Source organism: Thalassophryne amazonica, chromosome 14, assembly GCF_902500255.1.
Source record: "Thalassophryne amazonica chromosome 14, fThaAma1.1, whole genome shotgun sequence".
Classification (NCBI taxonomy): domain Eukaryota; kingdom Metazoa; phylum Chordata; class Actinopteri; order Batrachoidiformes; family Batrachoididae; genus Thalassophryne; species Thalassophryne amazonica.
Window position 1 is genome coordinate 85,667,316 of NC_047116.1, and position 72,089 is coordinate 85,739,404.

At 40.6% G+C, this 72,089-nt stretch overlaps 1 protein-coding gene across 2 annotated transcripts; it reads left to right on the forward strand.

The window, feature by feature from the left end:
* The first annotated feature begins 8,075 nt into the window (after positions 1-8,075).
* marco (macrophage receptor with collagenous structure) lies at positions 8,076-37,984 on the forward strand. 2 transcript variants are annotated; one of them, XM_034186995.1, is made up of 12 exons: positions 8,076-8,464; positions 15,370-15,468; positions 15,613-15,776; positions 18,427-18,544; positions 18,763-18,825; positions 25,456-25,527; positions 25,927-25,962; positions 33,282-33,350; positions 33,766-33,819; positions 33,950-34,003; positions 35,352-35,525; positions 37,845-37,984. In XM_034186995.1, the coding sequence occupies exons 1-12, from the start codon at positions 8,320-8,322 to the stop codon at positions 37,973-37,975; spliced, it is 1,179 nt and encodes a 392-aa protein (XP_034042886.1). In that variant the 5' UTR covers positions 8,076-8,319; the 3' UTR covers positions 37,976-37,984. The 2 variants fall into 2 exon arrangements, with proteins under 2 accessions (XP_034042886.1, XP_034042885.1); XM_034186994.1 differs by having other exon boundaries at positions 8,079-8,464; positions 33,950-33,997; positions 35,346-35,525.
* Positions 37,985-72,089: the final 34,105 nt, after the last annotated feature.

Here is a 72,089-nt window from a genome sequence, read left to right on the forward strand (position 1 = left end):
TGACGTTCCACTGGTTGTTCAACGACCTCTCCCTCCTTCCCCGGAAGCATACATAAGCCCTCCAGAGCCGTACGGAGGCTGTGTGGAGACGTGCGCGGATTTTCTGATGCAGTGTTCGCTCGTCTTCGCACAGCGTCCCGTTATGTACGCGGACCGATGCTAGTAAAGTAGCTTATGTCATAAACCTGCTTCGCAGTGAGGCACGCGCTTGGGCTACAGCGCTCTGGGAGCAGAATTCACGGCTCCTTCTGACATACGATGGGTTTGTGAGGGGGCTCAGAACCGTGTTCGATCACCCTAATAGGGGCGAGACCGCTTCAGACCGTGCTACTGTCAATGAGACAGGGGCGCCGGAGCGCAGCTGTTTATGCAGTCGACTTCCGCATCGCGGCTGCGAGATCCGGCTGGAATAACGCTGCCCTCCGCGCCGCCTTTGTAAACGGACTGTCTTTGGTTCTCAAGGAGCACCTGGTGGCTAAGGACGAACCGCGGGATTTAGACGGGCTTATCGATCTTGTCATACGGTTGGACAACCGGTTAGAAGAACGTCGGCGGGAACGAGACGAAGGGCGTGGCCGGGCACGCGCCGTCCCTCTCCCTTCCGGTTCCGACCGCGCTCCGCCTTCCCCATGCTCCACGGCCCCTGCGCTCCATGGGGCCACAGCTCCCCCTACTAACAAAGCTATGGACACGAGTAGGGCAACATTTAGGGCACCAGCTGCACAGAGGAGACGGGCCCATGGAGCTTGTTTTGTTTGTGGTGCACTAGAGCACCATGTGAGAGACTGCCCCGAGCGGTTACAACACCAACGCCCGCCCCTAGAGACTGGGCTAGGGGTGGGCCGAGACATTCACGTGGGACACACCCACATTGCTACACGACTCCCAGTCACGATCCTGTATGAGGATTTAACCTGAAGGCCCCAGCACTGGTGGACACGGGCTCTGAGGGGAATCTGTTGGACTGCAGATGGGCCAGGGAGATAGGGCTCCCTCTGGTGGCGCTTACCTCGCCTGTGCAGGTTCGAGCGCTAGATGGCTCCCTGCTCCCTCCGATCACACATAAGACACCACCTGTAACGCTGGTGGTGTCAGGAAACCACCGGGAGGTGATCGAGTTTTTTGTGACTCAGGCCACTTCCCGTGTGGTTTTAGGCTTTCCCTGGATGTTGAAGCACAATCCCCGGATTGATTGGCCGTCCGGGGTAGTGGTTCAGTGGAGCGAGACCTGCCATCGGGTGTGTCTAGGTTCCTCAGTTCCTCCCGGCTCCCAAGCTAAGGAGGAGGTCAGAGTCCCGCCCAATCTGGGGACGGTGCCGGTGGAGTACCACGACCTTGTCGACGTGTTCAGCAAGGATCTGGCGCTCACACTCCCCCCCCACCGTCCGTACGATTGTGCCATCGATTTGGTTCCAGGCAGTGGGTTCCCGTCCAGTAGACTGTACAACATCTCACGGCCTGTGCGCGAATCAATGGAGACCTACATCCGGGACTCGTTAGCTGCCGGGTTGATCCGAAATTCCACCTCCCCGATGGGCGCAGGTTTCTTTTTTGTGGGTAAAAAAGATGGCGGACTTCGTCCATGCATCGATTATAGGGGGCTGAACGAAATCACGGTTCGCAACCGATACCCGTTACCCCTGTTGGATTCGGTGTTCACGCCCCTGCATGGAGCCAAGATTTTTACCAAGCTTGATCTTAGAAACGCGTATCATCTGGTTCGGATCCGGAAGGGAGACGAGTGGAAGACGGCATTCAACACCCCCTTAGGTCACTTTGAGTACCTGGTCATGCCGTTCGGCCTCACAAACGCCCCCGCGACGTTCCAAGCCTTGGTTAACGACGTATTGCGGGACTTCCTGCACCGGTTTGTCTTCGTATATCTAGACGATATACTCATCTTTTCTCCGGATCCTGAGACTCATGTCCGGCATGTACGTCAGGTCCTGCAGCGGTTATTGGAGAACCGGCTGTTTGTTAAGGGCGAGAAGTGTGAGTTTCACCGCACCTCTTTGTCCTTCCTGGGGTTCATCATCTCCCCCAACTCCGTCGCACCTGATCCGGCCAAGGTTGCAGCGGTGAGAGACTGGCCCCAACCCACAAGCCGTAGGAAGCTGCAACAGTTCCTCGGCTTTGCGAATTTCTACAGGAGGTTCATTAAGGGCTACAGTCAGGTTGTTAGCCCCCTGACAGCCCTGACCTCACCAAAAGTCCCCTTCACCTGGTCGGATCGTTGCGAGGCCGCGTTCAAGGAGTTGAAACGGCGCTTCTCGTCTGCACCCGTTCTGGTGCAGCCCGATCCTAGTCGCCAGTTAGTGGTTGAAGTGGACGCCTCGGACTCAGGGATAGGAGCTGTGCTGTCCCAGAGTGGGAAGACCGATAAGGTCCTTCATCCGTGTGCCTATTTTTCCCGCAGGTTGACCCCGGCTGAACGGAACTATGACGTCGGCAACCGAGAACTCCTTGCGGTGAAAGAGGCTCTTGAAGAGTGGAGACACCTGTTGGAGGGAACGTCCGTGCCATTCACGGTTTTCACTGACCACCGGAACCTGGAGTATATCAGGACCGCCAAGCGGCTGAATCCCAGGCAAGCCCGCTGGTCACTGTTCTTCGGCCGTTTTGACTTCCGCATCACCTACCGGCCCGGGACCAAGAACCAGAAATCGGATGCCTTGTCCCGGGTACACGAAGACGAGGTCAAAGCGGAGTTGTCGGATCCACCGGAACCCATCATCCCGGAGTCCACTATCGTGGCCACCCTCACCTGGGACGTAGAGAGAACCGTCCGGGAGGCCCTGGCATGAAGCCCGGACCCCGGGACTGGACCAAAGAACAGACTGTACGTCCCACCAGAGGCAAGGGCTGCAGTTCTGGACATCTGTCACGGCTCTAAGCTCTCCTGTCATCCAGGGGTGCGAAGAACCGTGGCAGTTGTCCGGCAGCGCTTTTGGTGGGCATCCCTGGAGGCCGACGTCCGGGACTACATCCAGGCCTGTACCACCTGCGCCAGGGGCAAGGCCGACCATCGCAAGGCTCCGGGACTGCTACAGCCGCTGCCCGTGCCTCATCGCCCCTGGTCCCACATCGGCCTGGATTTTGTCACGGGCCTCCCGCCGTCCCAGGGAAACACCGTGATCCTCACGATAGTGGACCGATTCTCCAAGGCGGCCTACTTCGTGGCCCTCCCGAAGCTCCCAACGGCCCAGGAGACAGCGGACCTCCTGGTCCACCATGTCGTCCGCCTGCATGGGATACCATCAGACATCGTCTCTGATCGCGGTCCCCAGTTCTCCTCGCATGTCTGGAGGAGCTTTTGCCGGGAACTGGGGGCCACGGTCAGTCTCTCGTCCGGGTATCACCCCCAGACCAACGGGCAAGCAGAGTGGGCCAATCAAGAAATGGAGCAAACACTGCGTTGTGTGACAGCCGCGCACCCGGCGGCCTGGAGTACTCATCTGGCCTGGATCGAGTACGCCCACAACAGTCAAGTGTCATCAGCCACCGGCCTCTCCCCCTTTGAGGTGTGTTTGGGGTATCAGCCCCCATTGTTCCCGGTGGTTGAGGGAGAGGTCGGTGTGCCCTCGGTCCAGGCCCACCTGCGGAAGTGCCGTCGGGTGTGGCGTGCCGCCCGTTCTGCTTTGTTGAAGGCCCGGATGAGGGCGAAGACCCATGCAGACCGGCGGCGGACCCCGGCCCCTACGTATCGCCCCGGGCAGGAAGTGTGGTTGTCCACAAAGGACATCCCGCTACAAGTGGCCTCCCCAAAACTGCAGGACAGATACATAGGACCGTTTAAAATTCTCAAGGTCATCAATCCCGCCGCAGTGAGGCTTCGGCTTCCAGCCTCACTGCGGATCCATCCAGTATTTCATGTGTCAAAGCTCAAGCCCCATCACACCTCGCCCCTCTGTACACCCGGTCCGGCACCACCTCCTGCCCGGATCATCGATGGCGAGCCGGCTTGGACAGTGCGCCGGTTGTTGGACGTCCGACGGATGGGCCGGGGCTTTCAATATCTGGTGGACTGGGAGGGGTACGGTCCCGAAGAACGCTCCTGGGTGAAGAAGAGCTTCATCCTGGACCCGGCCCTCCTGGCCGACTTCTACCGTCGCCACCCGAAGGCGTCCGTTGAGGGGGGGGTCCTGTTGTGTGGGCCGCTGAAGAGGAGGTACTGCTGGCCCACCACCACCAGAGGGCGCCCTGCCTGGAGTGCGGGCTCCAGGCACCAGAGGGCGCCGCCGCCTCACGTGAGCAGCTACGGTGACAGCTGTCACCCATCACCTGAGACAGCTGACGGCAATCATCTGTGGGGTATATCAGCAGGACGGCACCTCCACCTCATTGCCGAGATATCGTTTCTACCAGAGAGGTAACGTATCGAAGCTACGGAGTGTATCTTTTTGGATTTGTGCTTAGTTTGTGGATTACTGTTCCAACGAGAGGTGGAGGTAACTTCCCTGCTGTTCGGAGTCCTGGGTGCAAACGCGCCCCCATCTAACTGTCCTTTGTTCCTCGCCAGCAGTACCAGGTCCGACACGCGGAGGCAGTGGCCACCTGGGAGTTCGGGACTTGGCGGCTCCGGTATTCCCGGGGTCCTGTGGCGGAGGAAGCCGTGTGGTTCCGGTCTTACCTTGGAGAGGCGTCTCCTATCTTCGAGCCTGCCCACACGACACTTTTGTGAATTGACTGTTGTCCATTGCTGTGATTGGTTGTATTCGTTGTGCACATTCACAACAGTAAAGCGTTGTTATTTTGACTTACTCCATTGTCCGTTCATTTGCGCCCCCTGTTGTGGGTCCGTGTTCCTACACTTTCCCAACAACAAAGCCTTTGAAAAATGGCTGTGGAGTTCAGAGTTTCCACAAAAGCTGCACTGATAAATTAACTGTACAGCCTGTTGATTAAAAACTATTATCAAATTTGAATATAGGCTTCTTTTTTTTTTTTTTGGAATAGTTAAACATGATTCTTTTAAAGTGTGCATCCTTTCGACCGACTGGGGGATCCCGAGGTGTTCCCAGGACAGTGTGGACAAGACCAGCAAGAACTCCAAAAATTTCCTGTATATTTGTATTGTCAATTGTGTCGGTAGCATTGATCAAGCAGAGGGTCACCCCTTTAAGTCTGGTCTGCTTGAGGTTTCTTCCTCAAATCATCAGACAGAGTTTTTCCTTACCACTGTCACCTGGGTTCTTGCTCTAGGGGTTGGTAAGGTTAGACCTTACTTGTGTGAAGCGCCTTGAGGCAACTTTGTTGTGCATTGGTGCTATATAAATGAAACAAATTGAAATCTCTTCACTTAGTCCTGGGTCTTCCCGGGGGTCTCCTCCCAGATGGATGTGCCTGGAACATCTTTCTAGGGAGGCGCCCAGGGGGCAGCCCGAACCACCTCAGCTGACCCAAATATTTTTTTTAAAACAGGGATTATGTGGATGAGATTTTCTTTTTTCTTTTACACATTTTCAAAAATACCCATGCTTGTATGGTCTTCACTGTAAAACTCAGTGAGTCAGTTGAACTCAAATCATTTGAGGAAACCGACCGCCTTAAAACCATTTCAGTTTGCCAACTTAAATAAAATAATTTTCAAAACTTTAATTGTTAAAGTTTTAGTAACTTAACAATTTATAGTTAATTAAATTGATCTAAGTCTAATTTATGTTTTTCAATTTAAAAAAAAGTGACAAATAAATTTCTGCCTAAAAAATTTGCATTACATTTTGGATTAGATTTTTTGATGCATTCTTTGGTTTACTTGTTGACAATAATCTGCTTTCTTAAAAAAAAAAAAAAAAAAAAAAAAAAAAAAAAAACTAAAAGGACTACAACAGAATGAAAAGTGCTAAATGGTAGCCCATGAACAGAACTTGCAGTTTTTCATAATGGTATAAATGTAGCGGCTGCACTCTGCGTTGTGTTATTATGACTCCTCCCATTCGCTCCCCTCAGGATGCAAACTCGCAATCTCTGGCATGGAAGACAGACTCTCTAACCAGAAGGCTAGAACCCAGAGTTCTGGCCTTGTGACCAGAGAATTCTTTTGAGCTGTTGGGAATGAGGTTTACTAACTACATATGCATAGCGACACCTGCTGGCCTCTGTTACATTAACTCAATTAAAATGAGTGAATGGAATGCACTGGAAATACAGTGGGGTAAAAAAGTATTTAGTCAGTACCTGATTGTGCAAGTTCTCCTACTTAGAAAGATGAGAGAGGTCTGTAATTTTGATCATAGGTACACTTCAACTATGAGAGACAAAATGAGAAAAAAATCCAGAAAATTACATTGTAGGATTTTTAAATAATTTATTTGTAAATTATGGTGGAAAATAAGTATTTGGTCAAGAACAAAAGTTTAACTCAGTACTTTGTAACATAATCTTTGTTGAAATGACAGAGGTCGAACGTTTCCTGTAAGTCTTCACCAGGTTTGCACACACTGTAGCTGGTGTTTTGGCCCATTCCACCATGCAGATCTCCTCTAGAGCAGTGATGTTTTGGGGCTGTCGCTGGGCAATAGGGACTTTCAACTTCCTCAACAAATTTTCTATGGGGTTGAGGTCTGGAGACTGGCTCGGCCACTCCAGGACCTTGAAATGCTTTTTACAGAGCCACTCCTTTGTTGCCCGAGCGGTGTGTTTGGGATCATTGTCATGCTGGACGACCCAGCCATGTTGCATCTTCAATGCTCTCACTGATGGAAGGAGGTTTTGGCTTAAAATCTCATGATACATAGCCCCGTTCATTATTCCCTTAACACAGATCAGTCGTTGTGTCCCCTTTGCAGAAAAACAGCCCCAAAGCATGATGTTTCCACCCCCATGCTTCACAGTAGATATGGTGTTCTTAGAATGCAACTCAGCATTCTTCTTCCTCCAAACACGACGAGTTGAGTTTTTACCAAAAAGTTCTATTTTGGTTTCATCTGACCACATGACATTCTCCCAATCCCCTTCTGGATCATCCATGTGCTCTCTGGCAAACTTCAGATGGGCCTGGACATGTACTGGCTTAAGCAGGGGGACATGTCTGGCACTGCAGGATTTGAGTCCCTCTCTGTGTGTAGCCTTTGTTACTTTGGTCCCAGCTCTCTGCAGGTCATTCATCAGGTCCATCTGTGTAGTTCTGGGATTTTTGCTCACCTTTCTCATGATCATTTTGACCCCACAGGATGACATCTTGTGTGGAGCCCCAGATCGAGGGAGATTATCAATGGTCTTGTATGTATTCCATTTTCTTACAATTGCTCCCACAGTTGATTTATTCACACCAACCTGCCTGACTATTGTAGATTCATTCTTCCCAGCCTGGTGCAGGTCTACAATGTTCTTCCTGGTGTCCTTCAACAGCTCTTTGGTCTTGGCCGTGGTTGAGTTTGGAGTCTGACTGTTTGAGGTTGTGGACAGGTGTCTTTTATACAGATAACGAGTTCCAACAGGTGCCATTAATACAGGTAACAGGTGGAGGACAGAAAAGCTTCTTAAAGAAGAAGTTACAGGTCTGTGAGAGCTAGAAATCTTGCTTGTTTGTGGGTGACCAAATACTTATTTTCCACCACAATTTACAAATAAATTCTTTAAAAATGCTACAATGTGATTTCCTGGATTTTTTTTTCCCTCATTTTGTCTCTCATAGTTTAAGTGTACCTATGATGAAAATTACAGACCTCTCTCATCTTTCTAAGTAGGAGAACTTGCACAATCAGGGGCTGACTAAATACTTTTTTACCCCACTGTACATCACCAACACTTAAATGCCCTGAAACTTTAAATGCACTTAAAGGAACTGAGTTGTTATGACAACAATTAATTTTTGAGTTAGTTTAATTCATGGAAATGAGTAAGTATAACTTTTTTCAAAGTTTGAGTTACATTAACTTAATTATTGTATTAATGGAGTGTTCGGTTTAACAGTGTTAGCATTTATCAATATAACATGGCTGAGTGTAATTAAGAACATCCCCACCCAGCGTGTTCTTTCTTTCTGCTAAGGTTTCCCACAGACAGTGAGAAAAGCTTAATGTGATCAGTTTTGGTAAACAAAGATTAATCTTAACCACAGTCTCATGTCGCCTCCTTCTTGGGGACATGTTCAGACGTGACTGAAGGCATTAAAAAACAAGATGTTCTCTTGATGAGATTGCATTAAATTTGTTGAAGAGATGTTCAGTTTCCTCAAATGACTAACTGCAGCTACATTCTGCCTGGTCAGTCCTCCTCAGCTTCATCTAGTCAGTTCCTTCCTCCACTTTAGCTCACGTGCTTTCCTGTTGTAATCTGGGGTGGTCCACAGGAACCGTGCAGTTATAAAGGTGGCCGATGGAGGACGAGAGCGAGCTACTGCAACCCTGTGACCCCATGGAGACATCAGTGGACAGAGAAGACACTCATATCATGTACAGTCGGACGAACCCGCTGTTTGAGTTGTCAGAGAACAGTGATCTCTACAGTCTGCAGCCCAGTGGTGAGTAGCTGCAAAGAAAAACAAGCTTGACCCTCAACCACACGACACACATTCAGAAACACACTCTAATTTGAGATCAGTGTTGTTTGAGCTCATTTACTGTACTTTACAATATCTCACATACCTAAAAGACAACAAATCACACAGTAGTTTTACACATTTTACTCAACATATTGCAGCCACAAATTGTGTTATTGTTAAAAGTGGCAAAGCTCCAGAACTCTTAATATTGCAATTAAAATAATAATAAATACAATATGTTGTATGTACATGTACAAATATGTCACAGGTCAAATTAAAATCCACAGACATTATAAATCGGCATAGGCCAGACTGTGCAAGTCTGATGCACCTGAGTGTTTATGCATAAATGGGGCTTTTGGCATTTTTTCTTTATTAATATGTCAGTAAAAGATGAAATATGAACGTTTTAGTTGTTAAAAAATGTTGCCAAGAATTTTGTCTAATTTTTTTTTTTTAAACTAATATAATACCTGATTACTTTGTAGGTTTAGAGCCAACGCAAGATTCCACAAAGACAAACAAACATAACAACAAAAGTGAAGAATGAAATAGTTGATATGATGTTAATGTTGTGTTTGGTGAACTTTCACCTTTTAAAAACATATCATGTCCACATGCTATTTTATATAACTTATAAGAATTTATATTCATATTTGTAATCCGCCTGATGTTTCCTATATCTGATTAAAAAAATTATAGCAAGGATTTCATAAATGTGCCATTTAAAAAGTGATGTATCCACGAAACCCTCATTTTCAATGATTATGAAAGATTTTGAATTAAAAATAGTGAATATATATATATAATCACTAGGACAAGTTACGTAACTGAGTCTATTACAAAAAAACAGACTGGAAATGATGATAATGTTTGGTTCTTCACATTAAACAGTAATTAAAGTGACGCTTGTCAATGACAAACACATTTGTTGTGGATTCATACTCTGCATATCTGAATAAATTTGACAAACAAAAGTAACAGTTTACTCCAATGAAATCATTTGAAAATAACCAAACACATGCTGTCATTTCCAGTAAATACACTGCTGCAGTTTACGCGCTCTGGCCTGCAGATGGCAGTCGCGTGTCAGGTTACCAGTCCAAGAAGCTCAATGCACAAAGTATTATTTATTATTTTAAGATGTATTAGTGTCTTAATGTCACTACAGAACGAAAGATGTATGACTGTTGACTCAGGGATTTTCTTTTAAAAAAGTGCATTTATTCATTATGATAAATGCACACATTTGTACTAGGATCGGCGTCAGAGAGTATATACTTTATATGCATATATAAAGTATATACTCTCTAATAATAATGCCACAAAATTATCTCTGCTACATGACCGAGGAGGACATCAGCTCTTTGTGAAGTCATAATGCAAGCATGTTAACACCGTGAAGGAAGAAAAAGATGAATTTGGCAGATATGGATTACCAAAATGTTTTCAAGTCTGAGGAAATCTGCTTGAAAGTTTTGACACATTGTCTTTGCAGTTGCTTGAGTAAAGTCAGTCCTACATAGGCTTTTGGGTCCATTGGTGCTAGTGCTTATATCCAGATTCCGTAGTGTCAAGCGGGTGGGAGTCTACCACTCCCCCTGGACGGGACTCCAGTCCGACAGAGGTTACATCCCCAGCTGTGCTGGTGGTCCGTTTTATGACAGTTCTCAGTCAAAGTCAAAATAAATATTTTGTTATGTTATTTTATTTTTTAACAAAACGGATGAAAACCAAAGAATTCCGTGTGGTGATTTTTCTCAATATGATAAGTGCCATTTCCTGAGTGAAATCAAAGCGGACAAACTTGTGACACGATCCAGATGTGCTCCTGCTGTGATCTGATCAGTCCGCCGTCTTTTATGATGAAATAATGCTGAATTTATGTGGAAATGATTGTTGTACAAAAGCTTCAGATATCTGCCGCTGAGATAGATGATGACTGAAGTGCGGTTTTAAGCAGAAACAATGTGATAATCGGTGGATTGCAGCAGACGCTTAGAAATGACACTGCTGATGCCCCGAAATGACACATACACAGTGAAGGCGGGGGGGTGAGGGGCTTTTTAGGGGGGACCGTTCAGTCAGCAACACTGGATGCACTGTAAAATGTCATAATATAGAGCTGTCATCTGCATGCTGTCAAAAAGAAGACTCCATACTCTGCAATGTGATCAGATTTAGGGATTATTTTCAAATAAGAATTTACATTTGCTGTTATGATGCACATGCGTGAACACTTAAGTGTTTTTCTGCTGTTTGTGTTCTGCTCAGTTGCTGTAGGATCATAGCTCGGAACACAGTAACAAAAAGACCTGTAACGCAAATGAGCCGAAGAAATGTGAGACTTTTTGATCACACACTCAGTATGCACTTTTACTACTGTCTCTCAACAAAACAAACCAGAAATGATCACTGTTGTTGTTTTTTTGTTGTTGTTTTGTTGTTGTTGTTGTTTTTTGCCAGTCACTGTGTGAATGCTGCTGAGCTGCTGAGCTAAGGCTAGCATGCTAATGCTGACTGAGCATAAATGATTAATTAAAAATACCCCCTAACTATTTTCACCACACGTTTGTGTGTGAAGTCACTTTATTTGTAATAACTAAATAATAATAATAATAATTAAATGTTTACAAAACAAGCATGAAAAACTGACACAACCATAATTTCTGGACTATAGAGCACACCTGAATATAAGCCGTACCCACCAATTTTAAAAAGGAAAAAAAATTGTACATAAATAGGCCACACTTGTCTATAAGGTGCAGGTCTCCACATTGTAAAATGAGATATTTACACAAAAAGATGTTAGACAGAAAGTTTTTTTACTTTTAATTAAATATGAACCATAAATGCTTTTTTCCCCTGAAGTTGTTACATGTAAATATTGATGATCATGTCATGTGCCGCGCTGCTTCTCCACTCCACACGGAGAACTGAGCAATTTTGCCTTCTTTTTTTTCTTTGTGGATCATGAGATATTTGATCGCATGCAGCCAGGATCGCCTGGTGTCTGTGGTAAATGAGACATTAATGAGGCGCAGTGACTTTTTCAACTTATGGCGCAAAGACCCGTTTTTTTTGGGGGGGGGGGGGGCTCCACTGACTGATCTGACACAGCAACTGTGGTGCAAAGTGCCCGAGAGGGCTTTTCTTCAGCCACAACAAGGAATTAAAGTATTTTCAGATGTCGTTTTCCAAATTCAGGAGGCTTCATGTGGATAATTTTTCTTCAGGATGTGATGATGTATCCACTAAAATGAACAGGTAAGACTTTATATTTACTCTGTGTGTGTGAATTTACGCCTCATGAGGGCCGTGGCTTTCAACCAATCAATGGACAGCATCAATTGATGTATTTCAACTTATGAGAAAGCCTGTAAAAATTCATAAATTAGTCACATCATTGTTTAAGCCACAGTGTTCAAAGCATGTGAAAAAAGTAGTTGCTTATAGTTCGGAAATTATGGTACTATTTGATAATTTGGCCTGTAAAGCGTTGTTGTATCAATGAGTCTGTTCAAAATGCATAATATTAATATTAGGGCATTGTTTATAGCTGCAAGTTGTGGGCAGTATCGCGGAGGAAGTCCAAGTGATCTCTTGGTAGTCGGCCACAATGGTTTGTGTGGTGGTGTCCCGGTACACTTGGCATTGTGGTGGTGCAGGCTCACCGGCTCTCAACTGCTGGATAACGACTCTGTTCATTGCTTGTTCCTTCTTTAGTATATCCATGAACACCCAGATGTTTGGGTGGTGACAGCCAACACTAGTAGCCATTCTGCACTGTTGTTTGTGCATGGCAGCCCTTCCTGTATTCTGGCTGATACGTTTCAGATAGCGAGGTCAAAAACTGGACCCTTGCGGCTTCTCCTACTTGGGTGACCAATGAAGGTGTCTTCAAAGCAGATGATCACAGGCTGGAGCTCCTCAGGCAGTCCCTCCTGAACCAGCTCAAACAAAGCTACCGCATCTTCTGGTGGCACAAAGGTCAGAGCAGACAACATCCTGGTTGTAAGGGAGAGCTCAGCGTCAGCAGCACATCTCTCCTGGAGCCCTTCCACCTGCACCTGACGGTACACACACTGGGCCAAGTGATAAAGACACCCTCGTGGCTCTGCTTCTGGGAATGCGGCACACACTGCAATAGATGTTGAATAAACGTTGGCATTTAGACCAGTTTTCAGTGGGGATTTCATTGCCAGCTTTTAAATGATAAGTGTGAACATGCCTTGCTTGCTAGGCTTCAAAATTATGATTTGCTATAATTTACTAATTGTACAGGCTGAAAAATATCTAAATCTGAATGTTGATTAAACCTTTACAAATAGATGAAAAAGCATAAAGTAATTTTAGAGTACAACCCCTGGCAAAAATTATGGAATCACCGGCCTCGGAGGATGTTCATTCAGTTGTTTAATTTTGTAGAAAAAAAAGCAGATCACAGACATGACACAAAACTAAAGTCATTTCAAATGGCAACTTTCTGGCTTTAAGAAACACTATAAGAAATCAGGAAAAAAAATTTGTGGCAGTCAGTAACTGTTACTTTTTTAGACCAAGCAGAGGGAAAAAAATATGGAATCACTCAATTCTGAGGAAAAAATTATGGAATCATGAAAAACAAAAGAACACTCCAACACATCACTAGTATTTTGTTGCACCACCTCTGGCTTTTATAACAGCTTGCAGTCTCTGAGGCATGGACTTAATGAGTGACAAATGGCAAGATGCATTATCATCTTGAAAAATGATTTTGTCATCCCCAAACATCCTTTCAATTGATGGGATAAGAAAAGTGTCCAAAATATCAACGTAAACTTGTGCATTTATTGATGATGTAATGACAGCCATCTCCCCAGTGCCTTTACCTGACATGCACCCCCATATCATCAATGACTATGGAAATTTACATGTTCTCTTCAGGCAGTCATCTTTATAAATCTCATTGGAACGGCACCAAACAAAAGTTCCAGCATCATCACCTTGCCCAATGCAGATTCAAGATTCATCACTGAATATGACTTTCATCCAGTCATCCACAGTCCACAATTGCTTTTCCTTAGCCCGTTGTAACCTTGTTTTTTTCTGTTTAGGTGTTAATGATGACTTTCGTTTAGCTTTTCTGTATGTAAATCCCATTTCCTTTAGGCGGTTTCTTACAGTTCGGTCACAGACGTTGACTCCAGTTTCCTCCCATTCGTTCCTCATTTGTTTTGTTGTGCATTTTTCAATTTCGATTTTTGAGACATATTGCTTTAAGTTTTCTGTCTTGACGCTTTGATGTCTTCCTTGGTCTACCAGTATGTTTGCCTTTAACAACCTTCCCATGTTGTTTGTATTTGGTCCAGAGTTTAGACACAGCTGACTGTGAACAACCAACATCTTTTGCAACATTGCGTGATGATTTACTCTCTTTTAAGAGTTTGATAATCCTCTCCTTTGTTTCAATTGACATCTCTCGTGTTGAAGCCATGATTCATGTCAGTCCACTTGGTGCAACAGCTCTCCAAGGTGTGATCACTCCTTTTTAGATGCAGACTAACGAACAGATCTGATTTGATGCAGGTGTTAGTTTTGGGGATGAAAATTTACAGGGTGATTTCATAATTTATTCCTCAGAATTGAGTGAGTCCATATTTTTTTCCCTCTGCTTGGTCTAAAAAAGTAACTGTTACTGACTGCCACAATTTTTTTTCTTGATTTCTTATAGTGTTTCTTAAAGCCAGAAAGTTTCCATTTGAAATGACTTTAGTTTTGTGTCATGTCTGTGATCTGCTTTTTTTTCTACAAAATTAAACAACTGAATGAACATCCTCCGAGGCCGGTGATTCCATAATTTTTGCCAGGGGTTGTATTTACTGCCTCCACCAGGGAGCTAATGTTTTCACTATAGCATTTGTTTGCGTGTTTAAATGTTAGCAGGATAACTCAAAAGGTAATCTACAAATTTCAATGAAATTGGGTGAGCAGATGGATAATATTCTGGAAAATAAGTGATTTAATTTTGGAGGTGATCTGGAACATATTCTGGAACTGAGATCCAGAACAATGTTTGGCACACAGCAACATTTAACTCAAAATGTTGTGAGAGCATGTTGAAGAAATTTGGTGAGGTGATGTATAATGTCCTTGAAAATGAAGAATTTTGTTTTGAATTTGAACATATTTTGTATCCTGGATCAAGAACAACTTTTAAGCATTCAGGAACCTGTGGCCTTGGCAGAAGTACTGTATGTGCTCTCTGAGTGCCTTCTTATTTAACTACATCCACCTGGTCATTCGGCAGGCTAGTTAGGAAACACTGTCAAAAAGGTTCCTGTGGATCTTTTCCAGCCTTTGCTCTGCCACTTTGGGAGCCATAATCTGACCATTGAATGTAACTGGGGTGTTTCAACTGTCCATATTATCAACCTTGAAGAACTCTCAAGCACCAGTTATGGTGTGGAAACATCATTTGTTTTCTAAGGCAGTGGACACAGGTTGATGATGTCAGTGAATATGGTCTTAAAAAACAGTGCCTTAACCCCGTGCTGTTTTCACCTTAAAGTGCTCCTCTGACTAGTTCACCTTCACGTGCACAGATCTTTGAAAACTTTCCAGATCACACGTATTTCATCTCTCAGTCATAACCAATTTGGTCTTATGCCAGATTTTTGATTTTTCCTGCCAAAAAGAGAAGCTCGTCTCCACTGCCCCCAAGGGTTCCTCTGTGATTGACAGCTGACATTTTACTCTGTTTGTCCAAAACTTTCATGCTCGGAGCTTTGAATATTTCTGAAAGCTATTGTGTCAGCTGGCTGGACAGAAATACTGAGCGTCCCCTACATGCACATTCACTGCAGGACACTGATTATTATGAGGATCCTATTTTTATCTTTCAGATCTGAAGCCGGCCAGACGCAGAAGACAGTGGTGTTTCAATGGGATTATTGTCTACCTCATCTTGCAAACAGCACTCAATGCCTTTCTGCTCTATAAAGGTATAATGACACACTTAAAGTTTTTTCAATCATACAGCATACAACGAGGTGCAAGATTAATATGTTAAAGGGGATTTATTCAAACACTGAAATAACCAAGACTGTGAAATTTTAATCACCTGTATTTGTTTCTCGATTTCCCAGTTTTCTCGCTGCAGTCCTCGCTGTCAACTTCCAGCTCAGAGACATCATCAGGTTACTCTCTCCTCGCTAGGCAGCAGGGCGGTGTCGATCTTCAATTGCTTGTCCACAACAACAGCCAGGAAGCCCAAGCACTGAAGGGCCACCTATGGACCCTCCAGAGTCAGGTCCTACTGCTGCTTATACATCAGATACACATTTCACCTCATGGTCATGTTTAGGGTCATTTTCCCCCCTGTTATTTTTTATGATGTAACACTTGACAAAGGAGGCATCAGATGACTTGGGACTTTTTTAAAACAGACTTAGAGATTCGTTAAAAGCAAACTGAACACAATATTATAATTTTGAGAAAACGTGTAAAACTCAACACAGTATTCAGAGTATAAACTTATTTTTTAAGGTTTTAATAAAAGCCTTCAACACTGAGCTAAAGTAAAGAATGTAGAAATTATTATAGACAAGACTCTACGACAAATTTTCTGTAGTGACATCATAGAAGACGTGAGAGTCTTTTTCAACCCTTGAACAACATACTGAAGAAATATGGCTGATTGTCAGTTCTACCAGAAGACTCAATGGGTTAGGGAAAATAATTTATTAGAGAATTCAATACAAAGTTGTTAATTGAGTTTAGCCTCAGTCCCTTCACGGTTGTGAGATGAGCTGAGAAGATCTCGAATCCTGCCCGTAGAAGAGGCGGACAGGAACCAGCTGGTGGCGGTGGGGTGTCAGAGGGAGCATTCAGCGGATAACTGAAATGCAACAAGAGGTAAGTGAGATATTGAAGCTTTTAAAGGACGTGCCTGCATCTTATTGGTTTGTCGTCAGAATTAATGGTAGCATCTGTTTCAGATTATGAGCATGGCTGGAGACAATTAGCTGTTAGTGAAACATGCTGGATAGTGAGTCTTCTGGTAGAATTAATGCTATGCCTAATTGCTTGTAACTAAAAGTTTAAAAAGTTTTAAAGTTTAAGGCGAAAGTGTGATGGACACAGATAGTAAATAAAAGCCACCAGAGAGCCTAGAATTCAGGTTAAGATCTGGGCTCGTATCATAAAAGCATTGAAAAGTATGAAAACCTGATTAATATTCATAAATAAATTAAATGTGTGATGAATTTCAACTTTGGTAAAAAGTGGGTTGAAAAGTGGGTTCTATTTAAGTGTGATTTTCAGTATATACATCGCGGGACCTCAAAACTATTTTAAGGATAATATAACTAAAAGTATGAATAATTATGTTTTACAATCATTTTAACATTGCATGATCATTTGCAACTGTGTTTGAGTGGTATTCTACTGGCCAGTACACTTACAAAGAAATTATTATTAGCAGTAGTGTTATGGAGTAAAAAAAAACGTAGCTCACATATTCATTTTTGTTGTAACTGATTTTGTGTTGACATCAAACGTACTTTTATTATAACTGGGATGCACAGTACTTTTTCACAGTACAAGACAATACTCACACAGGTCTGCTGTGTCAGTTATCAAATTACACTTACAAAGTTTTTAATTGGTTTGTCATAATTGTTCAAATCATAACATTTTTACTTGGTTTGTCATAATTCTTAGAATCATAATAAAGTTTTTAATTGGTTTGTCATAATTATTAGAATCATAAAGTTTCTAATTGGTTTGTCATAATTATTAGAATCATAATTGTTAGAATCATAACGTTTTTACTTGGTTTGTCATAATTGTTAGAATCATAATAAAGTTTTTAATTGCTTTGCCATAATTGTTAGAATCATAAAGTTTTTACTTGGTTTATCATAATTGTTAGAATTATAATAAAGTTTTTAATTGCTTTGTCATAATTGTTAGAATCATAAAGTTTTTACTTGGTTTGTCATAATTGTTCAAATCATAACAATGTTTTTACTTGGTTTGTCATAATTGTTAGAATCATAATAAAGTTTTTAATGGGTTTGTCATCCCTTACCAAAAAATAGTACTGATAAGTATATAAAAAGTAAACTGGAAGTATACTTGAAACATACTTGCATGTATTACTTTTTGGTAAGGGATAATTGATAGAATCATAATAAAGTTTTTAATTGGTTTGTCATAATTATTAGAATCATAATTGTTAGAATCATAAAGTTTTTACTTGGTTTGTCATAATTGTTCAAATCATAACAATGTTTTTACTTGGTTTGTCATAATTGTTAGAATCATAATAAAGCTTTTAATTGCTTTGCCATAATTGTTAGAATCATAAAGTTTTTACTTGGTTTATCATAATTGTTAGAATCATAATAAAGTTTTTAATTGCTTTGTCATAACTGTTAGAATCATAAAGTTTTTACTTGGTTTGTCATAATTGTTCAAATCATAACAATGTTTTTACTTGGTTTGTCATAATTGTTAGAATCATAATAAAGTTTTTAATGGGTTTGTCATAATTGTTAGAATCATAAAAAAGTTTTTAATTGTTTGTCATAATTGTCAGAATTGTAGCTTTATTAGAGCATACGCTTTTCTGAGTTGGAAGTCAGAAATTTACCAGTTTCAAACAAGTGCATCATAACTGTCAGACCTTGCTCTGGGCATTGAATCTAACCAAAATAAATACTTTACTAGCAATATAACACAGAAATAAAGGTATATTATAATAACTGCAGTTCAACACAAAGTGAATTTTGTAGAAAATCAAAAGGGACTACACTTTTAATGATGGGGAATAAAAGTACTGAATTTCACATTTCACTGAATATCTTTGACAGGCTGTTCATTTAAACTCCACTTTTAAAGTGGTTGCCTAATTTTAATCATCAAAGTCACATTCCATTTGGTTGTCATGAAAACAGGTCAACAGTCTGTGTGGAGCGGAGGGTCAGCTGGACAAGATCAGAGCCGACCTGAAAGTGTTCAACCGCAGCACCCAAAAGCTAGAGGGAAAACTTGCAAACATCAGCATCACACCAGGTACAACCACACATCTGCATTCAAAAAAGTAAAACCTGTCAAAATCAGAAAAGATTGGCAGTTTTATGAAAAGTACATTTTGGGTTGAGGTTTTAGGGTGTAGCTTGGGTCAAAGTATGAGGTCAACGGAAAAACGACCTCCACAGCAGTCTGCTGTTATACAGATAGACTAGTTCAACAGGACCTGTTAAGTCTTTACTGTGTCTGTGTGTCCACAGGAGCTCCTGGTCCTCCTGGTACCAACGGCCTGCCGGGACAGCCAGGTCTACAAGGACCCAAAGGTGAGCTATTATTAAGCACATCCAGAATCAGAATCCAGAAATTCCAGGAATATAATGTCACTGGAACTGGAATAACTTGACTGCCTCCCACTGTTACATCACAACATGAAACGTACAACCTATAAAAGTCAAAGTAACAGATGACTGATACTCACACCCGTATACAACTCATACAACTAAGGGATGAACAGCAGACAAGTTCGGGATTTCATACATTTATCATTCTGTTAATTTACGTCAGTCAGTGAGATGAAGAGATGCCAGGGAAGAGTTTATGGAATCATGAGGTTGCTCCACAGATCTGTTTGATGATGTCATTATCTCTGTTGAAAGATAAGTCTTCAGAGTCCTTTTATGGTTGTGAGACTTGGGGTTTGTTTCAGAAAGGAAGTGAGTCTGTCTCTGAACTCTTGAGTTGATTTACCTGGCGATGGGAAACTCTTGAGTTTTTCATCTCAGAACAGCTGATTTGAGTTTCCCTATTTTCCAGAGGACAAGTCGCACCTGTCCAAAAAAAAATGCCTCTTGAAGAGGAAAAAACCATATATAACACACACTTTTTTCTGTGTTATGAGCTCTTTATCTAGGGATTTTTGTGGTGCATTTTTTATTACTGGCATTTATTATTTTATTATTGGAGTTTATTTTGTTTAGTAGTTTGATTTTGGGGAAAGCTGTATATAAATAGTCATTAGAATTACTATTATTAATAACACACTTGTGAATTTCGGAATATAAGTTGCAGCCTCCCAAACTAGTAAAAAAAAAATGCAGCTTGTACTCTGGAAAATACAGTAGTTCAATCAACACAGCATATTGTTATATAAAAAAAATGCAGCATTAATGGAGTCCTGATACCTGGGATTCTAAATGGCAACCACTAAAAACAAACAAAAAACAAAACTGTCCCAGGAGTCATAGGATGAGAGGTGGGCGCACCCTGGACAAGGGTGCTAATTTATCACAAGGACATATTGATGGACAAACACATTCACACTGTCACTTGCACCTACAATCAATTTAAAGTTTCCAGTCCATCTCACCTGCATGTCTTTTGAAGTGGGACGAAGATGGAGCACCTGGAGGGAACCCACACGAACATGGGGAGAACACAAAAACTCCACCCAGAAATGACAATAGCTCACCATTTTAGTAGGTTTCTTTAGTCACAGTATTTATGAAATATGAGTTCAGAAATAACCTTTATTATTATCACAATCAGTAAAGTTGGCTATAATCTATAGAATCATTTGTCTTTCCATTGGACAATTATTGGGAAAATGTTGAGAAACATGTTCTCATTGATGCATCACGCCCGACATGTGGACTTGCACCGGTCACTTAACAGTGTGTTTGCATTTGTACGAGGAAATGAAGAGGTGCAGTGTATTTTTTTAATGTCACATAGCTGCACTCTGTGTCAGTCGTTTGTTTTCCTTCTGTCTGGGGCACAGCGTGCTGTCTGTCTGTCTTTCTGTCTGGGAACACAGTGTGGAAGAGCTACAGGTGCTGCACTCCGTAATGAAACAGAAAACCACCTGTTTTTGAATAATATGCAACACACCATAGAACAACATGCACATAGTGACAAGTTGTGGCTCCATCTGAACACAGTTTTTAAATTCAATGTTAAAAAAAAAATTCCGAACACAACAGTTACAGTTACATTTTGTTTTTCATTATGGCATGCACATGATGCATGCACACGATGTGTGCCTGCCGTTTGTCTTCAAAATCCTCTCATCAGTATCCACATTCTGATTACAGCAAGGGCTGGAGTTTGGAATGAATTTCTCTCCTGGTTTTGCAAACGGTTTTCTTCAGAAAATGTTTCTCCGTGTAAAAAAAAAGGTCACTTAACTCTGATTGTTCAACAAAGGTGTGTGTGTGTCTGCGCGCAGGACACATTAGCAGTCAACTGCAGGTCTGGCGATGATCGCGGCGTTGATGACCTGTCATCTCTTGTCAGACAGCCGATGAGAACCAGGATGGATGGTTTGGAGCCGTTCTTTCACATCCGCTCGCCACTTAGTCAATGTACTGACATTTCCTGTATGAAAGCTCTATTAGGGACGGACTTTCACTGAAGTCGAAAAATTGCCCTGCAAGTCCACTGCAGATGTTTGCCAGTAGGTCAACCCAGGAAACAAGTACAACCAAACAAAACCGCTTAACATTCTATGAATTTGTCATTTGCACTACAACCACAGACAGCTTGATGCGATGACTAATAGTTGAACTAACGTATGACCAGTTTGTGTAGATCACTTAAGAGGGCATGCCACATGGAGCAAGTAGGGGTTCCAAATTTGGAGTCTTCATCTCTTCATGTGTAGATGATAGATGAATGTCCGTTTTAGTTTCAGCTTTACCTCTCATCAGGCTCTAAGGGTGCATGTATTCAAAAGGTGTGAAAGCTCCATATCACCCCAAAACAAATGTGCAACCTGATCTACTCACAGCACTCACTGAGGATTGTGTCTTTCAAATAAACAAAATAACATGTATTGTCCTTAAATGAATATGCAATCTGAAGCATACCTATAAGTGTGTAAAATACAGGGTGCCGAACATGCAAATAGGTTATGTTAGCACATGCAATGCAATTTGTCATGACAGAAAGCAATTTCAGGGCAATGTGAGAGCGTTTGCATTTTGCACATTTGAAAGCAGGGTGCTAACCCACCCAGTGTGGATTGCAGACACACACACACCAGAAACTGCTGTTCCAGCACCTGTGCCACGGACAGCTCCACCTACAAATAAAACGTACACTGATCTATTTCATTCTCATTCTATGTCACCTCCTCTCCAGTTATGTGAACATGAAGAAAATATCTTAAAGGTCACCAGTCTGTAGCCGCTTTATATAATCTATTTAATTTAACTACTTATAATATATACAGTTTCATTCCTAATACAATTTATTGTTGACTGTCATCCAGATCCACAACTGTACATGACTGGAAAAATCCATCATATCAGGTTATTAACAACTGCACGGCATTAAAGCACGCAGTAAAGGAGGTTATTAACAACTGTACACCATTAAACACTCAGTAAGGGAGGTTATTAACAACTGTACACTATTAAAACACTAAATAAGGGAGGTTATTAACAACTGTACACTATTAAAACACTAAATAAGGGAGGTTATTAACAACTGTACACTATTAAAACACTCGATAAGGGAGGTTATTAACAACTGTACACCATTAAAACACTCAGTAAGGGAGGTTATTAACAACTGTACACTATTAAAACACTCAATAAGGGAGGTTATTAACAACTGTACACCATTAAAACACTCACTAAGGGAGGTTATTAACAACTGTACACCATTAAAACACTCACTAAGGGAGGTTATTAACAACTGTACACCATTAAAACACTCAATAAGGGAGGTTATTAACAACTGTACACTATTAAAACACTCAATAAGGGAGGTTATTAACAACTGTACACCATTAAAATGCTCAATAAGGGAGGTTATAAACAACTGTACACTATTAAAACACTCAATAAGGGAGGTTATTAACAACTGTACACCATTAAAACACTCAATAAGGGAGGTTATTAACAACTGTACACTATTAAAACACTCAATAAGGGAGGTTGTTAACAACTGTACACCATTAAAACACTCAATAAGGGAGGCTATTAACAACTGTACACCATTAAAACACTCACTAAGGGAGGTTATTAACAACTGTACACCATTTAAAACACTCAATAAGGGAGGTTATTAACAACTGCATGGCATTAAAACACTCAATAAGGGAGGTTATTAACAACTGTACACTATTAAAACACTCAATAAGGGAGGTTATTAACAACTGCATGGCATTAAAACACTCAATAAGGGAGGTTATTAACAACTGCATGGCATTAAAACACTCAATAAGGGAGGTTATTAACAACTGTACACTATTAAAACACTCAATAAGGGAGGTTATTAACAACTGTACCCCATTAAAACACTCAGTAAGGGAGGTAATTAACAACTGCACCCCGTTAAAACACTCAATAAAGGAGGTTATTAACAACTGTACCCCATTAAAACACTCAGTAAGGGAGGTTATTAACAACTGCACCCTGTTAAAACACTCAATAAAGGAGGTTATTAACAACTGTACCCCATTAAAACACTCAATAAGGGAGGTTATTAACAACTGTACACCATTACAACACTCAATAAGGGCGGTTATTAACAACTGTACAACATTAAAACACTCAATAAGGGAGGTTATTAACAACTGTACACCATTAAAACACTCAATAAGGCAGGTTATTAACAACTGTACACCATTACAACACTCAATAAGGGCGGTTATTAACAACTGTACAACATTACAACACTCAATAAGGGCGGTTATTAACAACTGTACACCATTAAAACACTCAATAAGGGAGGCTATTAACAACTGTACACCATTAAAACACTCACTAAGGGAGGTTATTAACAACTGTACACCATTTAAAACACTCAATAAGGGAGGTTATTAACAACTGCATGGCATTAAAACACTCAATAAGGGAGGTTATTAACAACTGTACACTATTAAAACACTCAATAAGGGAGGTTATTAACAACTGCATGGCATTAAAACACTCAATAAGGGAGGTTATTAACAACTGCATGGCATTAAAACACTCAATAAGGGAGGTTATTAACAACTGTACACTATTAAAACACTCAATAAGGGAGGTTATTAACAACTGTACCCCATTAAAACACTCAGTAAGGGAGGTAATTAACAACTGCACCCCGTTAAAACACTCAATAAAGGAGGTTATTAACAACTGTACCCCATTAAAACACTCAGTAAGGGAGGTTATTAACAACTGCACCCTGTTAAAACACTCAATAAAGGAGGTTATTAACAACTGTACCCCATTAAAACACTCAATAAGGGAGGTTATTAACAACTGTACACCATTACAACACTCAATAAGGGCGGTTATTAACAACTGTACAACATTAAAACACTCAATAAGGGAGGTTATTAACAACTGTACACCATTAAAACACTCAATAAGGCAGGTTATTAACAACTGTACACCATTACAACACTCAATAAGGGCGGTTATTAACAACTGTACAACATTACAACACTCAATAAGGGCGGTTATTAACAACTGTACCCCATTAAAACACTCAATAAGGGCGGTTATTAACAACTGTACACCATTACAACACTCAATAAAGGAGGTTATTAACAACTGTACCCCATTAAAACACTCAATAAGGGAGGTTATTAACAACTGTACACCATTACAACACTCAATAAGGGCGGTTATTAACAACTGTACAACATTAAAACAATCACAACTCACTCATGGGCCAGTGAAAGGTGAAAAGGCTGCTTTCCAATGCTCAGTGATGGACCACTTATTTCACTTTTATTAAAAAATATTAAAATAATATATATAGCTCAGAGATTCATGGTGTACCACGAACCTATGTACTGTAACAGAGCTTCAGAACCAAGGACTTAAATGAACAAAAACCTAAATTATCTTTTATTCGGAAGGAAAATTTCCATGGCAGCGGTGCTGAATCTGGGCTTGTGCCCGACATGTTGCACCGCTTGTGGAGTAGCAGACACATCATTTTGAAGGCACATTTGATTTAGATTTGCTCAATAAATAACATTTTGAGTTAAAATGTGTGCATTTATGTTATTTTAATCGGGGAGGTGGTGGTGGTTTGGTGAATATGTGGTTGGTTTGAGACCAGAGGATCCTCAGTTCAAACCCCCGTCGACCTGGAAAATCACTAAGGGCCATTGGGCAAGGTCCTTATTCTCCAAGTTGCTCCTGGTGTGTAGTGAGCACCTTGTATGGCAGCACCTTGACATCAGTGTGTGTGTGTGTGTGTGTGTGTGTGTGTGTGTGTGTGTGTGTGTGTGTGTGTGTGTGTGTGTGTGTGTGTGTGTGTGTGTGTGTGTGTGTGTGTGTGAATAGGGGGAATGCGAGGCATCAATTTAAAATGCTTTGACCTTATAATTCAGATGGAAAAGTGCTGCATAAATGAAGGCCATTTACCATTTATTTTGCGCATACCTGCAAGAAGATGATTAAATTAAATTTATATTTTGTTGTCTATGTCATGTTACCACCTGCTGTCATTTTCACATTTTTCTTAGTAAATCACTCACAAAATGTTCATCAACATAATCTGCAAAATTTTTACAATGCCCATGCTATTTAGTAGTTGTTATATGGACTCTTAGTAAATCAGGCCTGAGGAGTTGTAAAATCTATGCCCAGTTCTGACCCATTGTCCTTGTACATGTGCTGTTGAGTCTGGTAGGCCACCCTCTGTAAAATGTGCCAAATCAACAGGTAGATCTATACCAGATCCACTGCGGTGACTCTGAACAAATGGTAGCAGCCAAAATAACTCCCTTTTCTTGTGTGCAGTAATATCAAAAGGTTTGTGGTAGAAATATTTTAATTTTATTGCATATGTCATGTTTTCTCTCCTCGTCAGTCCTCTGCTAGAATTTCAGAATTACAAAATGTTCTGTCAAACCTGAATGACCTGCATTATTATATATTATAGGATTTTTGTAGTTGTATTAAACTGCACAATATATTGTCTCTGAATAACACACTTTGTTCTAGGTGACAGTGGTGTTGTGGGTCCTCCGGGGTCAAAAGGTGACATTGGCATTAAAGGAGAACCAGGACCTGCTGGTCAGTTTCATTTTGCTTGTTTGGAAACACTGTGAATGGTTTGACTGAGCTACATTTATTTATTTATTAATTTTATTTATTTTTCTAAAAATGTCTGACAGCTTAAATCACAAAACGGTGTAGCAGCAGAAAATACTGCCTCATGTGCGCTCAGAGATGCTGCTGTAGGGCACGTCAGCATCCACCAGAAGTGACAATCTGAGTGAAAAATAATCTGTGACATGCAGACAAAACTGGGCTTCCAAATATTAGACATTTGAACATGACATTTGTGTGCTTAAGTGTGTAACATCACAGTGAGTTTTGTTTGTTGAGGAACTTAAAGTATAACTCAGAAATGCAAACACATCTTGGCTCTGAAGCTCCAGGAAGAAATTTAATTCTTTCTTCATGTTTTAGGCCCACGTGGAGAAACTGGAGAACCTGGACCAAAGGGTAAGGGCCCATTGATGATGTGTTATACACATATGTGTTTATTTATAGTCACGTATGGGGCCATTATTGTAGCAAAAGTCTTTGCAAATGTGTACGTCAATCTGTGTGTGTGTAACTAGATCCACAAATGTGTAAAATGTGTAAAAAAAAATTGTATGTGTGTATCAGTGTGTCTGCAAAAATCAGGCAACTAGATTGAATGTGTTCTTAATGGGGCTTTTGCTACACTCCTGCCACGGAAGATCCACAAATGTGTGCATTGTGCAGCGATTTGTACGTCCGTGTGCCTCCGTGGCTATACAACTTCCCACCACCAGGGTGCGCAATCACCAATGATATCGGTCACCCCTACCATTTTAAGCGTGGCTGGGCCCTCAAAATACATTCATTGATTGGGTTTTAGGGCATCATTTTTCTGTCTTTCGGAGACCAGGAACATGGATGGATTATGAGCCCTTTATTGTAGCAAAAGTATTCACTTGCAAATAGTTTTGCTACAATAACGGCTCCATAATGGATCTTCTATTTATATTTGTGTCTTATAATTTTAAATAAACACAAGAATAAAAATGATAATAATAAGAAAATGTTAACACAAATGGTACTATATCCTCAGTGAATCTGCTGAAAAATGAAGGAAGCTTCTCACAACCCAGCTATTTAGATACTATATTCAGCAAACACACTGGGTCAGTCACGCTTCCCTATATTGCATTTATCAAACACTGTCAGTTGACATTAGGTTAAATGAAATACACCCACTTATGTACTAGTGCCCTTCAAAACTATTGGAACACTTGGTATTTCACACATTTTAATTTGTTTGTGCCCTTTAAAATACTATTATAAAAATATTTGCTGTTATGTCCACATTTAATGTATTTCAGTGTATATTTACCAATAATTGAAACAATGCTCATAGTCTGTTCTTAAAATCTATTTCTTCATGCAGGATTAATTCAACAGGCATAAAATTTCAGACAAAAATAATTCATTAATATGCAGATTTTTTTTTTTTTTCCAAAAGTGACATTCATTTTTATCCATATGCAGATGATAATTTGCTTTGCACTCTTCATTGTTTTTGTTTACAATTTATTGCCGTGAATAGAATGAAATTATGAAATAAATCAGTTTTACTTCCCTATTTCATGTTGCTCATCAGCCACATGTTGCTGACACAACACATATAACCCACATACTTGCATGACACCTAGCTCAGCACAGTTTAGCAAGAATCTGAAAAGATGAGGAAAATGGATATATGTATGTAGATGTTATGTCTAGTGAGCAAAAACAGGACATGCTGGACTCCGAAAAATGATGCCCACCTCTTCCACCATTCGGAAAATTCAGACGGCTTTCAGTGGCTTTTCAGTCGTGTGACTATCTGAGAAATTGTGGAAGAGGTGAGCATGTCACAGCATGTCCTGTGAGGCTTCAACACGGAGGTGCTTTTGCTCCGTCGGCAGCTTCATGCCGAAGCCATCAGCATGAATTTCGCTGCAACTCTTTTCATGGCCAAATCTTCTGTCACAGTGGAATGTGCCGAAAAAGTGCTGATGTCCACCTTTTCCACAATTTCTCGGACAGTCACACGACGGTCCTGCATCACCACAGCGTTCACTTTGGAAATGATCTGGTCATTTCAGCATGTTGATGGCCGCCCGGCGTGTGGCTCGCTCTCCACCGTTGTGCGGCCGTCTTTAAACCGGATGCACCGCTCCTTAATCTGTGTGATGCCCATAGGATCGTCACAGAAAGCCGTCTTAATAATCCGAATGGTTTCCACCTGGCTGTCACCCAGTTTCTGGCAAAATTTGATGCAGTCGCGCTGCTCCATTCGTTCCGCCATTTTCCTTGCAAAGAAAATCCGATGAGAGACTCCACCCATCCTCACACAAAGGCTGCTTACCAGCAAATGACGCAACAGACAGGTGTGAAAAAATTCACGCATGCGCACGAAGGTTCAAGGTTGGCTCATGCAAGCACACGTGATTCAAATCCATCAGGTTTTTGCAAAAAATAAAAAGGTCAGATATTTTTCTAACAGACCTCGTATAACATGGAAGTAGGACCTGGTATGATTTTCCTTTTAATTGTAAACCAAATTATGCATTAACTCAGAACAGTTAAACTACATGAAATTCATGAGGACTGAAAAGACTGTTAAAGCATTTCAACAACCACAGCTAAAGCTTGTAGAATATTTTGAAAATCATGGTAAAATGTCAATAACATACCTTATAGTAAAAAAGTCACATATTGTGTGAATTCCTGTAAATCCAGTGTCTTTTTTACATTAATAAAAACTAATTTACATTCTTGTGTAAATTCATGTAAATCCATTCAAAGCCACAATGTCTTTTTTCCAATGAAAGAAAGTCTAGATTAATAATAATAAAAAAAGAGTCACATAATCTTGTCTAAAATCCTGTTTGAACATCACAATGTTTATTTTCCAGGGAGAGAAAAATTCTTACCATGTTTCCTGATGGCACAGTTTGCTTTTCCCGTTTATCTTTTTGGTGTGTTTATGAAGCCAGCGACAATTCCACGGATTCTTGTCCTATCAAACTTTTTCAAACCGTCTTTCTCGCCATCTTCCCTCTGTCTGATGCTGCTCCGTGACACAGACATGCTGCAAAATTCTTCTTTTAAAACTTTTAAAAGCTTGTGATGTCCACATGCTACATTTAGCTTAAGCATCTTACAGGAGCCACACAGCATCGCCATATCAACCAACCAGTCCCGCTTTACGACAACTGTCGTAACAGCTACGCTTTGAGTTCCAATTTTCCTCCATGAAGTTCTGCGGATCCGAGGACACAAATTTGTATCTGTAACACACAGATCAGTGTCCACAGACTTATAAAACTTGCACAATGTCGTAAAAAAAAGGAAACGCTTTGCGATAGGCATTTTAAAAATTCAGTGACGATCACAATTACAGAGTACAACACTAACACCCCCCCCCCCCCACCCCCATGATAAAATCCATGGAATTCCTCAGATCCGCGGAGTTTTCACAGCCCTGTTATACCCTATTTTGGACGGACAGACAGATGGAAATTGTCACAACATAATCCCCCCTCAGGCCTTGGCCCAGCGGGGTAGAAAAAGGAAAAGCTACTAGTTCAGATGGGTAGTTTATATGCATTTATATATTTATATTTTCAATTTTACATAATATAATGTGTTCAGCTTGTGTACATTCGAGAGAAGTGCTTTTAGCTGGTATGCTCAGCTGCACATGCTGTTTTACTAAAGACAGACACACAAAAACAAACTGATTACTGACTTGTAAAGTTACTTCTAAAAACAGTTACTTCACAGAAGATCAAGACTGTGGGGGAAAGACATTATCAAAGACAAATGATAGAGAAAGTTTGAGAAGTGCTGCAAAAGAAATACAGCAGAAAAGCTGCTGATGTAATGATGTAATGCTGCATTCATGGCATGTATATTCTCAGAAATTATGAGCTCTAACTGGGACAAAATGATTTGAATGTTGTATAATTAAGTTGGATTTTTTGGATTTTTTTCTGATTTCACAGTTTTCATTTCACAGCCCTGGTATAAGCGTTCTGAAATCAATTCCTCTCACACTTTTAGGAGAAATTTTGTGAAACCTGGTACAAGTCCTTGTTGTAGGTTGGTAATATGCATATTATCATATTGTTTGAGTTGGGCCCATTTGACCAGAGTTGTGGCCCTTGATTAGCAAATCTAGACTGCCAGTTTCATGAGTTGGTGCCTGCATTCTGAAATCAACTCACATATTTATGATGAATATCCTGACAATTGGTACAAGTCCTTGACATATGCTAATTATATGCATATTATACTGTTGTTTGATATATAAATATTATTCTATCCTGTGATTCATTAGCAAGAAATCTTTCTCTTAATTTATGGATGAAATTCTTCACTACAATTAGGTCATGTTACAGTTTTTGCTAAAAGTACAAATAGCTGATGTGTGTTGACAAAATAATATTATCACATACCTTGAAATGTTATAAGAATGTAGGAAGCATTTGTACCAAAGCAGCATTTGCCAGCGGAGACATTGTGCTCTCAGATCATGCTTGTTTAGATTATCTTTGCAATCGGGATCCTGTGCGTCATAGAGTTCTTTTTGAGATTCACTGAGGAGTGTTTTTAAAAGGGAAGACCAGAAAATGTATTTGTTCAAACCAAATACAGTAAAAGATATGAATCACTTAATGTTGCTATATGACATTAATATGACTGCTGACAGATTCTCTGTCTGTTTTTGGTGTGTATCACTTACCGCGTATGAAAAACAGTCTGTAAGCTGCAGAGATGCATGCAGCACCAGTGACTGACATGTGTCTGTGACACTTTTCACACAGGTGGTGTACACTGCCTGCCACATGTAAAGATGCTTGATGAAATTAAAATCAATACACTCTACAGCCACCGTGCACCTGCAACATCACAAATTCAGAGATTTCCATTCCTCACTCAGCTTCTCAAGTGCTACAATAATAGCATCCATTAATTCTGCAAAGATCACAACAAGACAATGTACAGTAGTGTTCAGAATAATAGTAGTGCCTAAAAAGATTAATCCAGGTTTTGAGTATATTTCTTATTGTTACATGGGAAACAAGGTACCAGTAGATTCTCACAAATCCAACAAGACCAAGCATTCATGATATTCACACTCTTAAGGCTATGAAATTGGGCTTTTAGTAAAAAAAAAAAAAAATAGAAAAGGGGGTGTTCACAATAATAGTAGCATCTGCTGTTGACGCTGCAAACTCAAAACTATTATGTTCAAACTGCTTTTTTAGCAATCCTGTGAATTACTAAACTGGTATTTAGTTGTATAACCACAGTTTTTCATGATTTCTTCACATCTGCAAGGCATTAATTTTGTTGGGTTGGAACCAAGATTTTGCTCATTTACTAGTGTGTTTGGGGTCATTGTCTTGTTGAAACACCCATTTCAAGGGCATGTCTTCTTCAGCATAAGGCAACATGACCGCTTCAAGTATTCTGACATATCCAAACTGATCCATGATACCTGGTATGCGATATATAGGCCCAACACCATAGTAGGAGAAACATGCCCATATCATGATGCTTGCACCACCATGCTTCACTGTCTTCACTGTGAAATGTGGCTTGAATTCAGAGTTTGGGGGTTGTCTCACAAACTGTCTGCGGCCCTTGGACCCAAAGAGATCAATTTTACTCTCACCAGTCCACAAAATATTCCTCCATTTCTCTTTAGACCAGTTGATGTGTTTTTTGGCAAATTGTAACCTCTTCTGCACGTCTTTTATTTAACAGAGGGACTTTGCAGGTGAGTCTTGCAAAGAAATTAGCTTCACACAGGCATCTTCTAACTGTCACAGCACTTACAGGTAACTCCAGACTGTCTTTGATCATCCTGGAGCTGATCAATGGGTGAGCCTTTGCCATTCTGGTTATTCTTCTATCCATTTTGATGGTTGTTTTCCATTTTCTTCCATACATCTCTGGGTTTTTGTCCACTTTAAAGCATTGGAGATCATTGTAGATAAACAGCCTATGATTTTTTGCACCTGTGTGTAAGTTTTCCCCTCTCCAATCAACTTTTTAATCAAACTATGCTGTTCTTCTGAACAATGTCTCGAACGTCCCATTTTCCTCAGGCTTTCAAAGAGAAAAGCATGTTCAACAGGTGCTGGCTTCATCCTTAAATAGGGGACACCTGATTCACACCTGTTTGTTCCACAAAATTGACGAACTCACTGACTGAATGCCACACTACTATTATTGTGAACACCCCCTTTTCTACGTTTTTTACTAATAGCCCAATTTCATAGCCTTACGAGTGTGCATATCATGAATGCTTGGTCTTGTTGGATTTGTGAGAATCTACTGAATCTACTGGTAGCTTGTTTCCCATGTAACAATAAGAAATATACTCAAAACCTGGATTAATCTTTTAAGTCACATAGCACTACTATTATTCTGAACACTACTGTAGATTAAATGTCTGGTCCATGGACACAGACAGGCAGCATGAGTGGGATTCAAACCTAAGTCTACATAATGGGAGGGCAGCTCCTTAGCCACACAGCTACCTGCTCTGCTACCCATTACAGGACTTTGTACCCATTACAATTCAGTTCATTCTATTTGTACAGCTCCTAATCACAATAACACTGCCTCAAGGTGCTTCGCACGGGTAAGGTCTCACCTTACCAACCCCTCTGAGCAAACACACAAGCGACAGAGGTAAGGAAAAACAGAAAACGAAACTTCAACCAGACCAAAATCAAAGGTGTGACCCACTGTTTGGGCCATTCTAACAGTTACACAGTCTTTACAAAAGATGGGTTGGGGGGGGGAGAATTACACTATATTATACTGATTACAGGACATAATACCCAATACAGCACATTATGCCCACTACAGGACATTATGCCCATTACAGGACATTATGCCCACTACAGCACATTACTGAAGGCAAGTGCTTGCTCACAGGGGGTCGTTTTGACCGTTGGGGTTTTTCTGTAATTATTGTATGGCTTTTGCCTTACAATATAAAGCGCCTTGGGGCAACTGTTTGTTGTGATTTGGCGCTATATAAATAAAACTGATTGATTGATTGATTGATTGACTACAGGACATTATGCCCACTACAGGACATTGTGCCCTCTACAGCACATTATGCCCACTACAGGGCATTATGCCCATTATAGGACATTATGCCCACTACAGCACATTATGCCCACTACAGCACATTATGCCCACTACAGAACATTATGCCCATTATAGGACATTATGCCCACTACAGCACATTATGCCCATTATAGGACATTATGCCCACTACAGCACATTATGCCCACTACAGCACATTATGCCCACTACAGAACATTATGCCCATTACAGGACATTATGCCCACTACAGCACATTATGCCCACTACAGCACATTATGCCCACTACAGCACATTGCTGAAGGCAAGTGCTTACTCACAGGGGGTCGTTTTGACCGTTGGGGTTTTTCTGTAATTATTGTATGGCTTTTGCCTTACAGTATAAAGCGCCTTGGGGCAACTGTTTGTTGTGATTTGGTGCTATATAAATAAAACTGATTGATTGATTGATTGACTACAGGACATTATGCCCACTACAGCACATTATGCCCACTACAGCACATTATGCCCATTATAGGACATTATGCCCACTACAGCACATTATACCCACTACAGCACATTATGCCCACTACAGGACATTATGTCCACTACCAAATGTTGGATTAGCATGGTTACGTGTGTGTATGATGTCCCCATAGGTGAAACGGGGCTGCCAGGGGATCAAGGACCAGGTATCAAGGGAGAGAAAGGAGACACTGGGGCCCCAGGTAAGAGTTGGGATATTGATCATAGTGACATCCCAGTATCACCACTGAAGCTCTAATTGTGCCATCACTGAAATAACAGCAGCATGAACAAGATTTACAGTCATTTCAGTCACTTGCTAATTTCATTTCCTATGTAAAGATGAGCCAGTGGCAATTGTCTCCATGCTTTGGGCTCCATTGATTAAAAGTGAAAAATCTTTGAAGACATGAGACATTTACTGTCTGTTTCACAAACACATAGCAGAATTTATAAGCTTTGCTTTTTAGTGAATTTGAAAGAAATTAGCTTTTTATTTTTTCAGAAAAGATTGACTGAAATTCAGATATGGCTGTATTTATGTATTTATTTATTTTTTGTTATTTATTAATTTTACTTTTGTCATGTCTTCTTGTGTCCTCTGTGCTCTGATTGCAGGCCTTCCTGGCTTAGTTGGGGCAAAAGGTGACAGCGGTGACTTTGGCCCAAAAGGTATGTAAATACATGTAAAAACCTAGAATATATCAGATGCATATATATTACCTTTTTATTTTGGGTGTAAACTTTTGGTGTATGTCTAAGACACAATTTTTTTTTTTTTTTCCTTTGGCTATGCTTGCAGGAGCAGCTGGTGAAACTGGACCGATGGGACCAAAGGGTAATCCTGCACCTCCAGGTCAGTATTAGTATTGAAGAAAAAAAATTCCTTGTTATCTCAAAGGAGAGAATCTCTTTCACTTTTCTACGGCATGTTACCGACAGCGGGAGCTGGGAAAAAAGAAAAATGACATTAGGCATGTACGGTCGACATCGACATGATCAGAATGTGTCCAGTTTTCAATGTTTCATCAGAAAAGAATGTCATTTGTACACATTCTAATCATGTGTTGCATAAGCTTCATTTGGGGGGGTTGGTGCAATTTCCAGAAATACAGAAATATTTCTGCTGCTTTGAAGGTCCCAGTGTGCATAGTGGCCTCCATCATCAGTAAATGGAAGAAGTTCAGATACACCAGGACTCGTTCTAGAGCTGGTCGCCCATCTAAATTGAGCGATCGGGGGAGAAGGGCCTTAGTCAGGGAGGTGACCAAGAACCCAATGGTCACTCTGTCAGAGCTCCAGCATTCCTCTATGAAGAGGAGAACCTTCCAGAAGGACAATCATCTCTGCAGCAATCTACATATCAGGCCTGTATGGCAGAGTGACCAGAGGGAAGCCACTCCTTCGTAAAAGGCACATGGCAGTCCGCCTGGAGTTTGCCAAAAGGCACCCGAAGGACTCTCAGACCACAAGAAACAAAATTCTCAGGTCTGATGACACAAAGATTGAACTCTTTGGTGTGAATGCCAGGTGTCATCCCTACAGTGAAGCATGGTGGTGGCAGCATCATGCTGTGGGGATGTTTTTCAGTGGCAGGAACTGTGAGACTAGTCAGGATTGAGGAAAAGATGAATGCAGCAATGTACAGAGACATCCTGGATGAAAAACTTGCTCCAGAGTGCTCTTGACCTCAGGCTAGAACGATGGTTCATCTTTCAGCAGGACAATGACCCTAAGCACACAGCCAAGATATCAAAGGAGTGGCTTCAGGACAACTCTGTGAATGTCCTTGAGTGGTTCAGCCAGAGCCCAGAACTGAATCCCATTGAACATCTCTGGAGAGATCTGAAAATATCTGTGCACCGACGCTTTCCATCCAATCTAATGGAGCTTGAGAGGTGCTGCAAAGAGGAATGGGCAAAACTGCCCAACGATAGGTGCACCAAGCTTGTTGCATCATATTCAAGAAGACCCGAGGCTGTAATTGCTGCCAAAGGTGCATCAAGAAAGTAATGAGCAAAGGGTGTGAAATACTTATGTAAGTGTGATTTCTTAATTTTTTTTATTTGATTTTTAATACATTTATAAAAAAAATTCAACAAACCTTTTTTATGTTGTCATTAGGGTGAGCAGTTGCTACTGTGGCACTGAAATAATTTTATCTTTGATAACTGTACAGAGCAATTTGTCATTCTAATTTTCAGCTCTGAGAGAGAAGGTTCGTCTTGTCCCAGATGGATCAAGAGGCCGAGTGGAGGTGAAGTACAATGGGATCTGGGGCACTGTGTGTGATGACGCTTTCGATAGGGTTGATGGCAAGGTGATCTGTAAGATGTTGGGCTTCCAAAACGTCATTACTACATTCACTGCCGGCGGAGGTATGACCCACCACCTTCATGTTAGATTCTTTCCATTTAGCATTATTACTTCTTTCTTTTTGACGTCATTATTGCGAAGTTGCAGTAATACATGAAATTTGCCTTTATTTAGGCATCAGATGGAGTTGAGTAATCTTGGTGATCTTATTTAGCCAATGCACATTGTTACTGGTCAGGACAAACTCAACCCCTAGTTGGCGGCCTGTCTTCCTACTGGGTTGAAGCAGGTGCTTTGCATGCTCTTATAGAAAAGACAGCCACAGATGATCCAGAGCACCTGTCAGATTGACACTGACATTGAAATCTCATGAATTAACCAAGAACAAATTCCCATATTTAATCTGGACATAACTACTTTCTTCTTCCTTCTTTCATTTTCTTGTTGTACTTCAACACCAACTACTACTACAACCCCTGGCAAAAATTATGGAATCACCGGCCAAGGAGGATGTTCATTCAGTTGTTTAATTTTGTAGAAAAAAAGCAGATCACAGACATGACACAAAACTAAAGTCATTTCAAATGGCAACTTTCTGGCTTTAAGAAACACTATAAGAAATCAAGAAAAAAAGATTGTGGCAGTCAGTAATGGTTACTTTTTTAGACCAAGCAGAGGAAAAAAATATGGAATCACTCAATTCTGAGGAAAAAATTATGGAATCACCCTGTAAATTTTCATCCCCAAAACTAACACCTGCATCATATCAGATCTGCTCGTTAGTCTGCATCTAAAAAGGAGTGAACACACCTTGGAGAGCTGTTGCACCAAGTGGACTGACATGAATCATGGCTCCAACACGAGAGATGTCAATTGAAACAAAGGAGAGGATTATCAAACTCTTAAAAGAGAGTAAATCATCACGCAATGTTGCAAAAGATGTTGGTTGTTCACAGTCAGCTGTGTCTAAACTCTGGACCAAATACAAACAACATGGGAAGGTTGTTAAAGGCAAACATACTGGTAGACCAAGGAAGACATCAAAGCGTCAAGACAGAAAACTTAAAGCAATATGTCTCAAAAAGCGAAAAATGTACAACAAAACAAATGAGGAACGAATGGAAGGAAACTGGAGTCCACGTCTGTGACCGAACTGTAAGAAACCGCCTAAAGGAAATGGGATTTACATACAGAAAAGCTAAGTGAAAGGCATCATTAACACCTAAACAGAAAAAAACAAGGTTACAATGGGCTAAGGAAAAGCAATTGTGGACTGTGGATGACTGGATGAAAGTCATATTCAGTGATGAATCTCGAATCTGCATTGGGCAAGGTGATGATGCTGGAACGTTTGTTTGGTGCCTTTCCAATGAGATTTATAAAGATGACTGCCTGAAGAGAACATGTAAATTTCCACAGTCATTGATGATATGGGGCTGCATGTCAGGTAAAGGCACTGGGGAGATGGCTGTCATTACATCATCAATAAATGCACAAGTTTATGTTGATATTTTGGACAATTGAAAGGATGTTTGGGGATGATGAAATCATTTTTCAAGATGATAATGCATCTTGCCATAGAGCAAAAACTGCAAAAACATTCCTTGCAAAAAGACACATAGGGTCAATGTTATGACATAGGGTCATTGTCAATGAGCAGATCTGATTTGATGCAGGTGTTAATTTGGGGATGAAAATTTTCAGGGTGATTCCATATTTTTTTCCTCAGAATTGAGTGATTCCATATTTTTTTCCTCTGCTTGGTCTAAAAAAGTAACCGTTACTGACTGCCACAATCTTTTTTTCTTGATTTCTTATAGTGTTTCTTAAAGCCAGAAAGTTGCCATTTGAAATGACTTTAGTTTTGTGTCATGTCTGTTATCTGCTTTTTTTCTACAAAATTAAACAACTGAATGAACATCCTCTGAGGCCGGTGATTCCATAATTTTTGCCAGGGGTTGTAGTACTGTTATGTTCATGAAACAGGTAAATAATGCATGCCATAAAATGTAAATTATCAGATTGTCCTTGACTTGTCATTCTGGGTTTGGTAAATTCTATATAGTTTATGGGGAAGACATGACATCGTTTGTGGAAGTGGTAATGCATGAACCTCAAAAAATAAATAAAACACTGAAGGGCACATTGTCCCTTGGCAGAAGAATGCACTACAGAGTGCCCCTTTAGTTGACACTGAACTATTGGAATTACCTATGTTCAAAGCAGTTGTTATTTTATATTTGAACATTGCAGTGTATTTGAACAAAAGAAAGTGAGACTCCTATTTGTGTTTGCATATTTTGGAGCAACATGCCTATTGGACAGTTACACTCACAACTTGATGAGATCATGTGTAACTGGTATTTTGCTGTTCTCTTTAGGGACGGGTACAATCTGGCTCGATGAACTGTGGTGTCGAGGAACGGAATCTGATGTCTTTGACTGTCTTCACACTGGGATTGGTGTAAATAACTGTGATCACAGCGAGGACGCTGGAGTCCACTGTATCTAGATGGACACAGTGCCAAGGAGGACCAAGAGAAATCTAAACATGTCCAAACAGCAGGGACTTGATCAAATCTACCATTTTGTGACTGACAGGCACTGAAGAGACACATCATGACACAAGCACACGTTTTACTGGCTCCGTTAATGCATCGCCGGTAAAACAGATATGTTCGACCGTATAACAGCATGAACGTCCACACATCATCAGACACAAGGGGGTTATTTCGTAATTGCTGTGAGCCGTGATCGCTTCTTGTTCATGTCATTTTGGGGGAAGGAGAAGTTTGCTCTTTAACTCCCTGCTTAATTTCCTTTACAACACTGTTTGTGCTGTTTATTCCAGAGTAATATATATATATATATATATATATATATATATATATATATATATATATATATATATATATATATATATATATATATATATATATATATATATAAGATGCCTAAAATTTGGTTTATGCAGTTCCACGTAGGTTGAAGACTATTTGGAATATTTGTTTTAGCAAGTTTTCAGTGGTCTCATGCATGCAGTGTGTTATAAATGTTATGAATTTGTCATGGTTTGTCTATGTTGTTCTGACTGCAGTGCCTCTCTGGTGTGCAAGGGATTATGGGATATTTCAATGGGGAGAATAGAATGCTTTTTACACTTTCATATTATTACTAAACACATTATCTTCAATGACAATGTACTGCAAACAAACCATGACACTCATAAAAACTCCTGTGAAATAAAATCTTTTTATTTTCATCTCTCTTGTTTTAATCTCGATTGTATATTTTCACCTGTCTGTCTGTCACCAGGACTAGGGACTACGAATTTGTCATATTGTATCACTGTCCATGTATCTGTAGAATTTCTTCCTGTGATAAGAATTGGCCATTTCGGAGTATTAATGATGTAGCTGATAATGCGGTTCCATGCAAACAAAAACAAGTTTGGCTAAAGGTGGAGTTCAAACCAGATTTTTGATCCATATAGTGAAAGAGAAACAGAAAATTATGTACAGCAAGGCCACCATTCAAAGCACTTAAAATGCTACTGTGTGTGCACAAAATACATCTTTACAGTTATGGTCAGGCATTTACACACAAGTCTGAATTCATTTTAGATCTTCTCTAATCCATCCAGGGTCAAAATGATACATACAGGCACAAATATATACATACATTCACTTAAATCTTTTAATAAGCGGTGCTGAAGGTTCTACAATATCTTTTAACACGACAAGGTCTATTAACTCCTCATTAGTGAGTTTGTCTTTGCCTGCATTAAAATGATCTGACAGGACTCGCTGAACTGACCAATACTCAGAAGAATGGAAAAGTCCAAAGAAGTCAGTTAAGACTTAGGAAGGAGAATTGTAGATTTACATAATTTGGGAAGGTCTCTGAGTCATTTCTAAACAACTGAAGATTCTAAGATAATAACTTTAAACAATTGGGCAGCGCAGTCTTGTTTGAGGGTGGGCACTAAAGGGTTAAAATATGACACAATAATGCTACATCCAGGGACTGGTCTTGTATGTCCCCATCAGAAACATGGCACTTTCTCTGAGTTTTTGGGCAAATAACACAGCAAACAAAGTGACAATGCAAAGAAAAAGTGACAATGTGGTGGAAAGTGGACATGTGTTGGGATTTGTTTATGACATAACATACATACATCTATTGGTTTGTGATATTGTAACGAAAAGTGAATAATTTTCATCACGTGTGCACAAATTTAGTCTAATGCGTTCCATGACGGCTGCATAAAATTAAAAGTGCTGCAAGGGGTCTGGGGGGTTATGTTTAAGGTTAAGGGGAGGGGTAGGGTTAGTAATAGTAAGTTAAAAAAAACACGTCATGAAAATTTGAATCATTTCGTGATGGGAGCACGAAAAAAACTCGTGAGACCGGACTGTTATGACCTCGTCTTCCCTTCTCCAAGGGGAACCAAAAAACCTGCACTTTTCACGACTGCTTCGGTGATTGCAACCAAAAACAAAACAGCACACTCCTTATTACAGAAGATTCAAAATATATTCCGACTTGTGCTCCCAGTTCTTGTTTTTAAAGTCATTAATGATGTCAGCTGGGCAATTATTCCAACGCATCAAAAGAAATAAATGGACTGTATTCATATAGCGCTTTTCCATCTGCATCAGACGCTCAAAGCGCTTTACACATCAAATGCCTCACATTCACCCCAATGTGAGGCTGCTGCCATGCAAAGCGTCCACTACACACTGGGAGCAACTAGGGGATTAAGGACCTTGCCCAAGGGCCCTTAGTGATTTTCTGGTCAGGCTGGGATTTGAGCCAAGGATCCTCTGGTCTCAAGCCCAATGCTTAACCACTAGACCATCAACTCCCCAAACCATCACCTCCAAAAGCCAAACATGACCATGACATTCATGCCCATAATGAGTGTATGAAAACGTCTGACCACAACTGTATATGGTTTGATCAATTAGTTGCCACATGTGATTAGATGGTGTGCTGAGCTGAGTTGCACATTGCTCCATGTCAGCTGGACCTGCTGCATGAAAGACTTTTAAGATAAATTCAGAGATGTTTGTAGTTACCCGCCATGTGTTTTATATGTGCGCTGTGACGCAGGTGGTGTCATCTATCTTTGTTTATTGCTTCAAACACTAATGATTCATTCCCTCCTTGAGTGATTAGTGTTTGTAATGTGCTTTTGTATCGAAGCACGGGTCATTCAGCATCTTAATGATACATTTCTCAGTATGATCAAATGATGTATTTTCACTTCGCTGTTTAACATCTGCACCCTCTGTGAAAAACACAATCCTCCCCTGCTCGTCTCCATGCAGTCACAGCTGCAAGGTGGAAGAAAGCAGCATCATGTGGCATAAAGTAGCTTTATTCAATTTGTGTGGGGGTTTTTCCCCCTCTTATTTGGTTAGTATTTTTGTGTACTATTCAGTTTCCTGCACATTATGCAGTTATGCACTACTGCACATGACTGTGCAATAGGCTGTGTCTGGTATTCTGTCCTTTTTGGTGGTGTCAGCAATTTCCCATCAAATTATAAATGTACCTCAAAGAAATATGATGAATTCTAATTACAATGAACACCGTTAGATTGATCCATTTCTTGATATTTAACTCGTTAAACTGTCCGAGTCCCTTTGTCCATTCATATGATCTCCCTTCGTATAACTTCTGTTGTTGTGTTTTATTGGACTTTTTGGATTTATTGCTGCCAAACGACAGAGGAGGGCAGAGGTCATGTGTTCACGGCATCATTGCATGTGTGATGATAAATTACCTCAAAAAATACCAGATTGATTTCAGCAAATATTTGAGGGAAAGCAATTTCTTGCGTCTGGGAAAAGTTGCATTTCATATATGATAGCAACAGATAACTTAAGCCAGAACAAACACCGTTTTTGTTGTGGTTGTGGTTGTATTTGTTCCATTTTGCAGTTATAATTTTGTCTGTAAAATCACATGTAGCCAGGCTGTCCTGCAGACTGACACAGTCTGTGCTGAATCCACTCTCCTCTCTGAATTTGCACTCACAACTGAGTTAATTACTTCCTTATTATTCAGTCCATTATGACTTATGGAATGTTCACATGAATTTTCACAGGTTAATGATACTTTCTTCCAGTTCATAGAAACAAATAATAAATTTCAGCGGAATGAATTGGCATCAGTTTTTAACGCCCTCAGATTCAACATTCTCACGTTCAACAATGATGATAAAAACATTCAAATATTTAGGATATTGCAACTTGTAAAAAAACAAAAGTTATTTGAAAAATACACAAAAAAATCTTGTATTTTGCAATCATGTTAAATGTGTCCATTGTCAATACAGAAAGATCTGGAATTAAATCTGAAGAAATTACGGTATTCTGCACCATTCTTGTCAGTCCCCCCCACCAAAAAAAATATTAGTTTTATTTTTAAAAAAAGACACTCCATAAAAAGAAACAAACACAATTACAAAAAAGCCATTTTCACACATTGTTAGGAAAAAACAAACACAAAACCCCACAAAAATCTTCTTAATCAGCAGTTTCTCCTCTTGTCTGCATGAATTTCCCATTAAACATGGTGTAAGCCAAAACCCAGGAACTGTCATACGCACAAAAAAATTCAGATGTATCAAAGTGTGCGTACGCATGGATCCAAGCATGTTCCTGTTGTACATCCCACTGAATGTGGAATTAAGTGCACATGCAGGTGCTGCCAATTTCCCTGCCCACGCACCTATTTAAATTCAGAAGTGTGTCACTGATGTGCACATCACTCTGATGACTTCATGTTTTCACACTATTAACAGTGCCCCAGCATCTCCTCTATGTGTTGAACAATAGCTGTAGAAATGTGTGTACACCAGCCAGGATTTTTGCGTGGCGCACCGCACATTTCCACGGTTATTTCACTTTTAATACATCTGAAGGTTAGCATGGTGAAGGACGTATGCATTTTTGGACATACAGTCCCTTGGCATTGCATTGTAGCAACTTTCACTTGATGCATATTTGTATTTTGATTTGCTACCTGCTGCCTCTTTATATTTCACAGAGGTTCCTGCTCCGTCCAGCTCATTTAATCAGCTCTATTTTGAAAATGGGACGAGTTTAGGAGTACTTTTTATCAAAGTCTTTGCTGGCAGGTCTCAGATTAATACCCGATCCTTAAATAAAAAATGAAATGCTCTTTTTAATCATCAGCACTTTAGGTGAGTGATGGTAAAGTACAAATTAGAATGCAGAGTGAGACATTTAATTTCAGCGGAGAGCTGCTGTAAATGGATTGGCCACCATGAGAAACTGAGGCATCATTACAGCACAACTAGAACGCTCACTTCCAGGCCAGATGAGGGACGACTTGATTCACATCCTATCCATCTGCCTGGTTTTTCCTTCGGGGAATGAGCACCTGAGACACACAGCCATCATTTTTCCCACTGAGTGACACACCTCCTTTTCTTCCCTCCTCCTCGCCACTGCTTCTTCTCTATCCGTATGCACAGTGACGGTAGAGGAGCAGGAGCAGGTGAGGCGCATTAAATGACAAAGTGCTGATTAGAATTCAGCAGCTTTGTCCTTCCGTTTCTCTTGGGACTCCTGCTCTGGGTGAAAACTGGAAATAAACATGAGGGGAGTGTGACTCCGCCACTCATTAGACAGACCAACCCCAGGTCACCCAGGCCTGCTCCCTGGACCCCAGACCACTGCCTGTAATTGAGGGTTGATGTGGATAAATAAATGATAGGACTGATGGAGGGGGTCAGGGGGAGGAGGGGTGGGTGGCAGAATGGCTAATGGGTAATGAGTGTGTCCTCGCTGTCCTCCTCACCTGTGTGAAGTGTGTGAAGTGCCTCAGTACTGCGACAAACTCTCAAAGACGTTCAGGAAGATATTCATGAGCTGTTACTGCACGTTTCTGCAGCCCTCCGGGTCTCTCTTGTACTGTTGCGTTGGTGTCTGCGTGTCTAACTGTATGGTGTATACACACACACACACACACACATATACACAGTGTTTTTACAGCAGCACAGTAATAATAAACCTAAGAATCGGAATTGGATTTATTGTCAAGTTAGTTCACACATACAAGGAATTTGTTGTTGGTGCATAAACAAAATTAGAAAACAAAAGGAAAAACACTTCTGTAAGAAGAAAAAGAGTCAAATAGGCAAAACTATGTTCACTGTAAAATAAATAATATAACGTAGTGGAATGGGGCTGTGCAAAAGCATGTGATTGGTGTGCAGATGTACAGTACCTTTCAGTGGAGGGATGAACAATCTGTACTTTGTGGAAGGGGGGGGCAGGGTAAGTCGGGGTCTTTGACATTATTTATAAGCGTAGCTGCGGATAGAAAGAAGCTGTTTTTGTGTGTTGAGGTTTTAGTCCTGATGGACCTCAGCTATCTGCCAGAGGGGAGGGTGACAAAACGTTTGTGTCCTGGTTGAGAGGGATCGGCCACTATCTCCTAAGATATTTAATGCAGTCAGTGAAAAGAAAAACAAAACAAACACAAGGTAACATTGTAATTATTAAATTATAATTACTCACAAACATGAAGGATCAATAAAGTTTCAATAATGTGGATACACACATCATCCGTATTGATTTGTACGGTACAGTGGGTCATGCGCTGTGCTCATCCTTGGAATTGCAGAGCTCATAATGTGTGTAAAATATAGAGCTCCAAATTGTGACGTTATGTGTCAATGACAACAAACGAGCTGTTTTTACACTATCTTTCAAAATGGCCATTTTGTGTTTTGAGGGACAGTCTGAGTGTAGCATGTGGACGTTCTTCATCTTCGTGTACACCAGTAATGGAGTCAACAAATACGCTGAGTAATCAGCATATATTTAATGCCAATTACTAGGTATAAATATATTATATTATATTATATTATATATTTTATTTACTACGAACAGTGTTGCCACAGTTACTTTGAAAAAGTAACTTAGTTACTTTACTGATTACTCAATTGTAAAAGTAACTTAGTTACTTTACTGATTACTCAATTGTAAAAGTAACTAAGTTAGATTACTAGTTACTTTTTTAGTTACTTTTCCCAGCTGCCGACAACAACCCTCTGCCACCTCAACATGACAATGATACCTGTTTTGCCAAAAGTCACTTTATAGTCACCCTTTCTTGACTTCAATGAAAATAAATACTTGTTTTATAAAAAGTAAAATAAAGACGTCTTTCTTGACCTCATATTTAACTGTTGACAGCACTGTAACAGTAAAACTTGCAATTTCGAGCCTACATTGTTTATAAAGGTAACTATTAAATTCTAACATTTTTCTAACATTTAAATTCTCTCTAAACATTTTACTTGTCGAAATTATTATTATTTTAAGCAATATTAGTTGTAGTAAAAAACGGCTTCAAAATTGCACCTTTAATCTAGGGGTGTTGTGGGGGAGGGGGGCACATCCTTGCCCCACGCCCCCATTCCATCTAGATTCGCCCCTGCTTTGGCGTTTGAGCACAAAGAATGGATAACATTTATTTATGCAGAAAACAGGACCAGATTTACAGGTAAGAAAGTTTTATTGCGTTTTCACATCATGTGGTCCTCAGAAAGAGAGTTTAGGTGCATTTGAGTGGAAAATAGTGTTAGTTGTTGACGCGTCGCGGAGGATCAGCTGTTTTTAACGACCAGATACGGAGCGGCTCAGCTCAGAATTCTAAATAAAGGAGGAAAAAAAGTATAAAAATGTCTTTGTAAAGTTCAGTGCAGGTGTGCTGATCACCGCGCTTTAAGAGGTGAGGACGAGTCGAGCAGCTGCAAAAAACCGTGGATTAAAAGCTCACAGCTCGCTTAAAGTGGGCAGTTCAGTCGAACCCCGACCTCCTGCCCACAGACCAAGTTTAATGCTGTTATCGACCCACAATGAAAAATAATAGTAACGCACAGTGACATGGAGAAGTAACTTTAATCTGATTACTGATTTGGAAAGATTAACGCGTTAGATTACTCGTTACTAAAAAAAAGTGGTCAGATTAGAGTAACGCGTTACTAAGTAATGCGTTACCGGCATCACTGACTACGAATGCCCACAGCTTAATCCAGTTTCAGTGCAGACCTGGCAACTGGCTGGCTTATAAAGTGCAGACTTGGCAACCCACTCAAGAAAGGAGCTGCACCCTCGGTTAGACACGATCGAGCTGTTCAACTCTGAACAAAAACTGCAACAAACTCTGCTCCAGCTTAAAATTTTTACCCCGATGGAGCACGATCAAACAAGTTTCACGCCATAGTCACTATGAATACACCGTTTAAAGAAGTTTGAAAATTGAAGCGTTTAAGACTACAAATACCCAGAAGTTACCACGTACTATCAGTAATTTTGAGAATTGGGATGGTATTTTTGAACAGTTCAAAAACTGGATCCTGATTTCAAATCTGGTGCCAATGATGGCCGTAACTACTATGTATACCAAGTTTGTTCAAGACCAAGGTTGGGTAGGATTACTTTGAAAGAATACATGTGTTTTACATGTATGTATGTACATACATTTGGATTACTTGTAATCTGATTACTTTTGGATTACATTTCAAAGTAATCCTACCCAACCTTGTTCAAGACTGACAAAGATGGATCAGGAAGTCTGAAAAAATGCGAACAAACAACACAGAGGAGAAGAGGGGAATGAGGAAGCAGAAAGAGCAAGATCCTGACCAGAAGAAGCTTCCTGCAGCAACCATGTGCAGCATTTGTAAGAAAACAGTGAGCATCTGTTCAGTCATCTCCGCATTCACCATCCTGTCTGGGAATCAACCAAGAGACTGTCTTCCTTGCCACTGAGGGATTGCCTCAAAGACACAATAGTCCCCTTCACTCACACCCCAACCCCACCAAACTGCCCGAAGGGCCGAGACCTTCAACATGTAGCTACACTGAAAAAAAATATCAGTTGTACTATTAACTGTTAAATGCAAAACGTCAAACTAAGAGTCATAACTGAAATAGTTACGAGGAAAAATCAAGGTAATGAAGTGGCACTAAAACAGAAAAAATAAAGGTTTTTGTTTCCCCATAAAGTAAACTGAATGGGTTACACTGCAACCCCCTGTGACCATTAAAAAATGGATGGATAGATAAAACCACCGTGTTTCATTCTAAATGAGTTTGTCCTTTCAAAGTCAACCCAGGTCAAAGGTCATGTGACCAATTAAAAAGATGATACAAGGGGTGAATGAGAAGTTTTGAACCAAACCCAGTAGGGTGTGTTCATCAGTTGCTTCATCAGTTGTATTAAGAGAAACCAACATTTCTCAATACTGCACCCAGTGAGTCCAAACATCACACATTTTTGGAAAATGTTGGTTTTTCAAAATGCAAAACAACCACGCCCTACTTTTCTGTGTCAGGCTCAAAACTTCACAATTGCCTCTCGTGTGATAGTTCTTCAAAACATACTGTACAAGCTTTGGAACACATTTGTAGCCTTGGCCTGTGATGGTAACTTTTAACTAGTTTTTGTCAAAATCAACTCACTTTCTTTTGGGTGACCTTCAAATATTCCACATAGCTTAGTCCAAGTTTGATCAAAACTCTTGGAGTTCTTTAGTTCACTCTCTCACATACACTCAGGGGCCACTTTATTAGGTACACCTTGCCAGCGCTGGATTGGACCCCCTTTTGCCTTCAGAAGTGCCTTAATTATTCATGGCATAGATTAAACAAGGTGTTGGAAACATTCCTCAGAGATGTTGGTCCATACTGACATGATGGCATCACGCAGTCTCCCATTCAACCAGTCTGCCCATTCACCTCTGACCTCTAACATTAACAAGGCATTTTTGTCCATGCAACTGCCAATCGCTGGATACCTTCTCTTTTTTGGACCATTCTCTGTAAACCCTAGAGATTGTCATTTGTGAAAATTCCAGTTGATCAGCAGTTTCTGAAGTACTCAGACCAGTCTGTCTGTTACCAACAGCCATGCAATTGTTGGGGTGTGGGTTTCTCAGTTTTTGTTTTTGTTTTGTTTTTTGTTTTGTTTTTTCTGACAGATTGCACCTTCACCCATGGAAATGACCCACAGTAACAGCTCTTAACTCAATTTTTGTTTTTTTGTTTTTGGTCAGGAGTGTGTTTATCTCTTACAATCTGACCCATTGTTCCTGAATTTTGACGTCACACCCTTTAGATCTCGAGTGCTCGCGTTTATCACCTGTATTCCTCATAGCTGAAGTAGTTGTGGCTTTAGTCGATGCTGTCTGATCTGTGCATTATACATATTAACTTTACTGAGGGATGTTTAGAAATCACAGTGGACGTTCCTTCTAACCTCTGAAGCGAAAGAGGAGGGTACAAATATCGAGCACAACCTTCACAACTCATATTGTTCACATGGTCTTTAATTTTTCTCTGTCTTGGAGGACCTATCACTCACTGACCGCGCTGCATACAGACGGTAAGTTTTTTCAGCCTCCACTTCACCCATTCATCATTACCTCTGCCACTGTCAGGGATTGGATAAATAATCAGCAGTAAACACTTGACAGGATTAATTCATAACCCTGTTGGTTAAAAAAGAGGAGCATTTTTCTCACCTTTCAGCACAGCAGGCTATCAGAGGGTGCTGTGCTGAGGTGATGCCGCTACTGCCGTAACAGTGTTGTGGTGTTTAACAGTGCGTCCTCAAGAGTGAGGACAGCTGGATGGTCTCACTGCCACAAAGTGACATTTCGACATCTCAATGACAACTCATCGATCATCTTCTGCTCCAGCTGAGAATTTATGTGGAAAATCCTACATAAATAGTCATTATTGTTCTTGTTATGAACAACGAATGTGTAATATTTTGGTATATAAGTTGCACCAGAGTATAAGTTAAAAGGCCTCCCAAACTCAACCCAGTCTCACGCCAAGTTTGTGATGGCATCACAAAAAGTGATTTCATCTATTCATTCATGATACCATCATGAAATGTGTTACATTTTCATGATGGTATCATGAAATTATTTTTTGATGCTATTACATTGGGGTTATGGTTAGGGTTAGGGGTAAAAATAGTGTCTGAAACTTTACCGCATTGCGAAAATGTGATGCATTTCATGACACTATCACAAAATGAGTGTGAGACTGGACTGCCGAAACTGGTACAACAAAACAAAACAAAACCAAAAATACGGTACATGGAAATCTGACTTTACTTTCCACTCAGATTGTTGAATAAAGTTGAGTTAAACACAACCAAAAATGTACTAGCCTTACACGTTTTAGAACATGTGCCAAGCTGGGGCATAAATGAATGAATTCAAATTTATTTATTTGGCACACAGATAAACAATAACAAAAAATCATAAAAGGAACAACCTAACAGTGTCCCTGTGTGGCTGAAAGGGTGTAGGCAGAAGCGAAGCTTATAAATACCCTCCCATATACCATAAAAATCTAGAATGTATACATATATATAAATATATACTCATAACAACAAATACCAAAGAAATGTGCACAAACAATATAACTTAATCAATGCACTAAAATTTAAAAAAAACAACCAAACAAGCAAAAGCGCACAATCACAAACACAATAATAATATTGGTAAACCTAATTCCACAAACTATAATAAATAATTTTATTATTTTGGTCAAGCCTTTTAAAGCCAACTGAAGAACCAAATAATTTAATTAATGAAGTAATTTAAACGATCTGACTGCAGTAACTACATATGTGCTGTGTGTACATGTGGTACAGTAAGTGCACTCTGTAAACGGAAGAAGCATCACTCACTCAGCCAACAGTGCTCATACTTCCAGACCATTAATATGATCTCCTACAGGTGTCCAGTTTTATCTCAGCATGTCTCAGACAGCTTACCGACCTGTAAGTCCTTCTCTATCCGCAACCAGACCAGGGGTCTAATTCAGCCAAACGAATCAAATGAGTTTCTGATGCTCATTAAAAGCCCTTATCCACCATGCGGTGTGCAGTCACTAACCTTTGAGACAGACCCAACGGGAGAGGAGCTCGCTCATTTGTATACTGTGCATGCCAATCATGGTGTTAAAGGGCAATCAAACAGCACTTGGGTAGTGCTTGGTTGGAGATTATAACAGGAGGTGTCATTATCCACAAATGTTTTTCCAATTTCTTGGCATATACTCCTCCTAATGTGCTTCTCTCAGGTGTAGTGTTAAGTTCTGAACAGCACTTTCCTCAACCATTTTCTATCGTAGGATGCCAGATAAGCTCTAAAATGTGTTTCATGTCTACAAACAGATCCAAAGCAGCCACACAAAGCATTGCTCAGAATGCATACATTTTGTGACGCTTCAAAATCTTTTGGTTTGTTGTAATAATAACAGTTTATTATCATGAAGGGATGATATACCATACCACACAGTCCCTCCATGTTTAGAGGCTGTAAGTAATTGGACAGCTGACTTATATGTTTCATGGTCAGGTGTGGTCTGTTCCATCATCATTTCATGGCAAATTAAGCAGATACAAGTTGTGGAGTTGGCTCGAGGTGCAGAATTTGCATTTGTTGGCTGTTCTTCAGGACTGTCAATATGAGATAACAAAAATATCTATGAATGTCAAGATATTGTTGGGATGCGAATATGTCATATGTCCCTGACTCAACTGTGTATCTGACTCGAGGACAGCATGATGTGATAACAGAACGAATGACGACAGTTAGTGACAATCAGGAATGCATCCTTGAGTGTATCAGCAGTTTGTTGTAAATGTGTGTCGCTAGTCACGTAGAAACAAGGTCCCAGTTTCCTATACAATCTGTTTCTTCACTTTGTTCCTCTGGGGGGCGCTCAGGACTCTTGGTCGAATAAACTGAGCGGCCCATCTGACTGCTCATTCTGTGTCGCATGACCTGTTATTTAACCACAAAAATATGTCTAAATTCCTGGATTGTTAGTTAATATACAAATAATGAAGAATGTTTATGAGTTCAATGGTATGATTACGAATATTTCATGAGGTGAAAGGTGGAATGTTCCATCTTTCACATCCATTCAACTCGCCTCGTTGAATGGAACATTCCATCTTTCATCAAATTAAATATTTGTTCCACTGAAAGAATGAACAAACATTGAGTATTTGTTTTATATAACAGCTAAAATAGATCCTTGTCATTTGATATTTTACAGAAAAAGGATTTACATTTCAAAACAATTATCCTATGGTAGGCAAAATTATTTGCACCCTGGCAAGGGCCCTGACTCTCTGTAACAATGACATAGTTAAACAATCAAGAAATCCATTCAGTTAATCTATCCACAAAACTACATATAACGTGCATCCAGAAAGTATTCACAGTGCTTCACGTTTTCCACATTTTGTTATATTACAGCCTTATTAAAAAATCGAGTATATTCATTTTTTCCCTCAAGATTCTACTCAGAACTGTTTTTTGCAAAGTTATTAAAAATAAAAAAGATAAGAAATTATGTGTACGTAAGTATTCACACCCTTTGCTCAATACTTTGTTGATGCTCCATTGGTAGCAATTACAGCCTCAAGTCTTCTTGAATATGATACAACAAGTGTGGTGCACCTATATTTGGACAGTTTTGTCCATTCCTTTTTTCAGCACCTCTTCTAGCTCCATCAGGTTGGATGCGAGTGTCGGTGCACAGCCATTTTCAGATATCTCCAGAGATATCTTGGTTGTGTGCTTAGGGTCATTGTCCTGCTGAAAGATGAACCGTCAACCCAGTCTGAGGTCAAGAGCGTTCTGGAGCAGGTTTTCATCCAGGATGTCTCTGTACATTGCTGCATTCATCTTTCCCTCAGTCCTGACTAGTGTCCCAGTTCCTGCTGCTGAAAAACATCCCCACTGCATGATGCTGCCACCACCATGCTTCACTGTAGGGATGGTGCATAGTTTCCTCCAAACATGACGCCTGGCATTCGTGCAAAAAAGTTCAATCTTTGTCTCATTAGACCAGAGAATTTTGTTTTTCATGGTCTGAGAGTCCTTCAGGTGCCTTTTGGCAAACTCCAGGTGGGCTGCCATGTGCCTTTTACTAAGGAGTTGCTTCCGTCTGGCCACTCTACCATACAGGCCTGAATGGTGGATTGCTGCAGAGATGATTGTCCTTCTGTAAGGTTCTCCTTTCTCAACAGAGAGAGAGCTGGAGGTCTGACAGAGTGACCATCAGGTTCTTGATCACCTCCCTGACTAAGGCCCTTCATCCCCAATCGCTCAGTTTAGATGGGTGGCCAGCTTAAGGAAGAGTCTTGGTGGATCCGTCCTTCATACATTTATGGATGATGGAGGCCACTGTGCTCACTGGGACCTTCAAAGCAGCAGAAATGTTTCTGTACCCTTCCTCAGATTTGTGCCTCAAGACAATCCTGTCTCAGAGGTCTACAGGTAATTCCTTTGACTTCATGCTTGGTTTGTACTCTGACATGCACTGTCAACTGTGTGACCTTATACGTATGTAGACAGATGTGTGAGATGTACCCAACGTAGACTCTAATTAAGCTGTAGAAACATCTCATGGATGATCAGTGGAAACAGGATGCACCTGAGCTCAATTCTGAGCTTGATGGCAAAGGCTGTGAATACTTACGTACATGTAATTCCTTAGTTTTTAAATTATTTTTAATAAATTTGCAAAAATCAAAAAAAAAAGAAAGAAAGAAAAACTTTTCACATTGTCATTATGGGGTATTGCGTTGAGAAGAAAAAAGAATTTAATCAATTTTTGATTGAGGCTGCAACATAATAAAATTGGGGAAAGTGAAGCACTGTGAATACTTTCCAGATGCACCATATATCCCAATAGTGTTAGATGCAAGGTATAGACATTAATCAAGACATACAGATAGAGGATGATAGCAAAATGACATACTGTGATGCTTAATACTCAGGAAACATAATAGATACAGCCTTTTGCAATCTGACATCTGAAAGATAAATGTTTACTGCATGTAGTAGGGTGGATGAGAAAGGTCCCCAAGTTCCTAATTGCATTATTATGACATCATCAAGTGTGAGCCCTGACACCCTTTCTGAGATAATTAACTAAAAATAAAAATAAAAAAAATTGAGAAATCAATTCAGTTAAAAAAAACTGTGTGGGCAGCACGATGGCTGTACACACACACACACACACACAAATATATATATTATACAAATAATGGATGGTAAGGAGTCCAACAGCATAGCCTCGTCCAATATAACTTTTCTGAATCCAATATTTCTCTATGTTGGACTCTTTACCATCCATCAATTGTTATGTTCTGCACCCCCCTCCCAAATTAAGCAAACGACAAAGAGTCAAGTAAATTAGATCAATTTATTTTGTTGTGAACAGCATATGAATGCTTCTAAAACGTCAGTAGCGTGCTTGTCTACCTTCTTAGTGTTTTTGGCATCCTTGGAGTTCAATATTTCCACCAGTTCCTCCTCTGTGAACTCAGCAAACCTCGCTGGCAGACGATTTTCTGCTGTTGTTGACATGTTTGTTGCCATTTTTTCAATCAGCGTCTGTCAGCAAGTTCCTGACCTCCGCTACGTCATTAGTGATGTCATCTCATGAATAATTGTATGCCGTGCTCTGATTGGCTAGCTGTTGGCAGTAAGCTCTAACGCTATTGGTCAGTGGGAACCGATCCAATATAACTTTTGGTCGTAGCCTTTTTGGATCCCTTTGGATCCAACATAACTTTCTGGCACCAAGCATGCCAAAATACAGGTAAATGATGGACAAAAAGGTTAATCTGTGATTGGCTATTGCAATCTGTGTGTGAGTGGAGAACATATATATATATATATATATACATATATATATATATATATATATATATATATATATATATATATATATATATATATATATATATATATATATATAATACAGCCAGCATTGAGAAAGCAAGTCTAATATTTACATTTTAAATTAATAACAATATTATTAATATAGACAGATAGATATTAACTTAGTTATTGTTACTGTCAAGTAGGAGGGGAGTTAACCTGTTGAAAAGATACACATGAAAGTGTTTTCCATTTATGGATCACAGGAGCTGGGGCCTGTGCCAGTGGTCACTGGATGAGAGGCAGCTAAAGCTAACACCCTGGTCAGCCAATCAGTGTGTATCAGGGCTGAGACGTAGACGGGCAAACACATCCATGGTCAATTTAAAGTTTGCAGTTCATCTAACCTGCATGTCTTTGGAAGTGGGATGAAGCTGGAGCACCTCAAGGGAACCCATGCAAACTCCTCTCAGAAAGGACCGAGGAAGAAGTGATCCCACGACCTTCTTGCTGTGAGGTGACAGTGCTAAGCACTAAGACACCATGCTGCCCAGGTGAAAACATAAAATAAATAAGTAAAAAAATACACGCACCATCCCTTGAATGTTGATACAAAGCCCGTTTCAGTTTATTAATGTGTTCCAGCAGTGCTTGCTGATTTGTGCAGAATGTGTCTGTCCAAATGCTGAGTGAATGTCAGAGAATTGTCTGCAGGGCCGAGCGGTGACATTAAAACCAGTCTGTGTCGGGGAGTGACAGCACCCTATCCGGTGCCTTTTAGCATGGTGATTAGCCAGTCACTTACGTCTCGCCATCAGCCACCCACCGCTGGAGAATAATGGTGAACTCGTGAAACGAGCAGCACAGTGTCCGCGGTTCACTCCACCATTGTCCCCTCAGGGTGCTCATGCTCTGTGATAGATTCTCCGGCCTCCACCACAGTCTCATTATAAATTGCTTTCATGAATAGAGATGTGACACATCTGAGAAACAGTGGCCGTGCATTATGGGCGATTCACAGCAGTTAGGGTTTAAATCAGCCGGAGAAAGCAGGAAACAGAGTTATAACTCAGCTGCAATGTCTCCTTCAGCCTACATACGTGACATTCACTGGGAGGTCAGAAAGGAAGGGAAGAGCGTAAAGGAGAAGCTGCTGTATATTGCACGCTGGATGGAAATGCCCTTTTAATGGGCTCGCTCAATCAGAAGTCTTTATTTACTTTTGCCGATGATGCATTTTGAAAGCTGGAGAATGGAATGATGTGGTTCCAGTTTTCCAGGGATCCATCAAGCCTTAAATCCAAATTTGGTTCCCAGCCTGGTGGGCTGCCTAACATGATCAGAAGCAGCTCAGCCAGCAGCTGAAGAGAAAATCCACCACAAACAAATGACTGAATAAAGAAAAACGTGCCAAAGGAATTTTTGGACCCTAGGTTGTGAATTAAAAAAAAAAAAGATCACAGCAGCACAGCATTGATCTTCCAGCTCATGCAGCATAAGCATCCACAGCAGTCACTCTGTGACCTCTTGAGTTCAGTTTTCACTGGAGATATTGCAGTGGATGGATGACAAAAAGGTGTGGATGAATGTTAAGCATTCAAATGTAAACCTTTGCCATATTTGTAAGTCCACCATTTCAAGCTGGGTAGGTATTGTAGCAGGTTTTTTCAGCATCAGATAAATACATAGAAATCAAGCTGTCTTTGACAGAAGTTAGAAGTACACTATAATCACAAAATATATATTTTTTTCCAAAAATGGTACAAAGAAAATAACACATTTTAAATTATATTCTGGGTGATTAAATATTAATTTTCCAAGCAAAAATGCTCAAATATTCATATTGATTGATCATTACCTGTGTATCACATAGAACCCTTAAAGCTGTATGGCTGCTGGTTTTTTGTAAGATTTAAGTCATAAAAATAATTTTCTTTGGCACCACTATAAATTTATTCCTGAGCCTTTCAGTAAGGGATTCATAATGTGATATTGCTAAGATGACCAAAATTTGCACGGTCTGTAAAAAATTTATAATTTCTGCCCCTGAGATGTAGCAACGTCAGATCACATGGGGGCTTCCCCCAATTTGCACAAGGGATGTTGGGAAGCACACGGCGATAGCCAATCAGATTAAAGAAAGGCAGCATGGACTCCCAAAAAGTCCATGGATTGGTAGGGTTGACTTTTCTTGTGAGAAGCGCCTTAAGGCAACTTTGTTGTGATTTGGCACTATATAAATTAAATCAATTGAATTAAATTGCTTGAACTAAATAAACCAAGAAAGCAGAAAACCCTCCAAAACATCTTATTTCTGTATAAATCTAATTATGTTTGTCATATATTTTGTAAAAAAAAAATAGCAGAAATAAAACACTTCTAAATGTAAAAATGCTGTTTTTGAAACCAGACACCTCTGAAGTGATTTACAAGACATCTTATGGATGTTAGCATGCACACCCCGGGAATACGCATTACGTAAGGGTGTCAGGTCAAAAGTAATCTCAAAACCTTACACATGTGCGCACACACACTTCCTGCTGTTAGAAGGAACAGAAAATATTCACCATGGAATTCCACCCTCTACATTAAAATAAGCTGTAATTTTGCAGCATGTTACAAAAATAAACTGACATTATAACGCTTGGATTTAAGTAGAAACTATATTTTGTCAGTTTTGTGAAATTTGAAAGGCCGTACAGTTTTATTGTTACACAGTTTGAATTTCATGGTAATCATCTGCAGTGTCCCACCCAAGGATGTACAACTTTCTCCTCGACAAAGAAAATTTAGGCCTGTATAAAATTTAAGAATTCTGTGACATACATCCAAGTTTGGTTCATTTAATCTGTTCTGTTCTTCTGTTCTGATGTTAGCCATATTTTTTTATTTCACATATTATTGTATTTTTCACAAACACAAACATAAAAGCATGTTTCATAATGGGAAGTACCACTTAAAGGAGAATCTTGACATTTTTCATTTTTTGATGTTTTTGGGTTAATCTTTTAATTTGGGACGAAAATATAATTTAGAACATAAACATCATGACAGGCCGTCCAGGTATACAGTGAGGAGACAAGCTCCAATGACTCAGAGCTACTTCTGAATCACCACCAGATGCAAAAAAAATCTGCTTGGGCCATGCTACAGACACAGCTTACAAAACAATTCACAAAATGAACATACAGGAAATGTTGCCGGTGCACAGGATGGTTTCCAGAACAGATACCACACCCATCTCTGGATGGAGCTGCACCTCAAACCGAGAGAAAAGGGGAAAAAAAGCAGAATCAAGCATCAGAAAGACAACAAATACAGTGTAATTTGTCAGCATTAAGCAACAAGAAAAACAGAAGAAATACCGGCCACTAGCCCTAAGCTTCACTAAAAAACCCAGACTTTAGATAAAGTTTAGATAAAGTGATCTCTGTGATCAAACTTGTGCACTTCACATCCACAGTAGTAACAGCTGAGATGTGCAGGTTAAAAACAATGTACTGCACAGAAATCAACATCCAAATTACAACAAACTTTTTCAAAGTAAAAATAAAAATAAACCCTAGCAGCTCCACTAAAGAGAACACAAAGCAAAAGAGGAAAAAACTGAACATGACACTCACCCAGTTGTAAAAATTTCCAAATGTAAAGTCCACACCATAAAAGAAGCACACACATGCGCATCGCATGCAATAGCCAGTCGGAGAACATGTGCAGGTCCACTATAAGCTAGCAAGAGAACAGGTCCAGGTCCATTATAGTTCCTCACACTGATAGCCTGCATTGAACATGTCCAGGTCCAGAATAAGTCCTCACACACGCTTCAAGCATGAGATCACCGCCAGAGAATAATGTCCGACAGCAGCGCTACCTTCAGCTCAAGTTCTGTCATGATTGTGGCACGTTGTAGTCCATTATCTCTTGAAAAATGTATGCTGATATTTTCCAGTGTTACAAATACATCCACATGTCCAGGCAGTCTGTAAAAAGAGTGAGGTGGAGACAGTCCATGTTCATCATGTCACAACAGCAGTAAACCAGCATCCTGTGACACAAACAACGTGTCACCACACTTTAGGTTCCAAAATCCAACAGATTCTGAAAAACCTTAATGTTTTGGGGTGAAGTGTGTGTTGTCTCCTCTGTAAATCCGAGCCATCACTTTCAAAGAAAAGCTCAAAAGCTTTGTTATTGGACATAACCACATTTGTTTCGTTCTGTTTGTCAGCCATCAGGATGTTTCTGCTCATTCTAAAGTGTATGTCACATGCCGAGAAATGCCTAGAATTGCAGAGTAAGACTTTTTCTGGAAATGCACCTGTTAACTCACTCAGGGAGCGCAATAATAAAACATCAGAGACCACTAATTATTAGCACGTGCACGCAGAGAGACTTACAATCATGAACACTTTGATGTTGTGTTGCTAACTGGGATGTTAAAAAACATGCAACATGTCCTTTAAAAGCATCTGGAACAGACCCTGAGTTAAGACAAGTGTTGATAAAAGTTAGGAGACCCACCCCAACAGTATTAAAAACCTTCTTCAGCATCTTAACTGGAACAACATCTAAAGGGCAACCTGCAGGTTTTGTGTGTTTCACTACTTCACTGAGGGACGAAAGAGAAACGGGCTCAGACTGCTCGAGCACAGCCGAACGTGCACGAGTAACAGACAGTTCAACATTACATTTCTGATCAGCATTCTGTCAGACTGAGGAGACCTTGTCAATAAAAAAAAAAAACTGAAGAAACTGCTCTCAGGTCATGGCTGTGGCATCTGTCAAAACAGAGGTACACAGGTTTACAACTGAGTTTAGTCTGAAATAACACTCTGGGACGATGACAACTGCTGGAAATAATACTTGACAGATATTGTGCTTTTGTCTCCTTCACGGCCTTCTGATAGTCAGACTGTCCCTGAAAATACCCAGAGACACCTGTAGTTTGTTCTTTTTTGACCTTCTCTTCATCTGTCTGCAGTGTTGCCTGAGGGCATGGGTCGTGGCATTTAACCAGGGGTCGGATCTTGATTTACTGGATTTGCAGCACATAGGAGCAACAGAGTCCAGAATTACTGCACATGTTGAGTGGAAAGAAGACAGAACCAAACGGCAGCGAGAGGCAGGAACGAGTGGCTTACCAGCAGATGGAGGAGCAATAAATTAAACAATAACAGGAAAGTGATCTGAAATAGCAACGTGTGATATGTCATGAAGGGAAACTGAGAGTCCACTAGAGATAACAAGGTCCAAAGTGTGTCCAAGATGATGTGTTGTTTGATCCACTGATTGTGTTAGACCAAAAGAGATCAAAAGGCTTTTAAAATCATCAGCTATCATCAAACATGAATATAAAAGACACCACAGACCAAAGGTTTGTCTATTTTGGAATAAAGTCTTCCAAAAACTCAGAAAACTCCTCAATAAAATCCTTATTAAACTCAACAGTACAGAGCACAGGACAGGAAAACTCCATCACAAAGAGTTGCAGTTCAAAAGTGCAGTTATCATTTGGAGATAATAATCAGCATTTGAAGTTCTCCTTGAAGACAGCAGCCAGACCACTGCGTCATTCTGATGCATGTGGGGAGCTGAAAAATGAACAGTGCGGTAAATATGTGGGATGCATACAGAGTCAAACTCCTCCCCCCTCTAGGGAACTCTGAACACAACCTGGTCCAATTACAGCAATCAATCAATCAATCAATCAATTTTTTTTTATATAGCGCCAAATCACAACAAACAGTTGCCCCAAGGTGCCTTATATTGTAAGGCAAGGCCATACAATAATTATGTAAAACCCCAACGGTCAAAACGACCCCCTGTGAGCAAGCACTTGGCTACAGTGGGAAGGAAAAACTCCCTTTTAACAGGAAGAAACCTCCAGCAGAACCAGGCTCAGGGAGGGGCAGTCTTCTGCTGGGACTGGTTGGGGCTGAGGGAGAGAACCAGGAAAAAGACATGCTGTGGAGGGGAGCAGAGATCGATCACTAATGATTAAATGCAGAGTGGTGCATACAGAGCAAAAAGAGAAAGAAACAGTGCATCATGGGAACCCCCCAGCAGTCTACGTCTATAGCAGCATAACTAAGGGATGGTTCAGGGTCACCTGATCCAGCCCTAACTATAAGCTTTAGCAAAAAGGAAAGTTTTAAGCCTAATCTTAAAAGTAGAGAGGGTGTCTGTCTCCCTGATCTGAATTGGGAGCTGGTTCCACAGGAGAGGAGCCTGAAAGCTGAAGGCTCTGCCTCCCATTCTACTCTTACAAACCCTAGGAACTACAAGTAAGCCTGCAGTCTGAGAGCGAAGCGCTCTATTGGGGTGATATGGTACTACGAGGTCCCTAAGATAAGATGGGACCTGATTATTCAAAACCTTATAAGTAAGAAGAAGAATTTTAAATTCTATTCTAGAATTAACAGGAAGCCAATGAAGAGAGGCCAATATGGGTGAGATATGCTCTCTCCTTCTCTCCCCGTTAGTACTCTAGCTGCAGCATTTTGAATTAACTGAAGGCTTTTTAGGGAACTTTTAGGACAACCTGATAATAATGAATTACAATAGTCCAGCCTAGAGGAAATAAATGCATGAATTAGTTTTTCAGCATCACTCTGAGACAAGACCTTTCTAATTTTAGAGATATTGCGTAAATGCAAAAAAGCAGTCCTACATATTTGTTTAATATGCGCTTTGAATGACATATCCTGATCAAAAATGACTCCAAGATTTCTCACAGTATTACTAGAGGTCAGGGTAATGCCATCCAGAGTAAGGATCTGGTTAGACACCATGTTTCTAAGATTTGTGGGGCCAAGTACAATAACTTCAGTTTTATCTGAGTTTAAAAGCAGGAAATTAGAGGTCATCCATGTCTTTATGTCTGTAAGACAATCCTGCAGTTTAGCTAATTGGTGTGTGTCCTCTGGCTTCATGGATAGATAAAGCTGGGTATCATCTGCGTAACAATGAAAATTTAAGCAATACCGTCTAATAATACTGCCTAAGGGAAGCATGTATAAAGTGAATAAAATTGGTCCTAGCACAGAACCTTGTGGAACTCCATAATTAACTTTAGTCTGTGAAGAAGATTCCCCATTTACATGAACAAATTGTAATCTATTAGATAAATATGATTCAAACCACCGCAGCGCAGTGCCTTTAATACCTACGGCATGCTCTAATCTCTGTAATAAAATTTTATGGTCAACAGTATCAAAAGCAGCACTGAGGTCTAACAGAACAAGCACAGAGATGAGTCCACTGTCCGAGGCCATAAGAAGATCATTTGTAACCTTCACTAATGCTGTTTCTGTACTATGATGAATTCTAAAACCTGACTGAAACTCTTCAAATAGACCATTCCTCTGCAGATGATCAGTTAGCTGTTTTACAACTACCCTTTCAAGAATTTTTGAGAGAAAAGGAAGGTTAGAGATTGGCCTATAATTACCTAAGATAGCTGGGTCAAGTGATGGCTTTTTAAGTAATGGTTTAATTACTGCCACCTTAAAAGCCTGTGGTACATAGCCAACTAACAAAGATAGATTGATCATATTTAAGATCGAAGCATTAAATAATGGTAGGGCTTCCTTGAGCAGCCTGGTAGGAATGGGGTCTAATAGACATGTTGATGGTTTGGATGAAGTAACTAATAAAAATAACTCAGACAGAACAATCGGAGAGAAAGAGTCTAACCAAATACCGGCATCACTGAAAGCAGCCAAAGATAACGATACGTCTTTGGGATGGTTATGAGTAATTTTTTCTCTAATAGTTAAAATTTTGTGAGCAAAGAAAGTCATGAAGTCATTACTAGTTAAAGTTAATGGAATACTCAGCTCAATAGAGCTCTGACTCTTTGTCAGCCTGGCTACAGTGCTGAAAAGAAACCTGGGGTTGTTCTTATTTTCTTCAATTAGTGATGAGTAGAAAGATGTCCTAGCTTTACGGAGGGCTTTTTTTATAGAGCAACAGACTATTTTTCCAGGCTAAGTGAAGATCTTCTAAATTAGTGAGACGCCATTTCCTCTCCAACTTACGGGTTATCTGCTTTAAGCTACGAGTTTGTGAGTTATACCACGGAGTCAGGCACTTCTGATTTAAAGCTCTCTTTTTCAGAGGAGCTACAGCATCCAAAGTTGTCTTCAATGAGGATGTAAAACTATTGACGAGATACTCTATCTCACTTACAGCGTTTAGGTAGCTACTGTGCACTGTGTTGTTATATGGCATTAGAGAACATAAAGAAGGAATCATATCCTTAAACCTAGTTACAGCGCTTTCTGAAAGACTTCTAGTGTAATGAAACTTATGTTGTATGGCTGGGGGGCCTGGCTGCCTTTTTGTTTCTGTCTTTTGTTTTTCCTTCCAGGTGGCTTGCATTTGGGACTGAGTGGCTGTGTTGCTGAGGTTATCAGGACCTCACCCTGATCACCTGCGGCTCGTCAGGACTCACAGCTGTGGTGCATCTATATGGATTGGAACATGGTGGGATTTAAGACTGGAGTATACAGTGTGTATTTGCCAGAGACTCGACCTTGTGACTAGACGGGTGAGATCGTTGTCTCGGGAGCCATCTCATCATCAGTGGATGCAGAGAACGTCCAGGGTTTGATGCACGGTCTGTGAAAGAGGAGGGGGTGAGGTCTCACGCTCGTCAGCACACTTCCTGAGGTACGTTAGATTTTGTGACTAACATTTATACAGTCAGTAAATGTGGTGTCCCTCACACCTTATTATATTGAGCTGTATGTTAGTCATGTATCGGCTTCCACTGCAGTGGAGTTTTGTGAACTGGATGTTCCATGCCTGCAGGTTGGGAAGCTGATTAGTAATCAAGCCAGGAAGTGTTTGCTGTTTGTACACCTTTAAGTGTTCTCTCTGTGTGTAGAGTGTGGACTCACATAATGGTTCCTTCTTTCACAGACTCGGTTTGTTGCGGCCACCTGGGGGGTGTCGGCAGGGTCCTTGGGTCCGAACAGCTTCTGGCTCCAGACCGTTAGCGCTGCTGGGAGCGCACCACGCCAGACCGCACTTTCTTTTGTTGTTTTTTGTATCACTGTTATGTATTAAATTCAGTTAGCCTTTGTACCGTGCTCTGCTTATTTCATACTGGGTCCTTCAAACGCTGGTCGGTTCTCCGAGCTGCGTCCGACACATAACAACTTATTCCCCACTGCTGGGTAGTCCATCAGAGTAAATGTAAATGTTATTAAGAAATGATCAGACAGAAGGGAGTTTTCAGGGAATACTGTTAAGTCTTCTATTTCCATACCATAAGTCAGAACAAGATCTAAGATATGATTAAAGTGGTGGGTGGACTCATTTACATTTTGAGCAAAGCCAATAGAGTCTAATAATAGATTAAATGCAGTGTCGAGGCTGTCATTCTCAGCATCTGTGTGGATGTTAAAATCGCCCACTATAATTATCTTATCTGAGCTAAGCACTAAGTCAGACAAAAGGTCTGAAAATTCACAGAAACGACCAGGTGGACGATAGATAATAACAAATAAAACTGTTTTTTGGGACTTCCAATTTGGATGGACAAGACTAAGAGTCAAGCTTTCAAATGAATTAAAGCTCTGTCTGGGTTTTTGATTAATTAATAAGCTGGAATGGAATATTGCTGCTAATCCTCCGCCCCGGCCCCTGCTACGAGCATTCTGACAGTTAGTGTGACTCGGGGGTGTTGACTCATTTAAACTAACATATTCATCCTGCTGTAACCAGGTTTCTGTAAGGCAGAATAAATCAATATGTTGATCAATTATTATATCATTTACCAACAGGGACTTAGAAGAGAGAGACCTAATGTTTAATAGACCACATTTAACTGTTTTAGTCTGTGGTGCAGTTGAAGGTGCTATATTATTTTTTCTTTTTGAATTTTTATGCTTAAATAGATTTTTGCTGGTTATTGGTGGTCTGGGAGCAGACACCGTCTCTACGGGGATGGGGTAATGAGGGGATGGCAGGGGGAGAGAAGCTGCAGAGAGGTGTGTAAGACTACAGCTCTGCTTCCTGGTCCCAACCCTGGATAGTCACGGTTTGGAGGATTTAAGAAAATTGGCCAGATTTCTAGAAATGAGAGCTGCTCCATCCAAAGTGGGATGGATGCCGTCTCTCCTCACAAGACCAGGTTTTCCCCAGAAGCTTTGCCAATTATCTATGAAGCCCACCTCATTTTTTGGACACCACTCAGACCGCCAGCAATTCAGGGAGAACATGCGGCTAAACATGTCACTCCCGGTCCGATTGGGGAGGGGCCCAGAGAAAACTACAGAGTCCGACATTGTTTTTGCAAAGTTACACACCGATTTAATGTTAATTTTAGTGACCTCCGATTGGCGTAACTGGGTGTCATTACTGCCGACATGAATTACAATCTTACCAAATTTACGCTTAGCCTTAGCCAGCAGTTTCAAATTTCCTTCAATGTCGCCTGCTCTGGCCCCCGGAAGACATTTGACTATGGTTGCTGGTGTCGCTAACTTCACATTTCTCAAAACAGAGTCGCCAATAACCAGAGTTTGATCCTCGGCGGGTGTGTCGTCGAGTGGGGAAAAACGGTTAGAAATGTGAACGGGTTGGCGGTGTACACAGTGCTTCTGTTTAGAACTACGCTTCCTACTCACAGTCACCCAGTCGGCCTGCTTTCCCGGCTGCTCGGGATCTGCCAGAGGGGAACTAACGGCGGCTAAGCTACCTTGGTCCGCACCGACTACAGGGGCCTGGCTAGCTGTAGAATTTTCCACGGTGCGGAGCCGAGTCTCCAATTCGCCCAGCCTGGCCTCCAAAGCTACGAATAAGCTACACTTATTACAAGTACCGTTACTGCTAAAGGAGGCCGAGGAATAACTAAACATTTCACACCCAGAGCAGAAAAGTGCGGGAGAGACAGGAGAAGCCGCCATGCTAAATCGGCTAAGAGCTAGTTGCTGCGCTAAGCTAGCGGATTCCTAAAAACACGCAAAGTGAATAATGTGTAAATAATTTAGAGGTGATTCAGCAGAAGGAGTGCTTTAGTTAAGGCACGTGAAGATTACACTGGGAAACAAATCGTAATCTAGATAACTAGATCAATCTAACTGTGCAGATTAAACAGCTAACAGATACAGCAAAACACCGCTGTGCTCCGGAACAGGAAGTGATGCAATAGCGCAGTGAGAGCCAACCACCAGTAGAGGAACAGTACACCCCCCTGGTCCAAAGGCAGCTGGTAACCACTCGCTCTGTCAGGAGGTGGTAATGGAAAGTGCCCTCAGAGACTGTTGCAACGCCCATCAACCCACATGGTGAGGCCATAGAGGGGCTGACACACTGTCTGATGGATGATCTCAGTTTCTGTGCAGATGTGGTCTGCCCAACCAACACTGTCCACTATTACCCCAATAACAAACCATGGGTAACGCGGAAAGTGAAAGCTGTCCTCAACAGGAAGAAGGCCACCTTCAGAAGCAGAGAGATGGAAGCGATGACAGCGGGAGGTGAAACACTGCATGAAGGAAGCAAAGAACAGCTCCAGGTGAAAGGTGGAGCAGAAGCTGAAAGAAAACAACATGAAGGAGGTCAGGGAAGGTGTGAAAACCATCACATGCCATAACACAAAGACCAGAGTCACAGGGGGGACAATGAAGAGGGTGAACAAGCTTAACAACTTCTTCAACCGGTTGAACCAGTCTATGCCCCCCACCCTCTCCCTCACTGCAGCATCTCTCCTTCGCTCACCACATACCCCCACCCCAGACTTCACAGCAGCAGCCCCCTCTTCCTCCCCCATCTCAACACAACCCCATCCCTACATCACTGTGGACCAAGGTCAGAGGACAGCTGAGGAAGCTTCATCCCAGGAAAGCTGCAGGCCCGGACAAGGTGTGTCCCCGACTACTGAAGACATGCGTGACTGAACTGGGAGAATCGCTACAGTGTATCTTCAACCTTAGCCTGCAGCTAGGGGGAGAGTGCCCATCCTCTGGAAGGCGTCATGCATCATTCCAGTTCTGAAGAAGAACCGATCCCGCAAGCTGAATGACAGCCGCCCAGTGGCACTTACTTCACACTCTTACTCAGCTTCCTCAGACCCCAGGTGCAACATACCCAGGACTGTCTACAGTTTGCATATCGGGTAGGTTTTGGTGTGGAGGATGCCATCCTCTTCCTGCTACACTGACTCCACCCACATCTGGATATGGTGAGGATTCTCTTGCTGGACTTCTCAAGCACCTTCAGCACCATCCAGTCCCTTGTGTTTCCTGACAAACTGAGCAGGATGCAAGTGGATCCCTGCCTGGTCACTTGGATTTCCATCTACCTCATGGACAGGCCGCAATATGTCAGGCTGAGGGACACCATGTCTGACACTGTTATCAGCACCACTGGAGCACCCCAGGGCATGGTGCTGGCCCCTCTTCAATTCAATTTCAATTCAGTTCACACCTGCACGCACACCTACGGACAATTTAAAGTTTCCACTTCACCTAACTTGCATGTCTTTGAATGTGGGAGGAAGCCGGAGCCCCTGAGAGAACACACGCACACATGGGGAGAACAGGAGGGAATCAATCCCATGACCTTCTTGCTGTGAGGCAACAGTGCTAACCACTAAGCAGCATGCTGCCCATAAAATATTCAGTGTTTTATGAATTACATTTCAAAGGCTGGAAGAGCCAAGCAATTTGTTGTGCTCATATGTTCCTCTTAAAATTCATTTAGTGACGCAGCTTCTGATTTGATCAGAAATAACAGGAAACTCTGACCATTTCTGGACTAATTAAATACTGTATTTCCAGCAGTATTGTTTGTAAAATTATATTTGCACACAAAACTATATTTAAAAAGAACAAGGATAGACAATATTTAGTCAATTATAACCTTTGTTTTTAAATTACCCCACTGTTTATCTGTTGTGAAAGTGATTCATACAGTGTAGAATGCTTTCCAATCCCAGGATTTATAGGCTGAATGGTCACAATGATATTGGTTTTGCTCAAAACCACTATTCAGTTATCACTTTACCAAATGATGAAAATGATGGTGCCAGTATTATGTTGTCATGGCAACCTTTCACATTGGTAAATGATTTTCAGGGAGTTGCAGTGGACATGAAGAGATACGTGAGGACAAAAGAGAGGTCATGGCTCAGTACTGCACAACATAAGCCCTATGAGGATTAAAGAAACTACTCTTACAAATGTGATGAATGCTGGCTGGGAAAACTGAAATATCATAAATAATATCAAAAGCCTGGCATTGCAAGGAATAATTATCACAAAGAGGCATTTAAACAGAATATTGAGAGCCAGGTTGCTTTACTGGAGGAGGTATGACTTGGACAGTGTGATAGATTTCATCATTAACAAACTACAAGGCTCTGGAAAAGATCACAGTTACCAACGGATGTATATAAAGTGTAAACAACTACCAACTTGAAAAATATCCCTTTAAGGTACATTTATATCACACATAAATTCATATTATTTATACAGTTATATCGTATTTATCACATATAAAGGCAGCATGGTGGCTTAGTGGTTAGGACTATTGCCTCACAGCGAGAAGGTCATGGGTTCAATTCCCACCTGTGGCCTTTCTGTGTGGAGTTTGCGTGGGTTCTCCCTGGGTGCTCTGACTTCCTCCCACATCCAAAAACACGGAAGTTAGGTGAATTGGAAACTTTAAATTGTCTGTAGGTGTGGGTGTGAATGTGTTTGTTTGTCTATTGCATGGCCCTGTGACAAACTGGCATTTTAGGGTTCTTCATATTTATTTCACACTCTAATATTTTTGTCCATCATCTAATGTAAGGTATGGAATTTGATATTTTTTATTAGAAAAAGTAGCCAAAAAACACACACTGATAGAACAATATTACCTTTATTTAGACAACCCTTCTCTGTTACATCTTGTAAAATGCACATTACCTTTTCTTTCTTTGCATTTTTTCCTTTGTATCAAAAATGAAAACAATAAATCATAAAAAGTAAAGTTTCTTTGAGTAAAATAATGTATTACAACATCAAAATATATAAGAACTGGTGACTAGCAAATATGGTCTGACATGTCAGAGATAAGATCTTCACTGCCTGATGCTGACTCATCTCATCAATGGAGCTATTTTCATCCTCACTCGGCATCAAGAATCAGTCTCAATGCTGTGCAGCTGTAAATCTTGCTATTCTAGGTCTGTTGGCCAGGCTTCCCTGTAAAACAGTAAAATATTATAATTACAGTTGGCAAATTCCAGTACCATCTGAAGCTATAATGTTGAAAATCTCATAGATCTTCCCGGGGTCATAAGTGACCCAGCACAAGTTTGGATTATACTTGCCACACGGATTGGCCAATCCTTGCAAAATTCCATGAACAAATGCAGGACAAATAGAATGATAAATTCATGGTAGGAAACTTTTTTTTTTCCGATTAAAATTTAAAAAATAGCACACAAAAATATATGCCCGGGGTCATAAATGACCCCACTCGATCACTTGGGGTTAAATGGACCACAATGGAAATAAGCATTTTCACTTTCTAGTGTCAACCATTTATTTTTAATGTATTTACAACTACATTATGTAATTACATTGAACTTACTAAATAAAATCACGCACACAGGCATGCTTTTAAGATGATTTACTGCCCCTTGCTTTAATGGTGTGCATTCACAATGTAATTATCAACATCCATTGTTCAGTGTTGTTAGCTAATATCTATAGTTTCTCCCAAAATATTAGTCCTATCAACGTTCCGTTTTAGCAGTGTTCATCCTTGACCCAAAATACATAAGCATACCAAACTGCAAATGTCAGCCTTCCCCAGTTTCTCCGTCATCGAAGGTACACACACGCACACATACATGTACACAGAAGCCACTTCACTTTTAATATATAGATGATGTATCGCCCCCTGCTGGAATGGAGTGCGAGTCCAGAATGTATTTATCAACATCTATTGTTCAGTGCTGTTAGATAATATCTGTAGTTTCTCCAAAAATATTAGTCCTATCAGTGTTCTGTTTTAGTGCCGTTCATCCTTGATCCAAAATACATAAGCATGCCAAATGGCAAATGTCAGCTCTCCCCAGTTTGTCTGTGATCGTTGCCATACACACGCATGTATGCATAGAAGTACAAAGACACTACTTCTCTTTTAATATATTGTGGCAAGCTTCACGGAAGAACGAGCCAGAGCTTTATTCTTTTTTGCATTCTGCCGCAAGCAGGTGCTTTTATTTTTACACACCCACAAACAGAGACGGTGGCAGAAGACATCAAACACAGTACACTTCCCGCTCATGGTAACAGCAGCATGACACTTAATTCACTCATAGTAACAGCAACACGATATTTAACTAAACTGACTAAACCAATTTAACTACAAAAATACAATAAATTAGTAACACTAACAACATTGTTAAACTAACATGAACCACAACATTTAAAACCCTGAACTCCCATGGTGCATTGCAGCACAATGTCCATTGTTCACTGGTTATTTGCTGACAAAATGTAATCAGACCATACAAATGTGATTAAATATGTCTTTTTTTAAAATTCATAACTAAATTTACAGTATGCATAGTCTAAGGTGTTTTTCAGGAAAACCCCAGACTTGTTTTTGCTGAGCTGCTTCATGGAAGCAGTTTGGCTTCATGTGCCTCATTTTCAATGATATCTACACAAGTCAGTGATGAAGAAGTGTTTTGCATTCACTCTTTCCACCAGATTTTCATCAGTCCAGGTGTGACTTGTCATAAGTGCCACTATTACAAAGCTAAAATGAATGCAGCAACCTGCAGGCTGGATGATCCCGTGGACAATTGCAGTGCCAATGTCTGCAGATGTCCTATGTGACTTTGACAGAATTGTCTTGCTTTAATATCACACTGTGACTCTGAACATTGAAGCTTGATGTATGACACTAATACAGCTTTCAATGACACTTACACCCAAACAAGCCTCCACTACAGTGTTCAGAAGTGAGAATATTTACTTCAACTTTCCTTCTTTGTGGAGTTTCACTGCAGGAGCCAAATTGAAGAGACGGGAGAGGAAGAGTAATGAAGACTGAGAGGTGGGCTCATTAGCATGGGCAAGTGGTTTCAAAAAATAAAGAAGAATTCCAGGTCATCTGACCTTTGACCTGATTGAGTGAGCCCCTGGAGATAAACTCAGAATGCAGAAGCAGATGAGACGTGAGAGACGGCGGGGGAGACGGTCCGCGGATGGTCCGCAGAAGAGGACATGGAAAGTGGAGAGCCTTTGGAGAATATGTAGAGTGAATCATCATCTAATAAACCGTTAAGTCCTTACTTTGTGCGGCGTAATGAGACAAACATGCTAAGAAGCTTAAACCTTCATAATGTTTAGACAGCGATGACAAAGCCTGAGCTCACATTGTCATAGAGCTTATTAGGAAATATTGACAGTGTGATTCTCATTATTTTTGAAAGGCAAATTATATTTGTTTTTATAATAGGATCTGACTGACCATGAGAATATAATGACAAAGCAGCTGATGACCCCCCCCCCAAAAAAAACATCCTGTGTTTGTCCCAGTGTTTCATTGTGACCCATAATTTGTCAGACAGGTTAGGTTTTGAATCGCTATGTGCATCCTGGAAGCTACCGGTCTATAACTGTGACAGACACAGTGTGTGAAGCTCATGCTTGCCCATGAATGTGAGTCAGTACATAGACTGATGGCATTACGAGCTGGACTTATACCATTTGATGTGCCTTGTTGCGTAAATCCCATCTCCCAGTGACCTTCCAGAGATCTCCACAATCACCACCATCTCCTCAAAGTTTTGACTCACTCCAAAACAATCGTTCAACAATCTCCAAGGGAAGCAACCTCTCAATAAACTCTCAACAATCTCTCGAATGCTCAACAATCTCTCAATGAATGCTCAACAATCTCATCAATCTCCCAGTGATCTCTCTTGGTCACACCAGATCTCTCAGCAATCTCTATAGGTCTCTCCATGATCTCTCTTTGTCACACAATGAGCGCTCAGCAAACTCTCAATGTTCACTACAGAAGGCTCCAAAAATTCCATTCTTGATCACACAACAAGCACACAAGGATCTCCCAAAGATTTACACAGAAATGGCTTCTGTCTGATCATTTTTTAATAACATTTACATTTACCCTGATGGACTACCCTGCAGTGGGGAATAAGTTTCATTACACTAGAAGTCTTTCAGAAAGCGCTGTAACTAGGTTTAAGGATATGATTCCTTCGTTATGTTCTCTAATGTCATATACCAACACAGAGCAGAGTAGCTACCTAAACTCTGTAAGGGAGTTAGAGTATCTCGTCAATAGTTTTACATCCTCTTTGAAGACAACTTTGGATGCTGTAGCTCCTCTGAAAAAGAGAGCTTTAAATCAGAAGTGTCTGACTCCGTGGTATAACTCACAAACTCGTAGCTTAAAGCAGATAACCCGTAAGTTGGAGAGGAAATGGCGTCTCACTAATTTAGAAGATCTTCACTTAGCCTGGAAAAAGAGTTTGTTGCTCTATAAAAAAGCCCTCCGTAAAGCTAGGACATCTTTCTACTCATCACTAATTGAAGAAAATAAGAATAACCTCAGGTTTCTTTTCAGCACTGTAGCTAGGCTGACAAAGAGTCAGAGCTCTATTGAGCTGAGTATTCCATTAACTTTAACTAGTAATGACTTCATGACTTTCTTTGCTAACAAAATTTTGACTATTAGAGAAAAAATTACTCATAACCATCCCAAAGATGTATCGTTATCTTTGGCTGCTTTCAGTGATGCCGGTATTTGGTTAGACTCTTTCTCTCCGGTTGTTCTGTCTGAGTTATTTTCATTGGTTGCTTCGTCCAAACCATCGGCATGTTTATTGGACCCCATTCCTGCCAGGCTGCTCAAGGAAGTCCTACCATTATTTAATGCTTCAATCTTAAATATGATCAATCTATCTTTGTTAGTTGGTTATGTACCACAGGCCTTTAAGGTGGCAGTAATTAAACCATTACTTAAAAAGCCATCACTTGACCCAGCTATCTTAGCTAATTATAGGCCAATTTCCAACCTTCCTTTTCTCTCAAAGATTCTTGAGAGGGTAGTTGTAAAACAGCTAACTGATCACCTGCAGAGGAATGGTCTATTTGAAGAGTTTCAGTCAGGTTTTAGAATTCATCATAGTACAGAAACAGCATTAGTGAAGGTTACAAATGATGTTCTTATGGCTTCGGACAGTGGACTTATCTCTGTGCTTGTTCTGTTGGACCTCAGTGCTGCTTTTGATACTGTTGACCATAAAATTTTATTACAGAGATTAGAGCATGTCATAGGTATTAAAGGCACTGCGCTGCGGTGGTTTGAATCATATTTGTCTAATAGATTACAGTTTGTTCATGTAAATGGGGAATCTTCTTCACAGACTAAAGTTAATTATGGAGTTCCACAAGGTTCTGTGCTAGGACCAATTTTATTCACTTTATACATGCTTCCCTTAGGCAGTATTATTAGACGGTATTGCTTAAATTTTCATTGTTACGCAGATGATACCCAGCTTTATCTATCCATGAAGCCAGAGGATACACACCAATTAGCTAAACTGCTGGATTGTCTTACAGACATAAAGACATGGATGACCTCTAATTTCCTGCTTTTAAACTCAGATAAAACTGAAGTTATTGTACTTGGCCCCACAAATCTTAGAAGCATGGTGTCTAACCAGATCGTTACTCTGGATGGCATTTCCCTGATCTCTAGTAATACTGTGAGTGATGCTGAAAAACTAATTCATGCATTTATTTCCTCTAGGCTGGACTATTGTAATTCATTATTATCAGGTTGTCCTAAAAGTGTTGTGTGGGCCGCTGAAGAGGAGGTA

Coding starts and splice junctions, on each gene's coding strand:
- marco (XM_034186995.1), top strand. CDS start 8,320: ATGGAGGACGAGAGCGAGCTACTGCAACCCTGTGACCCCATGGAGACA. Junction 18,545..18,762: donor AAACATCAGCATCACACCAG/GTACAACCACAC, acceptor GTGTGTCCACAG/GAGCTCCTGGTCCTCCTGGT. Junction 25,528..25,926: donor AGGAGAACCAGGACCTGCTG/GTCAGTTTCATT, acceptor TTCATGTTTTAG/GCCCACGTGGAGAAACTGGA.